At 38.8% G+C, this 72,089-nt stretch overlaps 1 protein-coding gene and 1 long non-coding RNA gene across 3 annotated transcripts; both read left to right on the forward strand.

Moving 5' to 3' along the window:
• The first annotated feature begins 14,722 nt into the window (after positions 1-14,722).
• LOC141657549 (uncharacterized) lies at positions 14,723-38,870 on the forward strand. Of its 2 annotated transcripts, none has more exons than XM_074464821.1 (9): positions 14,723-15,506; positions 15,679-15,823; positions 16,023-16,150; positions 17,298-17,409; positions 20,491-21,059; positions 21,400-21,544; positions 22,754-22,881; positions 22,985-23,105; positions 37,881-38,870. In XM_074464821.1, exons 1-9 carry the CDS (start codon positions 15,288-15,290, stop codon positions 38,522-38,524), a joined length of 2,211 nt encoding a protein of 736 aa, XP_074320922.1. In that variant the 5' UTR covers positions 14,723-15,287; the 3' UTR covers positions 38,525-38,870. The 2 variants fall into 2 exon arrangements, with proteins under 2 accessions (XP_074320922.1, XP_074320923.1); XM_074464822.1 differs by lacking the exon at positions 37,881-38,870 and adding an exon at positions 31,115-31,419 and having other exon boundaries at positions 14,745-15,506.
• Positions 38,871-67,250: 28,380 nt separating this feature from the next.
• Positions 67,251-68,743, forward strand: LOC141657550 (uncharacterized). Its single transcript, XR_012548790.1, has 3 exons — positions 67,251-67,560; positions 67,821-67,949; positions 68,130-68,743. It is a non-coding gene; the product is annotated as an uncharacterized LOC141657550 (long non-coding RNA).
• Positions 68,744-72,089: the final 3,346 nt, after the last annotated feature.

Here is a 72,089-nt window from a genome sequence, read left to right on the forward strand (position 1 = left end):
TTGGGCATCCATATTTATTATACCAAAGAAGATAATTAATTACCTATGGGATGGAAGTGCTGAATTCCATCGTGTCCCTCTGGTGGCATGGTCGAAGATAACTCTACGTAAACAAGGAGGATTGGGCATTAGAAAGACTTAGTTGTGGAGTATAGCTATACTGTAGCAAAACTTGTAGATTGGATTTATGCCAAAGCGAATAGACTACGGGTTCGTTGGGTTAATCAGATTTACCTCAAAGATCAGCCTGACATGATTACACTCCACCTGCTGATATGAGTTGGACTTGGAAATCAATCTGCAAAGTGAAAGAAAAAATTAAGCAAGGATATGTGAATGATAGATGGCAACCAACATATAAGGATACACAATCAGAAGAGGATATGATTGGCTCAGAAGAAAAGAACCTATTCAGAAATGGCATACCCAAATATGGAGTAAGTGGAATTTACCCAAGCATTCGTTCATCAATTGGATAATTATGAACAAGGGTTTAAATGTGAAAGACAAGATTCTCAAATTAGGATGCTGTGAGAACTGAGAACAATAGATGCAGCATATGTGACGTTTTTCCAGAAACCCACGAACATCTCTTCTAAATAATCGAACTAATGGAGAAATGGAGTGGAATCAAGATACCTATCATTGATACCATGCAAGGAAGCTCGAGGATGAAAGGTATTGACTGGATTAAGGAGGAAAATCCATGTTGCAATCCTTAGTGCCTGCTATTATCATTTGTGGTGGTAGAGAATGCGAGAATTAATGTTGTCCTGAGTCACCTGAGACGGTTGCGAAGAGCATCAAAACTGAGAGAGATTAGACAGATAATACGAGGGAAGATGAAGCTGCCTTTCCTAAAAATAAAAATTTTAATCCCGATAGAATTAAAAACAAAAACCCAATTCATTAATCCATAAACCCTAACCAACTTCAATTATACGGAGTATAATTCAATTGAAAGTATGATTAATTAATGAGAATAATCCATACTATGGACACCCTTCCTATATTACTCCAAACTATGTATTAAATCACTATAATCCTAACTATACTACTCCCTCCCCATATTACACCTAACTGACCGACTACCTGAGAAACAAGTAACCCTTCATTTAAATGATGTTATGTCTCTTTATTTCTCTTTCTCTTCACTTACACCACCACTTACAACCACCACTAGCGGCCCAACTACGACTACTCAGTGCTGCCACCACCCAACCATCCACCTGCAAACACAAGCCCACCATCGACTGTCACCATCCATCCACAACCAATCTGCATAATTAAAGACACAAAGCTTATCTGATGAAAGGGCATTTTCACCCTAGAAAAGGATTGAACTATATAATTAGCAACCGACAATAGGGTGGCGATTATCCTACCATCTGTGAGGTCAACTGGAGCAAGAAATGACTCCAACGATGGCAATCTTCGTCGTTGCAATGACGAAAATGCAGGAGCTGTAACAACAAATTCTGACCAGCTGTAGAGATTACTAAATACAAGTTCAAGGGTTTAAGTAACTACCCACTTTTACTTAATCCACAACCCTAATACACAAATCCTTGAAAGTATCAACAAATTCCCCCAAATTTTAGAAAAACCCAGAAGCTTCGTCAACAATTTCTCATTCAATCAATCAAAAATTTGAGGTTTTGATAACTACTCACTTGCTCAGTTTCACTAATTTTCTTCCAAAAATCAAAGAAAATATCCCAAAAATCATGTACAGTGATCTGAAAATTCAGCAGCTTCGTAAACGAATCCAAATTGATAGATTCAAATAGAACAAAATTTGATAAATTACTAACAAAAAAACAATATTGTCTATAACAAGCACGAGTTTATCAAAAGTCAAATCGGACCATAACAAGCATGAGTTTATCAGAAGGCAAATCGGAAACGAAATCAGTCCATAACATTTTTCGTCGCAAAACTCGTTCAATCAGCAGTAATATAATGAAGAAACAATAAGATAGATACTGATTATTATTTGTATGTACCTTTATTCATATATCAGCATCGAAGGAGAGCGGTTGATGGCGCAGTTGCAGCAGAGATGAAGGACTGTGGTGGTCGGCCTGGTGTGAACAATAATGGGTAGGGAAACGAACTAACCGTGTGATGAAGGACGTGATGGCAAAGGACGCGGTTGTACTGTGGTCGTCGAGGGTGGTACACAGACGGTGGAGGGCGACGACTTGCAATGGTGTTTGGAGCTAAGGGGTTATCTTCTTGAGAGGCTTAGGGTTTTTCTTTCTAAATAGAAGTTACGAGATATGTTTATTGGAATATGGAATAACAACCCGTGTTACATCAATTCAATAAACCGATGTAACATGAGTATCATCTAAAAGATGGGCATCGGTTCTAGTAAAACTGATATAATGGGAATAAATTAACATCGATTTTCAAATAACCGATGCTAGCAACTGATGTAAATAAAAAATTAAAAATAGGTTACATCGTTTTATCTTAAAAATCGATGTCAATAGTTAAGCTTATGGTTTTTACATCGTTTTTACTAAGAAGCGATGTTAACATGGCGATGTCAATGAGACTTTTTCTACTAGTGTTACATCTGCAGGATTCGAGTTGAGGAAAATATCCAACCTTTATCAGGTATAGTTATTTCTCACGGCCACTCAAGGAGTTGTAACTGAAATGCATGGCATGCTCGAATGTTGATTCGTTTATCAGTTAAGTTACTCTCTAGTCGGGGAAACCACTCTTGATGATGATCGCTTGTAAAATACGACCTTTGCGAATACGGATTTTGCAAATTATTTTACATTGAGTAGGAGAAATTTTAGGATATGAGAATCGGTTATCGCACATACACTTGTGAGGACAAGTGGGAGTTTGTTGGAGCTTGTGTCCTCCACAAATTAGTGTGATAATATTTGTAAATCTCTTAAAGGTTCACAAGGGTATACTTCGTATTTAATCAGTTGATTAACGATTACCTAATAACGGTTGGCTTGCTAGAAAGTTTGACGTTATTATCATACAGATGGCGGTGATCAACTGGTCCCTAAATGTCACACCTATAGGATGTGTTTGAGAGATGTGGTATAGAAATATAATCACATTGATGCCTTATATGACTAAACAGTTAGTCAATGTGTTGATGAGACAATTATTTAATGAAGATTAAATAATATGAGTTAAGACGAATTAACTGTCAATTCGTAAATTGAATATAATAAGTTATATTTAATTAAATGTATGTAATGTTAGCTTGGACGAATTAATATGTTAATTCGTAATTAAATGTAATCGGTTATATTTAATATCAACAAGATGAATGTGTCATAGTGGTAATAGTGAGGGTACTCAAACCAAGAGGTTGTGGGATCGATCCTCACTAGATGACAATTTACATATAACACATTTTATACATGTTCCGGGCGTAATTCCAGAGCAAGTATTGTTTACCACCCGTGGCTTGTAGAATGATGTCCTTGGTTGAATCCTTCTTGTCTTTATCGTTCCTCTCGGCCTCTCCTGCAACAATGAACGAACTGAGGGCTTGGCTTTGTGCCAAGCGTACTCACTCCGACGCCCAAGTCAGTAACTTAGAGAGGTAAGTTGTTACTTGGCTGAATGTATATTATAGAGAGATGAGGAAGATAATACCAGATGAATAGTGTTTCTTAGGTTAAGTTGTGTGTCCTTTCCTCAATGAGGGTTGAGGAGTATTTATAGACTTTCACCTTTTGTCACGTAGTGGCCAAGTGGCCAAGTGGCTAGCAGGTGGAAAGACTGATCTACCCCTCGGCCGAGGGACCTATGTCAGGCCGGCGGGCCCTGTTGCCTCACCGCCGAGGGGTCCTGGATATGAGTACGCGGATATGTGTCCCGGCTGGTAGGTTGCCATGCCGAGACCCAGCCGACAGCCGATGGGTCGCATCGGCTAGGTCGTCTAGGTCGTTGACTTCTTTGTGGATGTCTTTGACCTTGCTCAATATGTTGACTTGGTCGGCGGTGCGGGAATATGCCCCATCAATTTGCCCCCAGCGTAGTCTATGCCGTGGTATGGGCTCCGATGTACGTTTGAGCGTATATTCTGCGCAAGTAATTTGTAAAAATTTTCTGCATCGGCTTCTTCTGCGGCGGCTTCTTTTGCGGCGGCTTCTTTTACCTCGGCCGTACCATATCCCCCCTCCACATGGATGCGTAAAGGGCATCCGATGTGGAAAAGAAAGTGACACTGGCCGAGACCAGGGTTGAGAGTGCCGGTTGTTTTTGATTGCCCCCGGCCGGCGCTTCTTAGCTTGGTTGATCATGTGGCCGGCGGAGAACAGATGCTTGGGAATTTGTTGAGGAAGGCGAATAGGCGTAGAGATATGAATAGGCGTGTTGAAGACGCTTGGTCACTGTTCCATTGATTGACGTCTGACTGTTGCAACGATTGACATCCCGTGGTTGCATGTCCGACACGTGTCTGCACGCTGATTGGTTTACGCCTCATGGGCTGTTCTCTGATTGGTCCTTCTTCATGGGCTTTTCCCTATAAATAGGGCAGTTATTCCGTGAAATTGGCCACCAATTTCATTCTCCAAAATTTTTCTTCTCTCTAAACTTTCAAAGGCTTCTTTGTCTTCTATTTCTCAGAGTTGTTACTCCGGCGAGTGTTTTTCTTCAAGGTAAACAAACAAATTTCTTCACTTTTTATTTTGTTAAATAATTATTGCTATTATGTCTTCTCGCCGACGGGACTAGCACTTCTGCGGCGGGGGGTTCCCCGTCGCGTCTTGATGGGGAGGGGATACTAGACGCCATCCCGATAAGGTTTGGGGGCCCTAGGTCTCCTTCTCTCCCTGCCATCTTTTGGCGCTTCAAATCCCAAGTCTGTAACCTTTTGTTTTTTGTTTCCTTGCTTTTTGTAAAGCTTTGGTAGGTAGAGTTTAGGCTATCCTTGTGGGGACGGCCGTCGTCTGTACTCTCCTTGCAATTATTTTCAGTAAAGTTTTATCTTTTCGGTCCTCGGCTTGGCCGGGACTTTGATCACGATCCTTTACTTATCTTCTTGCGTTATTAATTGAGTGCCTTCGTTTTTACCGTCGGCATGGCCGAGGCAGTTAGAATGCATATCTCAAGCGTGTAACGTCTTTAGCATTTCTTCTAGCGCACGGTCATTGTATCCCGTCGCTCTCGGCTAAGGCCGAGGTAATCGGGGTTATGGCTCGATAGCAATTCTTCTAGCGTGCACGGTCATTGTGTCCCCGTCGCTCTCGGCTAAGGCCGAGGTAATCGGGGTTATGGCTCGATAGCAATTCTTCTAGCGTACCGGTCATTGTGTCCCCGTCGCTCTCGGCTAAGGCCGAGGTAATCGGGGTTATGGCTCGATAGCAATTCTTCTAGCGTACCGGTCATTGTGTCCCCGTCGCTCTCGGCTAAGGCCGAGGTAATCGGGGTTATGGCTCGATAGCAATTCTTCTAGCGTATCGGTCATTGTGTCCCCGTCGCTCTCGGCTAAGGCCGAGGTAATCGGGGTTATGGCTCGATAGCAATTCTTCTAGTGACCGCCTGGTGGCAATTATGGATAGGACAAACACTTCGATGGAAAACTTGGGTGATTCATTTGCTTGTTATGATCGTGCGTTGGGGTGTCCACAAGGGGTTGGACACCTCCGCCGCTATACAAAGTATTTCTTTAAGTTATCGGTGTTCCAATGGCTCATCAAAGGCACACCTTCCATATGCCTGCCCCCGGTATGTGCCCGGCCTCATCTCTTCCACCACTTTGTAGGGACCTTCCCAGTTGGCCGTCAGCTTACCATGAATATTTCCTTTGTTGGTGGCAGCCGACTTCCTTAGGACTAGGTCTCCCACTTTTAGGTCCCTTTTGTGGACTCTTCGGTTGTAGGCTCTTTTCATCCGGCTTTGATATCGCCAAGTTGAGGCGTCTTTGTATCTCGGCTTTCTTCGACCAGGTCTAAGGAAGCTCTCGGTGCCTTCCTCGTTTTCAATCGGGTTAAAGGTAGTCGTTACGAATGTTGGCACCGCCGCTTCAATTGGTAGGATCGCCGGGAACCGTAGACTAAGTGGAAGGGGTGTACCCCGTTGCTTCTTTTCCGTGGTCCGAAGGGACCCAGACGCCGGTAGTTCATCGGCCCACCTTCCCTTAAGGTCTTCAACTGTCTTCTTCAAACCGTTGAGGATTGTTTTGTTGGTCCGCCTCCGCCCGTTGCTCGTGGGTGGCAGACGGAGGAGTATGCAAACTTGATGCCAAGCTCTTCTAACCAGTTCATTATCAGTCGCTCCAAAACTCTCGGCCGTGGTCAAATACCATAACTTGGGGTAATCCAAGCGAGTTACAACATTTTCCCAGCATTACCTTTCGACGGCCGCCGTGGTCTTCGCAAGTCATCGCTACTGACTTCAACCCATTTGGTGAAGTAATCAACGGCGACGATCAAGAACTTCCTTCCTCCGGAGGCCGTTGGGAACGGCCCTAGCATGTCCATCCCCCACTGTGCGAAAGGAAGGGGACTAAGCACCGGTTGTAGGTCTCGGAGGGTGCGTGTATCGGGGCATGCATCCGACGGTTCGCGCACTTCTTGGTCTTTGTTCTCGGAATCTTGAAGCATGGTGGGCGAAGTAGCCGGCTCGGAGAGCTTTGTGGGCTAGTGTTCTTGCCCCCATGTGGTGTCCACAGATGCCTTCGTGAATCTCTGTCGATCGATTCTGCGTCGGTTACTGGACCGACACACTTCAAGAGTGGTCTTATTACGGATCTTCTGTACAGTTCTCCTTCGAACACCAAGTACCTGGCGGCGATCCTTTTTATTTTGGCCGAGGGATTGCGGTCCTCCGGCAATTCACCGGTAAGTTTGTATTTCATTATCGGAGTCATCCACGTTGTCTCGGTCTCTATGTTGCCCACCATGCCGACGGTCTCGGTGATGCTCTTCGCATTCTCGATATCCACCAAAGACGGTTGGTGACATTCTTGATGGTTGAGCTGGCGAGTTTGGAGAGAGCGTCGGCTCGGTTGTTCTCGGATCTGGGAACGCATTGGATTTGGAAGGACTTCAATTTCGCTATGTCGGCCTTTACTCTCTCTAGGTACCTTACCATTCCGTCGTCCCGAGCCTCAAACTCCCCCTGATTTGGTTAGTAACCAACAAAGTGAGTCCTGTCTTCAACACAATGTGTTCTCGCTCCCAGTGACCCTAGCTAGCTCGACTCGGTTATCACCGCCTCGTATTCGGATTCGTTGTTCGAGGCCGAGAAGGTGAATTTCAAGGCGTACTCAAACTCGTCCCCGTTTGGGCTGATGATAAGGATGCCGGCTCCTGAGCTGTTCGTCGTGGAGGAGCCGTCGGTGTAAACCTCCCATACGCCTGGGTTTGGCTTTTCTTGATATGTGCATTCGGCCAGGAAATCTGCAAGTGCTTGCCCCTTTATCGAAGGCCTTGGTTTGTCGAATGCCGAAGCCGGAGAGTTCTCGCCCATTTGATGAGCTGCCGGATTGTTCGAATTTTTCCAAAGCTTTCTCCAATGGCTGATCGGTTAGGACCGTCACGGGGTGTGCGTCGAAGTAGGGTTTTAACTTCCTCGTGGCAACGACGACGGCGAAGGTTGCTTTTTCAATTAGTGGGTAATTTCTCTCGGCGGGCAGCAGCGTATGGCTGACAAAGTAGATTGGAGTCGTTGTTGCTTGTCCTCTTCTCGACGATCACAAGATCGACCGTGGCCGAGGTAATGCTATGTATAGGTATAGCGTCTCCCAAGATCGGCCGGACAGAGTTGGGAGAGTCGAAGATGAGCTTTCAGTTGCACGAAAGGCGTGCTCTGTTCCTCCCCCAGTGAAGTCTTTATTCCCCTTCAACACTTTGAAGAATGGGGTGCTCTTGTACCGACCGAGAGATGAAACGGGCGAGAGCCGCCATTCTCCCGGTTAGCATCATAACCTCTTTTCGATTCCTTGGTTCCGACAGGTCTAGGATTGCTTGGATTTTGTCTGGATTTGCATCAATGCCCCGGCAGCGACAAGTACACCGAGGAATTTACCCGGACACCGAAGTTGCATTTCATTGGGTTGAGCTTCATCTTGTATTTCCTTAGTGAACAAAATGTTTCGTGTAAATCGGCCAGTGCTCATTGTCGGACTTGCTTTTCACAATAGCATCGTCGACGTAGGCCTCAATGTTTCGCCCTTTTTGATTTTGAAACACTTTGTCCACCAGCCTTGTATACGTTGCGCCGGCGTTTTTCAAACCAAACGGCATCATTTTGTACATGTATGTGCCGCTAGCGGTGATGAATGCGCATTTAGGCATGTCTTCCTCAGCCATGAATACCTGGTGATACCCTGAGAAGGCGTCTAGCGGGCTCGGCATGGTGTAGCTGCCGTGGCGTCGATCAAGCTATCTATTCGAGGCAAAGGGTAACAATCTTTGGGGCATGCTTTATTAAGTTGGGTAAAGTCTACACACATTCTCCATGCCCCTGATGATTTCTTTACCATCACAACATTGGCTAACCACTCGGGGTAAGTGCAAGGCATAATAAAGCCCGCCGTAAGTAGTTTATCTACCTCGGCTTTGATGGCCTCATCTTTCTCGACTGAGGAGTTCCTCATCCTTTGCTTGACGGGGGCGGCGGTGGGGAGTACGTTCGGCTTGTGAATAATTACCTCCCGGCTCACGCCTGGCATCTCGGCCGCTGAGTAGGCGAAGACGTCCTTATTTTTCCTTAGCGGGTCCAGGAGTTCGCTCTCGAATTTTGGTTCCGTGTTAACACCGACGGTCACGGTGCGGCTGGGTCAATCTCCACCTCCCTCTGTCTCTCGCTCCTTCAACCATGCGATGGTTCGGTCGTTCTCGGACCTGGGAGTGTGCTGTATCTGGAAGGATTTTAATTTTGAAGCGACGGCTCTCACCCTCTCTAGATACCTTGTCGTCCTATGGTCCCGAGCCTTGTGCTCTCCTTTGATCTGGTTGGTCAATAAGAGCGAATCTGTTTTCACCATGACATGCTCCGCCCGGCGGTTCGCTAGCCCGACTCGGTTATTTCGCCTCGTACTTGGATTCGTTGTTTGAGGTCAAGGAGGTAAGCTTCAAGGCGTGCTCGAACACGTCTCCGTTTGGGCTAAAAATAACGATGCCGGCTTTCGAGCTATCCGTCGTGGAAGGGCCGTTGGTGTGTATCTCCCATACGCCGGGTTCCTTCTCATTCTTCGAGGCGAGCTTATGTGCTTCCCCCCGGTCCGAGACGTATATCAATGTCAAGGCCCGGATGGATATTACGGAGTCGGTTTCACTCAAAGTGACCCGGCCTATGAGAACGTTGTGGGCAGACGTGCCGTCGATAACTATAAATTCAGACATAACATTCCTGGCTGCAGTTCCCTCGCCGAACCTCACCGGCGGTCCCGACCGACCCTGTGGGTACCAGGCCGACCCAGAAAAAGTCAGCGGGTTGGTGCAGGGGCTCAAATCTTCGACTCTCAGACCGAGGCTGAGAAAGCATTCTCTGTACATAATGTTTGTGTAGGCGCCTGTGTCAATCAGGCACCTCTTCACCAAGTGGTTGGCTATGTCCAGGTGGACCGTAAGTGGGTCGCTGTGAAGAGCGACGACTCCCTCGTAGTCCTTCTTCCCAATGGTCATATCGGGGATATTGGAAGCGGGGGTGGCTGTGTTGGGCACAAAGTTGATGGTCTGACACGGTTCATTCAGGTGCCGTTTGTGCCCATGAGCGGACCCACCATTCTCGTTGCCCTCGATGATAGCATGGATTACTCCTATCCGTTCAAAGACGGACTTGCTATGCGACCCGCCGGCATCTGGTTTTTGGCCTCCGGCAACATATTTGCCGAGGCTCCCCTTTCGGATCAGTTCCTCAATGGCATTCTTCAGATGTCGGCAGTCGTTGGTTAAGTGACCGGTGTGGCCGTGGTACTCACAGTACTGGCTCGTGTCACCGTCACTCCTCGGCCTAGGGGGTCTTTCCCACTTCTGGCCCTCGTTCTTGCTCAACGCGAAGACCTCGGCGGCCGATACGACTAGGGGGGTGTGATCATCGTACCGTTTTTTGTAATACGTTCCCGAGCTCCCCCCGGCATCCGCCGAGTTCTGTTTCCTGGCAGATTTGTCCGACCGTGACCTATTATTCTCACGGCGTCTTTCATCGGACCGTGACCCGTTGTTGTCACGGCGTCTTTCATCCGGGTTGTCCTCCCGGCGGCTCTTCTTTTCTGAGTGCTCGGCCTCGCTGGGGCCTACCCAGGTCTTGTGATAGTCTTCTACCTTGATGGCCTGGTCGGCCATCTTCCTAGTGGCGTCCAAGTTCAGGCCTCCGCACTTGATGAGCTCGTTTTTTAAGTCTCCCCTTGGGAGGCCTTTCATTAGCGCGAAAGCCGCCAATTCGGGATTAATTTCTCGAATCTGCTGGACCTTTCCGTCGAACCTCTTCACATAGCTTCGCAGAGACTCGCCCCCCTCCTGTTTGATAGTTAGGAGGTCCGATGTCTCCACGGCCCTTCTCTTGTTGCAAGAGTACTGGGCTAGAAAGGCGTCTCTTAGGTCGGCGTAATAGTATACCGAGCCGTCGGGAAGCCCTTTGTACCAACTTTGAGCCATCCCATGCAAAGTTGTTGGGAAAACTCGGCACCAGACCTCATCGGGCTGCTCCCATACCGACATGTAAGACTCGAAAGCCTCAGCGTGGTCGGCTGGATCACTATCTCCTTTGTATGATAGGGGTGGCAACTTGAGCTTAGTTGGCGCCTGGACTTCTAGGACGTAGGCGTTGAGGGGGTCGACCCCGACCACGTGTCGAACGACACGCGGCGATCGGCTCCTCGCATTCCTAATCCGGCTCCTCTCCTCGTAGTGGGAAGGACTCCTTCTTCGACTCGGACTTCTTCTCCAACTCTGCTGAGTCGGACTCCTCTGGCTCCTTTGGGGTAAGCCTCGTTCGTGCTGCGGGGACGCTGTCCTCCCACGAGCGCGGGAAGGACTTAGGTCTACCACGCCCACTTTGGGCTCCCAGCGACTTGACCGGGTCGCCTCTCCTAGTGCTCCGTTCAAATTTCTCGAGTCACATTTTGGGCCCCGGTCTCGGACGGTTTCCGCCGCTCTTGTCGGCGTGATGTGTGAGCGGGCGTATTACTAATTAGGTCCAGGACCATTTTCAGTTTTGCTATGTCAACCACATGTCCCATGATGGTGACCTGGTTGGTCGGGCACGGCGTGTCCGTATTATTGGCATCCCGAACTCCGGTTGGATTACTCGCCGGTGGAGGGTCGCGACTCGAGAATTGTTGAAGGTATCATCTTGGTAGAATGGGGTTTCGTCGGTCACGACTGCGTCTTGTTGTTTCGACATCTTCTTAGCTTTTTGGGTGGGTTTTTGTTGTTTTTTTTTTTTTTTTTGGTTTGTTTGGGAATGAATGTGACTAGCTTCTAGTAGCGACTCCCCACAGACGGCGCCAATTGTTCCGGGCGTAATTCCAGAGCAAGTATTGTTTACCACCCGTGGCTTGTAGAATGATGTCCTTGGTTGAATCCTTCTTGTCTTTATCGTTCCTCTCGGCCTCTCCTGCAACAATGAACGAACTGAGGGCTTGGCTTTGTGCCAAGCGTACTCACTCCGACGCCCAAGTCAGTAACTTAGAGAGGTAAGTTGTTACTTGGCTGAATGTATATTATAGAGAGATGAGGAAGATAATACCAGATGAATAGTGTTTCTTAGGTTAAGTTGTGTGTCCTTTCCTCAATGAGGGTTGAGGAGTATTTATAGACTTTCACCTTTTGTCACGTAGTGGCCAAGTGGCCAAGTGGCTAGCAGGTGGAAAGACTGATCTACCCCTCGGCCGAGGGACCTATGTCAGGCCGGCGGGCCCTGTTGCCTCACCGCCGAGGGGTCCTGGATATGAGTACGCGGATATGTGTCCCGGCTGGTAGGTTGCCATGCCGAGACCCAGGCTGACAGGCCGATGGGCTGCATCGGCTAGGCTGTCTAGGTCGTTGACTTGCTGTGGATGTCTTTGACCTTGCTCAATATGTTGACTTGGTCAGCGGTGCAGAATATGCCCCATCAATACATTTTTGGAATAACCGAAAATAAGGAAATTATACTCTCTTATTTTCGGATATGGGCCGGAAATTAAAAAAAGGAAAATCTACCCTAATTGCTCAACCTACACGGTTTATAGGTAGATTAGGAGTAGCTTTTTCTAACCTAATTTTTCCATCTCATTCTTGTCTCCATCTCATCAGAACAAAAACACAAAACCCTAATTTTACAGAAAGTTTGAGGGATCGATTCTAGCAAAATCAAAGGGCATTTCTCATATCGTCTTGGGTGCAACTGATAGGAGAATATCATTGCGATATTGTTCATAGGCCATTAAAGCTAGGACCGAAGGTTATTTCTTAATCCTTTACGTTTTGTTTATGCAATTTAATTTTATGACTCGTAATCATCACTTTATAATTCGTTATAATCCTTATATTTAAAGGGATGCATACAGATAAATCCCACACCAATATGAAAGACAACGCGGGACTATCTAGCAAAGTGCCAGTATGAAAGACAATGTCACAAATTTGTTGCAGACTGTGAAGAAACCCAAAGTCCCACATGTGAGAGGTTGTCCCACATCGATAAAAGAGGAGAAGAATTACCACTTTATAAGTCAAGGGGCTACTCCCTTTATCGCCAATTGGTTTTAGAGTGGAACCCTCTTGGGCCTGCGTTGTGGACTCTTTCTCCTCCGTTTGGGTGCGGCTCAGGCCCGTTGTTGAATTTAACATGGTATCAGAGCCTATGGCTAAAGACCTGGGTTTTATGGGCCAAAATTTGCAGTCGGACGAGCAAAGTAGCTCAGTTGAATTTGTCCGATCTGAGTTAATACTGGGCCATGTTTGCAGCTGGACGAGCAAAGTTGCTCAGTTGAAATTTGTCCAGACTGTGTGAAAAGTGGGCCTCACATGTGAGGGGGAGTGTGAAGAAACCCAAAGTCCCACATGTGAGGGTTGTCCCATATCGATAAAAGAGGAGAAGAATTACCACTTTATAAGTCAATGGGCTACTCCCTCTATCGCCAATTGGTTTTAGAGTGGAACCCGCTTGGGCCTGCGTTGTGGACTCTTTCTCCTCCGTTTGGGTGCGGCTCAGGCCCATTGTTGAATTTAACACAGACAGTGATTCCCAAATTAAGTGCCAATATGAAAGACAATGCGGGACTATCTAGCAAAGTGCCAATATGAAAGACAATGTCACAAATTTGTTGCAGAAAATGTGTTATAGGCTCTTACTTTTGTTAAACTATTTGTACTACATTTTTTTTACACATTTAAGCTTCTGTTTTCGTTAAACTATGTGGCTTACAAATATGCCTCCTTTTATGACATCTACAAGAAATGACATTAACCTTTGTTGTTTAAATTAAAGAGAACTTTTCATCACTTAGAAAATTAAACAATGACATCAAATTTATAAACACATTACATAGAAAGTTCAAAGTTGAGTACATAACTAAGAAATTACAAATAGAGAAGGCAATGGATCGCACCGTGTCGGCCCGAGTCCCGGCCCGTCGTGCCTATTTTGGCCAGAGGCACATTCAATTGTGTCGTGCCCCCCACCGTGGCCCGGGCAAAGTCGGGCCAGGTTCGTGCCGCTCGTTGTGCTTCGGGTATTTTTAATGGTTTTATAATTATTTACCCCTAAAACCGTTGTGCCTGGCCCATCGTGCCTCGTGTCGGGCCGTGCCTAGGCACGAATTGTTTGGAATTTTGGTGTCGCTTCCTGCCTCTTACCTGGTCGTGCAGGACCCGGGTCACCTCGTTTTCTTCACCATGCTCGTGCCGCACTTGTGTCAGATTTGTGCTGCCCGCCTTAGCCCGACCCAAAATGCCTACTCTAACTATAATTAATTAACTGTCAAACTCACTGCTGACCAATTGATCGAAAATATCAAAAGGATCACCACCGTAGGTAGTTTAAAAAGAATTCGACACACACAAGAAACAAACATCACCACCGTAGGTAGTTTAAAAAGAATTTGACACACACAAGAAACAAACAGTCAACCAAAAGGTTAAGTAGAACCCAAGTACACAAAATAACTTCAGATACGACAACGAGCCTAATATCAATCACAGTTCACAGTAACCAATCACAATAACCAATTCATATCATCAATCACCAATCGCAATCATCCAGCTGACACTCAAATCACGCAGCGAATGGGCTCGTCGACATCCTGCATGCATGCTACGATCACGCGACCTAGCTTGCACGCTATGATCACGATGCATGGCTTGCGCGCTACAATCATACGACACAGCTTGCACTATAAGAATATCAAATTTTTAATAATGTGTAACTAAAGATATTCACGTTGCAAAACGTGCCTCGATAAGTGTGATGAGAGGGAGTATATCATAAATGTGCACATCTCCTTTGTGGCAGGCCCACAAGAGGAGACTCTAGGGTGACATTCGCGATCAACGGAGCCACTGATTCCCTCATCATACTATCACAAACGTCTCAAAATAGCCGCGATCAACTCCGTCTTATTATTTGATACCAAAATCATACTATCACATAGCACCAAAAAAAAATCATACTATCACAAACGTCTCAAAATAGCCGCGATCAACTCCGTCTTATTATTTGATACCAAAATAGCCCATCTTAAAAGAGACCGACTCTTTTTATCTTACATGGCAATGAGTGATCTTTTATTAAACTTATTAACCCAATTTTAAACCCTCGTATAAACCTTAACCCTTTCTTCTCTTCCACCAAAATAACCAACCATCCATTCTCCTTCTTGCACCAGCACCTAGGAGAACGATCGCCTATGTTTGCCTCGTTGTGTGGCATCACCACACAGCCACACCATCACTCGCGTCCCTTAACCCCGTCGCAAGACCTCACAATCACACCACCACCATCCTGTTCGAGCACCACTACCGTTTGTGTCACCCACATCACACCACTACCTCGGTGTGTGACATCATTTAACATCATAGCGTGATTTCAATTACGCAATTCAATTTAACATCATAGCGTGATTTCAAGCTCGGCTCAGAGGCCTTCGTTTACCAAATCCTGCCATCATTTAGGCCCTATTGACGGCTACGAGTATGCGTGAATTTTCGCGTAACTAAGTATTTGGTGTTTATCATTGATGAGAAATTGAGAATTGAATTGAAATTCAGTAGTTTAACGTGAAAATTAGGTTTTCTCAAATACAAATTTGCCTCATACTATTCAATATTCGTCGTCTTTCTGGAATTTCCTAAATTTCGCCCATGGTGTCTGTGAATGGCTTCCGTCACGAGTTTTCTTGGGACAAATTAAACAAATTCACCGATAATTTCGGCAACAAAAACTTCGTCGGTGAAACTGATTGTTTCCAAATATTCAACGGTAAAATTCCACCATCGCCGGAAAAAGGCGCGGAAATGGAGGTGACGATTAAAGTTTGGAAAGATTCCATCACATTTGCGGATAAATGTCGCAGAATTGAGGTGCTTCTTTATTTTCTTCTTCTGTTGATTATACTGTTTCAATATTAGCATTAGTTTTTAGTGAATTGTCGAATTTATTTTTGCCAATTATCACACTGTGGAACAGTAGAAGTAATCAATTTTTCTATTGAAATTGAATTCTCCTTGAACAATTGGTGTATGTGAAATTCAGGACGAGCGCAGATTCATGGCTCATCCAGAGGCGATTAAGTGCTCGAATGTCGCCAATGTAGTGGGATATTGCTGCGATGGTGACCATGTTGCTGCAGTTTACGAGCTCCTGCCAGTTTCGTTCCTCGAAAATTATCTGGTTGAGGGTAATTTTATACTTGTTTACTCTGACTTCGGTTCTTTTATGAGAATTATCTGGTTGAGGGTCACTTGGAACTTGGAAGGTTTGGGTCTTTGGGAGAGTAGGAGTCGATGCTATTTTTTTTCCTCAACTTTTGATTTCAGTAGACTTGTATCTTGTTCCAGGGTTTTTTTGGTTCATATAAAGTGTTTCTACCTGTGTAGATAAACTTGTATGGCGGGATAGAATGATTGTGGCACTGGGAATAGCACGCCTTTTTCACTCATTGGAATGTACTGAGTACATTGATTTGATTCATTCTGCACTTCTTCCTTGTGTAATTCTTGATCAGGTATTATGTCTTTAATTTTTCATTTTGTCACACGTTTGTGCCTCAAGTACTTGTGGAATCCTCTGGTATTTTTCATATAAAGTGTTTTACCTGTGTAGATAAAAAGTGTGCCTCGTGCAGGTTTGCGGCTTGGTATGCCCGAGCCTCTATGAGGCACCATCCATAACGCCTCAGTTTGCCTTGTAGCTAAGACGCAAGCAGCAAGGTGTACTGGACTGCAATTTCCATATATTTTGTTTCTTCTAGTTCTTTTATTATTTATTCTTCTCTCCTTTATTACACTTTTTTACCAACCATTTTCTTATAGATTTTACCTGGTTAATTCCGGATCCTTAATTCTATTTCGGTTTTTAAAAATCGTTTTAATCTTTTATCTCGATTTAAATTTTAAGTTTTTATAAAAGAAAGCCGGAATTCGATTTTAAAACACCTAAGTTTACCTTGACTTTCCATTACATTTTCGTTCTTCCTTTTTGTTTTTCATCTTCCCTTTTTTATTCGTATTTTGAGGCGTGCGTTCACCCATGGACGGTTCGAAAGGATGATTCATGTCAGCCGACCCCAAATCATTTTGGGATTAAGGCTCTGATGTTGTTGTTGTTGTTGTTAGTTCTTTTATGCCTTTCTCTTTTCCACGATATTCCAAAGTTGTAGTTCTTTACATTTAGCCCCTTTAAATCCAAAAAAAAAAAAGATTATTGTTCAAAGTTTTGCATTGAAATTTCAAATTTGTATGTAAAAACAACGCCCTACATGTCTTTTAGGCATGCGCCTTCTCCACACATTGCGCCTTATTATCACAGGCCCATAACTGAAGTTTATCTCACACCTTATTCTTTTGGTGAAACTACCTAAGGCGATTAGTTGTTAATACCTTATGTAGAATTCGTGGATTTCTTTCGCGTAAGGATTATGACATCTGCTTGATCAGTAAGTGTGTCCATTATGATGGTTTTGTTTGGATGTGCATATAACTTCCACATGCCTTGATTAACTATCTGCTGTATTGGGTTATGGTGGTAATTTTTTCTTTTGAATTGAAGATGTGAGACAGATTATTTATTCTTCTAGTTGCTCTACATTTGATTACAGAAAGATAAAGAAGATTTTACAGGGAAATATTTAGTTATTTGTTGATGATTTGCAGGAGATGAATCCAGTTCTATGTGATATCGAGGTATTCGTTGGGCAAGCCATACAAGACACTGAACAGTCGAAAGGCTCATCGATTAGTAACCTTCCACGCTCTTCAAGTGAAGGTAGGCATGTGTTGGATTTGTGTAATTTGATTATCCACTGCTTTATTTTTCCTTTTACCTCTATTTCTTTTTGAAAAGGCTGCATGGCTGATGATAATCTTCTCTTAATGACTCGAAAGCTATGACAGGCTTCAACTAAGTTAGGATGGATTATTTCATAATTTATTGAGTTATGACGCAAAATGACTAAACTGTAGACATGTAGCTAATTTCTAACTTGCAATTTAATGATTTTTTGCCTTCTTTGGAGAGTGGTGTACAAGGCAACTGAATGGAGATGGAGATTAGACAATTACCGAAGAGTTGTAGCTGAGAAGGGAACTATCAATCATTTTAGGTGTATGTCATAGGGTTAGCGTTTTGGTAGAGATCTAATTTGAAAAAGTGATGCAAATGGATTGGATTGAGATATTTCGAAGAAAGTGAAAGGGGGGGTCGAAAGAGATCCATTTTCCTCCCCCGAAATCAATTTTTCCCTAGTTAGAGAGAGTTGGAAGGAAATTCTCCCACCTGTTCTTGTATTATCATTTCTTCTCCTCATATCCAAATTTTCACCATATAATTTATCTTTCCTTGCCCTCGTATATTAGCGTTACTAAATAGAGGACTCCTTTCCTTCTTTCATGCTTTAACTTTCTTTTTCGACATAAGTAACTATACTTCCTTTCCTTCCTATTTGCATATCCAAATAGAGATGTGGAAGGAAGTTCCCTGAACTCGTCTTGAATTGCATTTTCCCCTCTATCTTCTAAACTTAAATTTTCTACTATAGAGTTTCTTATTTCCTTTCCTTGCCCCCTCCTAAAATGAAGATGTTTCTCCCCTCTAACCTTCCTCCTTGCATATGCTTCTTTGCGTTTATTTTCCTTCATATTTGCCTATCCAATGGCTATTACTTTGGCGCAGTTGTTGCTGGTTGGTCCTTGAAGTTGGCTATTTAAGAGAGGGGTTCATGTGTATATGGTGCTTTTTGGATGAGAAGATATTGGCCGAAGTTAGTTTTAAAGTACTTCCTCCATCCCAAAATTATCTTCTTATTTGTAAAACGCACGGAAACCAATTTATATAATCGAATAATAGAAAGTAGAGAGAAGTGGGTAAAGTTTGCAGAAAAACCAAGAGTTGTATTGAGCAAGGAAAGTAGGAAGATTATTTTGGGATGGCCAAAAAAGGAAAGTAAGAAGATTATTTCGGGATGGAGGAAGTATGAAGGAGAAGGGATCCTTTGAAAAGTTGAAAAGTTGGCTAAAATTTGGTTTTTAAAGTGCATTTTTGGTAAAGTTATTTATTTGACTAAATAGAATTGTTAACAATGAATATTGGTGTGTTCGGAATCCTTTTGTCCTATAAACATAAAAATAGGCTTAAAGTTTTTAAAAATGATCCCTACATGTCATTGTTTTAAATACTGGCCGCGACCGCGGTATGTGTGCGAGGAAAGGTTTTGAAATCTACCAAGGCCGCATTTTACCACGTTTTAAGGTGATATTGACCGCATTTGGCGAGATTAGGACGCAGCAATTGATATGTGACTGGAACCGAGATTTAATATTATGCTCCTTGTAATATAAGAACTTGATAAATTGAATATCCTGTAAACATAATCTTGGCGAAGGAAATTCGCATGATACCTTTTGCCATTTTTCTCATGGTACCCCTCTTTTTGACTTAACTTCTATAATAATACTCTTAAGATTTAGATTTACCATCTAGCGTACCCTTTTTTTTTCTTTTTTTTTTTTGTCAACCGTTGAGTTTAGTCAGTAAATACACTTATAACCTATTTTAAAGATAAAAAGTTGTAATAATATAGAGTAATATTTTCAGTTTAGCAAAACTTTTCAATAAAAAATAATTATTTTCATGCACATGGTACTTATGAGATTTTAAATTATACATATGGTACGCCTAACTTTCAAAACATGAATTCTCATTTCATAATAGTTCACATATTTACAGAACGATATAACACTTTTTTTTACTTCAAATTTTATAAGAATATTTTAAATGATTAAAAGTGCTTACAACCTTTTTATCTTTTTAAGTAGGTTTTTATGTCTTAATTAAGATAGCTTAATGGTTTTATGATTATTATAGGTAGGCTCACGTTGGAGTTGTTGGACTCGTCTTATTTTTTAATTATTTAACTTTATGTTTTCTTTTTAATTATTTCTAAATGATTCCCACACCTTCTCTCACAATAAAAAAAATGTGTGGTGAGTACTTGTTGTAGATTGACACATAGTGGAAGTATGTTGAAGTTATTTTACAGATTCTGTTTCTTGTTCTATATCTTTCTGAAGTGTGGGGTGTTACTCTTCATGTTTTTCTTAGCCAGACCTTTTTTTGTTATTGTTATTTGAAAATTTGTGTATGACCGACCTCATTACTCTTACGTAGCTGGGAATCATTGAGGCAATGAGTAATACTGTGTTCCACTGATATGAGTATATGTTATGAGCAACAAAACAATCAATAAATTTTTTGTATAGCTCTCATTTTCTTCTCCATTGGTTATTTGGCTGTGAGTTGTATTCTTGATAACGAGAATTGTTAGAGTTTCCTTATGCTTGCTAATGTAAAAAGTGTGAATAGAAATGGCAACCACTTTTCCTTGGCAAATTTCCTAATGCTGAATTCTACACACAATTTTCATAGTGCGTACATCCTACCTCCTTATTCAGCCATAGGCATTGGTATTATGCTAAGATTGACATGTGGAAGTGTTTAGTGTTCAGCGTTCACTGTTTTTTTTCCACAGGGAGTCGTGGTTTTGGAATTTGGATAATTTGTGATGGAACTTTAATTTTGGATCATATAATTAAATGAAATGTATATTAGATTTGGATCTCTGTCACTCTCTTCTAGGGTCGTAATTTCTGGTATTTGCTTTAATCTTCTTTTTACCATCACAGATTTATGTATTAGATTATCTGTTTTCAGACAAACCCACAGTTATCCCATATAATTAAATGAAATGTCTTGAGATTTGGATTTGTCTCACTCTCAGATATTCTTGTAGGTCGTAATTTCTGGTTTTTGCTTTAATTATTGAAGTTGCTCAAATTATGAATTTGACAGATTTATGGACCAAACCAGCTGGATTATTCCCATTTTGTATACTACTGCTGAGACTCTTATGCAAAGATGATTTGTATCCGTTTGTGAAGGCCAGATACCCCAGTGCAAGATTACCTGTTCTTTCTGAAAGTGCTTGGCCGACTTATGAGAAACTGCAGGGCCATCGTTTCTTCTATGCATGTGATTATAAGGAAGTTTCTGGAATTGCTTTTCGTTTTTTTAGCAGCATGAAGAACGAGGTCACTTTTTGCCGAGTGATTCAGCTTTTGGAAGGCCTATTGCTCTTTTTTCTTCCAGCTAGAAGATCTTGGGGAAAGGTGGTTACTAGGGGATGTACATTGATGTACTTTTCATATGAAAACTTAAGCGAGTTGACCGATGGATTCCATAAGGAAAATTTGTTTGCACTAACCCAGCTAGGGGAAGCATATAGGGGAAATATTCAACAAGATTGGAATGTAATGGAAGCTCAAGATGTCATAGTAAAGATGTGGGGTAAGGTAAACTATGTCTCAAGTGGGCGAGAGGTAATGAAGAGTTCAATGGAGGATAATATCTACAGACTGAGGGTATTTACTGATTTTTGTGAAATAGTCATCTCATTTGGGCACTTACATTACTTTTTTTTGGTAGAAGGTAAGTTCTCATTAAGCTCAAAAACCAACTATTACAAGCTAATACAAATAATTTAGATAAACTTCAAACTAGTGAAGCAATCCAAGCAATATCATCACTAGCTATAGCTTTGCAGCTAGCCAACCTAGACCTAATACAAGTTTGAATTTGTTGAATGACAAAACACGGCCTAGCTAAAACACCTTCCAATCTTGCCTTGTTTGAGGGCACTTACATTACTTTAGTTGTGATATTAGTTAATCGTCTTCTCAAGTTGCATCGACAATCTTGCAGGAGGAGGTCTTCCTTTTGACCCAGCAGCGGATAATTGACCATCCCAATTCAGTGAAGTTATTGGGATATTGTTTTGATGACAGAAAGATGGGAGCTGTGTACAGCCACAAACCACTAGACACACTGCAGAATCTGCTTGATGATGGTAAGCTGTAGTAGTCTCTGACTTCCTGTGATCAAAGGTTTCTGTTTATATCACTATGAGTTTACCTACTGTCTCTATATCTGTTTGTAGTGCTTTCCATACTCTTGCATACTGAGTATTAATAAATCATCGCTAATGGAGCCTACATAAAATGGCCGATTTTGCTTATCCAAATTATTTGTTGGTATATTAAGTTGATATGAAGTTGAAAATTGTAGAATATCATTGCCGTTGGATGAAATACTTGAGGTGCTTTAAGTGCTCCACTTTAGGCTTTGTTAGCACTCCGTACTTGCTTGTAGCTATATCACAACTTGCAATATCCTGGTCATGCCCCTTTATGTCACTCTAGAACACATTTTAAGGACTACTGGTTGTAGTTAACTAGTTATACCAAAACTTGTAATTTCCTGGTCATATTCCTTCATGTAATTCTAAAACACATCATAAGGGCTATTGGCAGAGATTCCGCTCTCTCTTTTTTTCCACATGTTGCTTTGTGCTTATGTAGCTTCAGCACAATATCGACGTCAGAGTCTTTGTTTTTGTACTGCTTTTTTTTTATTTTTATTCCTTTTTTATCCTTGCCAACATGAAGTCTGAAGTATATCATGGAAAAAGCTGATTCATTCATGTAAGATGGATCTCTATTCATATTTTGCTTTATTATTTTGTAGATGGGTTTTTTTTGTCAAAAACTACCTTATATTTAGGGGTATTTGTAAAAATACTACCTTATATTATTTTTCTTGTTTCAGACTACCTTTATTTTCTCATTTTTTGGTCAATAACTACCTACGCTAAGAGTCTAGACATATTTAGTCTGTTTTACGGTTTTAACTTATCTCACATGACTCTTTTATGTTTTAATCTTACTTAGGCCTGATTTTGGGAAGTCATGATGTAGTTACGCTTAACTTTAGTAGATGTTTAAGTTATTTTTGAAATGTAAAATTCATAAATTTTTCTTATCTGAAGTCAAATTATGGGTTGAATGCGATTGATCATTGTTGTTTGATGTTAACAAAGACATATGTGATAGGTTAATAACGCTAAATCGATCAAATCTTGTCATATATTCGGCATAGGTAGTTATTGACCAAAAAATGAGAAAACAAAGGTAGTCTAAAACAAGAAAAATAATATAAGGTAGTATTTTTACAAATACCCCTAAATATAAGGTAGTTTTTGACAAAAAACCCTTTGTAGATATATTATCTTGGAGAGATAGAGTAAATATTGCACTGGAATTGGCACGTTTTCTTGAGCTTTTGCACGGTCAAGAACCACAATGTGTTGTCCGTAACATATGTGCAGTTCATATACTTATTGACCAGGTATGTTTTTGTCATAGCGTGAGCCTGGCATTGTATCTTTGTCACTGCGTATTATTCCTGTTGTTTGTTGTGATATTCATTGACCAAAAGCATTCATTCCTAGGATAAGAAGCCATTTCTATATGATTTTTCAATGCTGAAGGGTCAGTTTCGCCCTAAAAAGATAGCTAGCCAAATGCTTTTAGGATTTACTGGCTACCGTGACCCACTCTTTCTGTTTACTGGTATGCTTTCTTCACTCTGTCTGGTTTGTATTGTTTGTTCTGTGATGTTACATGTTTTAGCATATATTGAATAATTTTGACTTCGTGACTCATGGATATATTTCTTGGTTGAGAGTGATAGAACATGATATGAGATTTCTTGGGCTTGATGAGGGAATGGTGACGGAGAGGGCACAATGGAGGGAGATGATACATGTGGATTTTTAGTATCTGCTTTTATTGAAATACTTGGTACTTTTTATTCTAATTAAAAAAAAAATCATTTGCCCTTCTCGGATTTATTACATGTTTTACTGAAAAAAACTTCTTATATAATAATACTTGGTTTACTTTTAAGGTATTCTACAACATAAATTTTTACTTCGATTTTCAAAACAAGCTTTTAATTTGTATTTTAGATTTAAATTCTCTGTTTTTATAAAAGAAATATGAACTTTGGTTTTCAAACCTATAAGTTTACCTTGAGTTTTGTATTATGTTTCACTCCTCATTTGCTTTTCACTTTTTCTATATTTTCGCATTTTGAGGTGTGGGATCACTTATGGACGGTTCTAAAGGATGATTCATGTTTGTCGCTCCCAAATTATTTTGGGATTTGTTGTTGTTGGATATATTTCCATTTGCAACGGAGACACAAACTCAGTATTTGTTGGTTTTGGATTGTGATGGATGAAGCAAATGACTTACTAAAACGACTGCACTTTTAATACCTCCACTGTCTATTATTCCTGGTGTTTGTTGGATATTTATTGACCAAAAGCAATAACTCTTGTGTTGTTCATTCCTAGGATAAGAAGCCTTTTCTATAGTTTCGTCCTAAAAAGAAAGCTAGCCAAAAGCTTTTAAGATTTACTAGCTACCGTGACCCACCAAGAGTTACTTGACCATAGACGTATGACCAGCGGCTGATAGGCTATCACACACCTCTCAAAAATACCCTATAACCAGAAACTATATTGCTAGTGGTAGTCGATATCGTATCCACATGAGACAAGAAATTGTAATTAGCACTTCACTAATATTCTAGAGTACTAGTAAAGATTAGGGTTTAATGTTGGTTGATTTATTAAATAAGTAAACTGAATTAAATAGAATGTAGTATATCAATACGACAACATTACCCCAGTGTCTCAATGGCTCCCGCAAATTGCGGGGTAGGGTTGGGAGAGAGAGAGAGAGGGGTGTTGGGGGGGGGGTGTTGGATGATGTGCAGCCTTTACCCCTTGTGTGAAGAATACAAAAAGAGGTCATTTCAATGATCCAAGATGAAAATTGAAAATTGCGTCGAGAACTGCATCGAAGGACAGCTACATCACAAGAGAAAAAGCGCAACCACTTTAGATAGCCATTTTGATTTATCAATACTATATATTAATTCCAGAAACCAAGGGACTTCAATGTAATTAAAGAAAGTTATACAAATTAATTATACTATATAGTTTTAAATCAATAGCACCGTGTGATGGACCCGAATAAGGGATCTCAATGCAAATATTATATAGTTTGGGTTAAAATTAAATTATATAGAAGTTTGGTAATTTTCCTAAACATGGTTAATTTTCATAAAATAAAATAATTAATTAAGATAAGTCAATTTCCTTAAAATAAAATAATTAATTAAGATGGTCAATTTCAAGGAGACTAAAAGAAAGAAGATGTCTGGTAATTTTCCTAAATATTTATAGAAGACTAGAAGATGGTCAATTTCCTTAAAATAAAATAATTAATTAGTATAAACATGCACACTTATAGTATTAATTATTATCATCAATTTTATTTAGTTTATTAGATGTATAGAGATGTTAATTATTTAACATACAAAAATATAATAAGTAGGTTATAAATAATTCAAGTTAAATTCCATAATATATAATATTGCATAATTCTTTCGATTTGATTTAATGCATATATGTAATATATTTATATAAATATATAATCGTCTTAAAATTGCATGCCTAAGTAGTAAAAGTAATTTCGTCAGTAAAGAAAAGAATTGTAGTAACATTGGATATAATTATATGATATTAATCACTCATTTGAATAGTAAAAGTAACAATATTATCAACGAGATTAGTGAGAGGGGTAGAAACAACAACGGGAGTAGTGAAATAATCAATATTAATGCAGCAATAGTGAAAGTAACAATAATTACGAATGCGGCAGTAGTGGCAGTAACAATAATTACGACAGGAGTAGTAAAAATAACAATGATTACGGACAAGTAGTAAAATGTTATTACTATTGTTTCATTAATAAGAGTAAAATATTAATAGCGGGAGTAGTGAATTTGTCTCAAAATTTATTCCATCGTAATTTTATGATATGTTATAAAAAATATATAAATAATAAACTTATGGGTTATGCAACTTTAAGTAATTTTATTTAAAAAAAAAATTAATGGCAAGTAGATGTAGCCTGGGCGAAGCCGGGCACCAATACTAGTTCATCATAATCCAAAAACCACGGAGTAATGAGTCTTTGGATGTAGTAAACCAATATAAAACCATTAAGTCGGTCGAAGGGTCGACAACAAGTTCAAGAACAAGAACAAAAGAAGCGGACAACAATTAATTCATCCCGAATTAGTAATCACTCTAGGACACTCTAACATGGCGTCACGACACAAACAAGTCTAGTCTAGTCTAATCTACTCGCTGGCAGAGTTATGTGAGCTTTCACAAATTAATTGTCGATATAACAATGCGATTTAGGTCTTAGGTTGTTCAATTATTGGTTATTCAACCTATTTCAACAAAATCCTAAATTGATTGCCATAGATTCACCTAAACCCTAGTTATGAAATTAGCTATGTATAATTGTAGTAATAGAAGCAATAGGTTTTTTCCCATTTGTACCCCGGTATTTCTTCGTTGTCTCATTTGTAACCCCTCTTTTCTATTGTACCCCTATATTATGCTGCTTACCCCGAAACGTGACCTTACTAATTATTCGGTCAACTTGGTCCTCATGTGACCTCATCATCTCTTTCATAGTCTCGTACCCCATCTAAACCACCATCTTTATAAGTTATAACTCTACCATCTCCCACCATTAAGACTGCAACCTTCATCAACTTTCATATTCCCCACCTTAAACCCATCAACTTCCATATTTCCCAGTTCCCACCATTTAGTCTGCCACCTTTCCTAACCCCTGCCTCCACCATACTACCGCCAGTTCCACCTTCAACTTTCAACTCTATCACCACCATGACATCCACGAACCCCAAGAGCCACACTAGAGCCACACGCCCACACTGTCGTCGGGCCACCATGGTTCCAACCCATATTTGATGGCCACCATGCAACCACCATTGCTTTCCTCTGCCACAACTCTGACCACTCACCACTACTTGACCATGGTGAATGAGTGAGGGAGAAGTTGGGCTGAGATGTGCGCTGAAATGACAGAGAAGATGGGGTTGAGCTCAGGTACCAGGAGATAGGGGTGATAGGGTTGAAATTTCAAAATTGGGGTATTAAGATCAATTATTGGACCTATTAAACATAATCATTTTGTAAGGCCATGTTTGGAGTAAGCGAGAAAACATAGGGGTACAACTGGGGATAACAAATAACTAGGAACGCAAATGAGAAACGAAGAAACACAAAGTACAGTTGAGAAAAATTCAAAGCAATAGCAACAATGAAACTCATATTAATGGGAGACGTAATTAAACTAGGTTAAGAGCAATACCAATTCCAATTAAAGATGTGAACTTGAATAGAATAATTAGCCTAAATAAGAAATCCAATCTAACTTCAATAACTGTCTGTGCAGTTTTGTAGAAAAATGAAGCACACTAAAGGAGAATATTAGATCCCAAATCCCCCGTAAGAGCACATTTGACATAAAAATAGCACGGAAATAGGAGTAAAAAATATCAATCGTTAGAGGCACACATAGACGTGGCAAATGGGTCAATTTGATTGGGTCTAGATCGGGTGAGTTTAGGTCTGGTTGTTTCGGGTCTTCCACACATTTTGTTTCAGGCCCGGTCATTTCAGGTTTCAGGTCGATTTTTTGGATATGTGTTATCCCATCAATCTCGGTTTGGGCCATTGCGGACGAGTTACTTCCGATCGGGTATTTTTTGGGCCGGGTTTTGACTAATAAAGAGCATTTTAATTAATTTGACTGATAAAAAGCATTTTGCAAAGTTAATTACTATTAAGCATTTTGCAAAATAAAATTTAATTTATTTTCTTCTTTTAAAAAAAGAAAAAGAAAACGACACATACTTATCTTTTTTGTTTGTTTTTTTAGTACAAATCCGTTTTGCCGCTTTAACCTTTAAACTTGGTTTTCACGCTTCTCTCATTTTTATTTTAGTTTTTTACAAACACACTTGTTTTGTTTACCATTTATCTATTTTCTTTTCATTTGTTTATTTACTTTTGACCGTATTGGCGGGTTTAAACCTGTACAAATTCGGATGATGATTTTATGTTAGCCGACCTTAACCTATGTTTGGGACCAAGGATATTAGGTATATGTGTGCGCCTTCAATTTAATTGTATTGAGTCAACCCTGATCACTTTGGATAGGTGATTTTAGGTCGGGATCGGGTCAATATAAGATCAATCAAGCTATTAGAGGATATTAGAGATATTATATTAGAGATATTATTATTAGGAAAATATATTATAAGTATTAGAGAATATTATATTATAGGTAGAATATTATTAGGAATATCCTTGGATTATTCCTTAAGTTACTCTACTATATAATGTAATCGGTTTATCAATAATAATCACATCATTCAGTTATACTCTCCCTCCTATTATTAACATGGTATCAGCCTAAAAACGATCCTTCAAAACTCTTCCGCTTTGCAACAATCCCGTGTTTAAATTGCCGGCCGGAGATGGTTGTCTTATACCATCTCCGGCAGGTATACATAGCATCTAGACCTGGCAAAATGGGTCAGACCCGAATGACCCGACCCGAAAAGGCTGACCCGAGACCCGCAAATGACCCGAACTTGCTTGACCCAATTACGACCCGAAATCCGAATTGACCCGACCGACCTGGACCGAGGCCGAACATTATCTCGACCCAATGTTGACCCGACCAAGTGACCCAATCCGAAAAAACCTGACTCATAACTGACCTGATCCCATATGACTTGAACTTACCCAAAATCCCCGAAACGACCAGTACTAACTCATATTAACACTATATATATCAAAATAAAGTTTCAATGGTTACAATAAACGGTAATAAATAGTTAAATTTGCAAAATAGCATTTCTTAATCAAAATAGTATTAACTTAAGTGCTTAACCATTAACTCAAAAGCAACCTGACCCAAAATGACCTATATCCGAAAATGACCCGACCCGAAATGACCCGACAACAGGTCACCCGAAATTGACCCGAAACCCGAAAGTGACCCGATCCGACCCAACCCGACCCGAAATATGTGACAGACCCGAACAGACCCGACCCAAACTGACCCGACCCGTATCCGACCCGAGTGACCCGTTTTGCCAGGTCTATAATAGCATCGTTAGGTAGCAAGTCATGCGCACGATTCATTCGTTAGTGTGCTGTACTTTTTTCAATTTTTACAATAAAATAATCTAGGTCTTCGTTTTCCCATTTCCCATCCCTGTAAACTTTTTCCTCTGACCACCCAAATCCCACTAAGCAATCCTCATTAGCCCGCCGTCATAACCAAACACTAAAACTACCGTACCCGTGCCCTCCATCTACGCACTATCCAGCCGACCATGTCACCCGAGTCCGCCGCCTGCCTTTCAGTCGTCCAACCTCCTACCTTACGACCACAACCACCCGCCATCAGCCCATCACCCATATCCAGCCGACCCAAACCCCACCACAACCTTCCTGTTCGTCGCCTTTTCCCTCCACCAGGCCAACCGCCATCGAAACCTAGATTTATAATCTTAGGAAAACAATAAATTTATCCAACCTCCTGTTGTTTATCATGTTACAACGCCGCTACATCGATCGGTTGATTCCGTCCATGCCGCTGCCGCCGTTGCCTCCGCCGCATTGTTTATTGTCGCTACGGCCACATTCTCTGCCATGTTGCTTCGACAACCGCCACCGTTCTAAACCTCCGCCATGTCCGTTATTGCCTTCTCCTTGTCTGTCTCAGGTTCGCCCCAGCAACCACCCCTGCCTAACGGGCCGGGTGGTCTGACTCCGCCGGTTTCGACCCGCACAGCCAACCACTACCGCGATAGGATCGAAGTGCCTCTTGGATGTGTGCTTTTGTTTATGGTTTAGTATTGTTGTTTTATTTTTGTTTGTACGGTTGATCAGTTTGCTTCGGCCTTCACCGTACCGGTGTTTCACGAGTTTGCTTCGGCCCTCTTGCACCATTTTTTTCTTTTTTTTCTTTTTATGTTGTCGGGTGTTTCACGAGTTTGCTTCGGCCCTCGTGCACTTTGACGTTAGTTTAATTTGTGTCTTACGAGTTGTTTCGACACTCGTACACGATTAATTGTATTAGCGTTGTGTGGCTCTACTATTGGCATGATCTCCAACAACGGCAAGGCACTACATCCGGTTCAAGCGTCAACAACGATCACATCGGTTCATCTACAACGGCATCAACTATTTGTGTCCAGTCAAAGCGTCCGTCAACTACCGTTTTGACTGAGGGGGTGTATTAGAGGATATTAGAGATATTATTATTAGGAAAATATATTATAAGTATTAGAGAATATTATATTATAGGTAGAATATTATTAGGAATATCCTTGGATTATTCCTTAAGTTACTCTACTATATAATGTAATCGGTTTATCAATAATAATCACATCATTCAGTTATACTCTCCCTCCTATTATTAACACAAGCTTCAGGCCTTATGGGTCGGGCCGGGTCAATTTGGGCTTTTGGGTCATACAACTTGTGCGATAGTGAGTCATATTCGGGTCTTGGGTTAGCGTTATTGGGTCGGGTCAGCCTGGCCCAGATCTAGGCATGTGACTTGCTTTTGTGTGTTAAGAGTCGACCTGTCATAAAAGCTCTCACTATATTGGATATTAAGGTTTGCATCAAAAAAATTATAAAGACAACTAATAATGCACTTGTGGGTTTCGTTGTTGACATATCCGTGTGTCATACTGTAGCTCAGTAGGCTTCTAGTTTGTTTGCTTTTGCAGATCAAATCTGTCAACTTTGGTGTGTATTCTTTAAATATCTCCCTTAGCTGAGAGCGAGAGCGAGAGTGCTCGAAATCGTTGCCATGCAGGCAGTGAAGCGCTCTTGCTTCCCCTTTAACATCTTTAATATTTGTCACAAGTATTGAATTCGGGAATCACTTTTGCATTGCTGTAGTTTGATATTCTATGTTAGTGTACTCCCTTTAAGGAATTTTCAAGCATATCCGTGTGTCATACAATAACAACAAAGTGTTCGCCCTGAAATAATTTGGGATCGCCTAATATGAATCTTCATTCAACCCCGTTAGGCACGAGCCAAATGAGGAAAAAAAGAAGAAAAAACAGATTACTAAAAAAAATACGGAATTATTTTTTCACATACGGAGTTTACTCTTTCACATACACTTTTTCATAAATTTTCCATATTATACCCTTTTTCCTAAATCTAATCAAATTAATTCTTACAAAAACCTTTTTCCTTAGAATCGAATTTAATTGCTCTATAAACTTGGACAATGGATTATAATACTCAAATTAATGAATTGATTTTGTTGTTTAACAATTATTAATATATTTTGCTTTTTAAAAATTATTAAGGTTTATCAATTAGTGAAATTCATGTTTAATTGTTTATCAATTACGGAGTAACCGTCATTGTTCGCACCATACTAAAGTTGGAAGTATTCTTGTACTTTGTATCATTTAGCGATGCCCAGATCTATAGATAAGCATTTGCACTATTATCAATATTATGTTATGATTTGCATATGATGCTGTAGGCCACAAGTGTAATATGCAGACTTGATTTTTCTTTAATTTGTTGCTAAATCAAGCCGATTGACTTTGTTTTTCTTAAATTGGTTGATAGATCAAATACCTTTAATTTCACCTTCGATCATTGTATTGCTAACACTAACGGAGCAAGGGGTGGCCAGAGCGAGGTCGGCCGGAGAAACATCGACCGGTGACTAGACTGACCGGGCAAGGGTGTTGAACGGTGGTGGTGTTGGTGGTGAAGGAAGATGAGGGAAGGGAGAAAAAAATCAATTGGTGAGAGAATGGAAAAAAAAGATAAGGGTAACATTGTGAAAGACGTATGTAAAAGAGTAAAATCTGTATGTGAAAAAGCACGTCCCAAAAAATATTGTTAAAAAAAGGATTAAAAAACTAAAAGAAAATAAAATAAAGGTAAAAGATCTTAGTAATTTGTGAAATAAAAGAAATGAAAAGAAAATGTGAAAAAGCAAATTGAAGTGGCAAAAAAGTGTGAAAAATAAACAAAACAAACTACAAGTGAAAAACAAAACAGAGGAGAAAAAAAAAAAACTTGACAATTTCTACACAATTTCCATTAGCTTTGCATGGGGCCTTGCATGGTATAGATTAGTTTATATCTTATTTTTGACAAACAATATTTCTTTTTAGTCCTTTGCAATGTGATACGTAATAGGTTCATAGTCTCATACTATAAGAGGAAAATATTTCCATTTTATAAAAGGCGGGGAAGTATTGAATGCTAGATTGTTGGTCGACCCATACACAATTCATAGATGAATCGATCTTGCATGTGGGTCTTATACTTTGATAGATGGCTGACTGGCTGTTGGGTGGGAGGGGTAAGATGTTTTATCTAGTACTTCCTCCATTCAACTCCAATCTACCCCTTTTCATTTTTTTCACTATTCATAAGTGAACATTTAGTTTTGATTTTCTTTCAATACATAAGTGAAAATATATTCATGTAGGATTTTGTTTGATTCGTCTTTACGAGTACATTAAAAATATCTAACTTTTATAATTTTTACAAATACGTAGCTAACGATATTTACCGCGTAAAACACACGTTGACAAACGTGAAAAACCAAAGTGGTAGAGTGGAGTTGAATGGAGGAAGTATCTCTTAGACCATCCCCAAGCAAGGTCACGAGGGAGGTCGTGACCTTGTTGGGTCGCGTTAATCCTTAATTAGGGAGAGAATTAAGGTGACCTCCTTCTACAAGAGGTCAATTTGTGACCTTCCCTTGATATTCTTGACCTCTTCCATGACCTGATAGGTGTCCTCTTCCAATTGGTTACATACAAATAAAAGGACAAGCCAAAGCCTTCTTCCTTTTTTTCTCCTCTGCACAATATGTCAAATGTCAGAAGTATGAAACTCTATTTAATAAAGAAGTTAAATGGAGAATACAGATTAAATCAAACTAAAATAAATTATGAGCATACAAAAAACGACTAGATCTTTTGATTATCTATCAAATGAACTCAATTTTGATAATTTTTGACCCACTTTAATTTTTCTATATTTGTATACTCCATTATATCAACAACAGAAAATTCAGATCGGAAAAAAAACGCCGGTGGTGATGTTGATGGTTATGAACGATATATACATTCAGATTCACAAACATATATACATCAAGATTTAAAATGGAATATTACCTGATGATGGTGAAGACGGTGACAGCGGTGTTGCTGCTAGCAATAATTTTTGGTTTGGGGTTAATTGTTTGGGGAAGAAGATGATTGATCAAAAAAGAAATTGGAAGGGGTAAATGATCTGGGAAATGGGAAATTAAAAAGAAAAGGGTTTGAATGAAATTGGAAATTAGAAGGGGATAGAATAGCATTTGTTTGAGAATTAAAAGTATTTGGGAAGGGGATATGTTTACTGGGAAAGATGGTGATTTGGGGGTTGGAATTTGGTTTGTTTGACAATGAATGGTGAATTATTTGGGTATTGCTTGAGCCACGAATTTTCTGTTTTTTTTTTTTTTTTTTTTTTTTTGGTACGATAATTTTTGTTTTTTTTTTATTTTATTTATTTTTGATTAATAATTCAAATATAGCCGTAAAATATACGGTTACATTCATCATATAGTTATTATTTTATAATGAAAATATTTATAAGATTAAGTTTGTAATTTAATGGTAAATTTAAAAAGTAAGAGAGAGGTTTTGGTAGGGTAGAGAATGAGAGAAATGATTGAGTTGGTGGCCAGGTCGACCGGCCTGCTTGCAGGAGGGTGAAATTGGGTCGAGTTAATAAGATGTGATTAAGAGTAAAATCGGGTCGTGACCTAGTTAGCGCGACCACTGCTTGGGGATGGTCTTAAGCTTTTTCTTTTTAATAGGGTGTTTGTTACTTTAACTTTAAGTTCTTGTGGGGCAAAGTATGAAAAGCCGATTGTTAGACTTGGGAACATGAGGAATGAACGTGAACTCTGGGAGTCAGAATTAGGAAAATCAAGTTGCTACATTTGAAATACACAAATTCTTATTTGTGATTGCAGACATATCCGTCATTTCTTGGTGTGGATGATACCATTTTACCTCATGAAAGACTCCACTTTTTTCTCTCTCAAAGAACACTATTCATAATGTGGTCCCTTTCTCCACTAACCCATTTTATTACCATTTTATCTCACAAAATATCCGCCACAAAGTAGCAGAATCATGAGGAGACCAATTGTTTGAAATAAGACACTATTGCATCTTTTTTTTTTTTTTTTTTTTTTTTTTTTTTGCAAAAAGATATCATTTCATTTGATTAAGAAAGGAAATTACAATTTTGCAAAACTATCACACTAGAGTGCTAAGACACTAGAATACAAGGCCAAAATCTAAGAGCATAAACTATCTAACATAAGTCGAGAATGAGAATGTTGTGGAAACATAAACATTCTAACAAGAACAAGATATTTAACTCTGTCGACAACCCCTTGGACATGCCTCTCTTTGTGAGAAAAAATACGAGCATTACGTTCTCTCCAAACTTCATAGACAGCAGCTGCTATAGTTGCCTTGAACCGGGCAGTTTTCCATCCCTGTTTAGTGCCAGACAGGACAATCCATTGCAGTTCTTCCATAAGCTTTAGCCCGTGTCAGTGAATCTTCATCCAGATTAACAAATCCTTCCAAACCTTGCCTGTGAACGCACAACTAAAGAAAAGGTGCTGATGTGTTTCCTCGGCCCGTGTCTGTGAATCTTCATCCAGATTAACAAATCCTTCCAAACCTTGCCTGTGAACGCACAACTAAAGAAAAGGTGCTGATGTGTTTCCTCGGCCAGCTGACACAAGCAACATCTGTTAGCTAAGGAGAAACCTCGATATTGCAAATTATCCACAGTAGCCAACTTCCCCTGGACAGCAAGAAGAGCTATAATTTTGTGCCCAGGAACAATTCGAGGATGGATCAAAGCTGAACAGCAAGCAGCATGTGCAGGAGCATCTAAAAGATATTCATAAATGAGCTTAACCTGTAATTTCTGACCTGCAGCCCAAGAGTTCAGTAAACCTATAGCAGTCTGAACTGAACCAGCTTTTAGGAGGAACCTGTCCCTAGCAGCTAAAATTCCTTTGAAACCAGCAGAATAATGGTCTTTAACAGTCAAAGTCTAGATGTTGGCCTGCTTCAAAATATAAGCAGTATGCCATTTAGCCCATAAACCTGCGCTGAATTAGTTGACAATTTCCAAACCCATTGAATTAGCAAGGCTATATTCCAAATTTCCACATTTTTGATGTTAAAACCTCCCCTTTTCCAAGGGGCACAGATCTGACTCCAACTTTTAAAACCAACTTCCTGCAGCCATCAGAGACACCCCAAAAATAGTCTTTACACAGTCTGTTTAGCTTCCTGATCACCTCTTTAGGCAGAAGTGCACTAGTGCACCAGAAACTTTCCAAACCAAAAATAACAGCATTGCAAGGGTATCCTTAACAACTCGGACAGATGGCACATCTCCTCTAACAAAAATCATCAAATCATCAGCAAATACTAAATGATAAAGACCCAATTTGCTACACTTGGTATGATAAGACACTTGAGGCTTTTGGCAAATTGGTCGAAGGGCCCTAGAAAGAATCTCTATGCTTAGAACAAAAAGGTAAGGGGACAGTGGATCACCTTGTCTAATCCCACTCTTCCCCTGAAAAAACCCAGATAAACCACCATTGAGTTTCAGAGAGTACCATGTCCCAGAAATACAACCCTGAATCCAGGTAATGAATTGACGGGGAAAAACAAAAACTCTAAGCATGTCAGCAATAAAGGTCCATTGTAGAGAATCAAAGGCCTTTCTAATATCCACTTTCATTAGGCACTTGGGAGAAACATACTTCTTGTTGTACCCTCTAACTAATGCTTCAGATAAGAAGATGTTCTCAAAAATACTTCTACCCTTCACAAAGGCAGCTTGCTCCTCACCAATTAGAGAAGGGAGAATGCTTTGAAGTCTATTGGCCAGAATTTTACTAACAGTTTTTTATAAAACTGTGCAACATGATATGGGTCTATAGTTCGACACAAAAGAGGAGATAGCTTTTTTAGGGATAAGATTGATTACAGGACATATGCCCAGTCCAGAAAAAACTTTATAATAGGCCAAGTAGACTTAAAGAAACCAGCAGAGAAACCATCAATACCTGGACTACTATTAGAGTCCATACTAAAGATAGCATTCTTAATTTCAGCATCAGAAATATCTTGAATGAGACTAGCTTGATCAACATCAGAAACACAGCACCCTGAGAGAAAACACCAACATCCAAACCTTCTACATCAGTAACTGACCCAATAAACTTTGATAGTAATCTTGGAATGCCAATGCCACCTGATCAAGGCCTAGATGAAGGTTTCCTTCTTTATCATGAATAACTCCAATAATTTGTTGTTGTTGTCTTTCAGCTACCTTAGCAAAAAAGTATTTAGAATTACTATCAGAGAGCTGAATATATGTTTGAGATTAGCTCTCTGTTGCAAAATATTGAGCTCAATACCCTTGAACTTACTATACTCCCTCAAGCAGTTTTTCTCTTCCTGAATTAAGGAAGGAGAGAAAGGATCATGGTGCAACTGCCTCTGACAGTCCAGCAACTTATCTTTGGACTCCTTTACTCTTTTAGAGATATTACTATAATCCACTTTGTGCAGCTTGGAAAGAGCATGTTTAACTGATTTGAGTTTTTCAAACAAGCAAAACATGGGACTGCCCAGTTTAGAAGTATGCCAAGCCTCTTGGACAATATTAAGATAATCCGATGCTCAATCCAACTATTAAGAAAACTAAATCTTTTAACCATCTGCCGGTCCTCAGAAATATTCACCAAAATGGGAGAATGATCAGAAATTCCTGCTTCCTGAAAGAAAGCATAAGAGGTAGGGAAAGAAGAATACCAACTAGGATTAACAAGAACCCTATCCAACTTAGACCAAACCCTAGTTCAAGATTCCTGCTTATTAGTCCAAGTCATATCACAACCAGAGCTACACAAGTCATCAAGTTGGCAACTTGATAAACAGGAATTGAAATCAGACATTTCCTGCAAAACTGGAGGAGTAGAGCTAAGTTTCTCATCCGGACTTCTAACCACATTAAAATCACCAAGAACCAACCAAGGATCATTACAAGCAATCTGCCTTAAGCTAGCCCATAAGTCCTCTCTAATTACTGCATTACTGCTCCCATAAACAAAACTGATCCAACATTTTTTATTAGATTGCAAGTGAAGAACCTCACAACTGATAACTTGAGCCTCCACAATTCTTTGTTTAATAACAACAGTTTTGGGATTGAACAACACCCAAATTCTACCATTATAGTGCTTCTCATAGTTACAGAGGCTACCCCAACTACTAAAGATTTTCTGAATAATTTTTGAAGCTTTAGATTGCTTCACCCTAGTTTCCAAAATAGCAACAAGGTCCAATTTATTATTCCAAATATAGTTTTTCACTTTATTTTGTTTAATAGGGTTATTGAACCCTCTGATATTCCAAGAGGCTACCTTCATGGAGATGGCTTATCAGGTGCAATCCAGAAGTAGCATCAGGTAGAGATGGTGATGATTCTGGGGATCTCTGGCCTAGCACTATGCATTTTGAGCCTACATTCCCCAAACATTCACCCTCCTCAGCCTGTGGAACTTCAGAAATAGCACCAAGCTCAGAAGACATAGTAATATTCTCCAAAACATTTGGAGGATCCAAGTCATTATCAAGAACAGTAAACTGATTTTGGGATTCAGGTATTGCTAATCCAGTTTCAGATTGCTGAATACCAGTTCCAATAACAACACCAGTTGAAGGATTGTGTCTCTTTGAAGAGCATTCTGAATGCTTTTCTGGTGTCCCCTTTAAAGAAACTAAGCCAGCAGATCTCTGACCTAGCACATGGCATTCTGAGTCTACATTCCTTGTCTTTTGGATAGTAACCACTAAAGGAGAACCAGAGGTACCACCTAGCTCTTCTCCCTCTTTTACTGGAATAGCAGTCCCAGAATGAGACACTGAACCAGGTAAACCTTTTACAGAAGCAATTGCTGTTTTAGACTTTTTAGGAGACTTAGCAGGAACAGATTTCTCCATAGCACCCTCCTTAGAACTATTAGTAGCAGCAGCAGCATCTTTTGCCTTCTGCCATTTACAAGACTGAAGGGTATGTCCCAACTTTCCACACCCATGACAAAAATATGGATACCATTCATACACAACTTTCTGTGATACTGGACCTAAGCATCTTTTGTTATTTATTTATTTTTATTTTATTTTAATTATGTCTGCTGCTGTTTATTTTATGAGGATTACAATGTAATGACGCGATGCTTTCCTTTCTGCTGGTGGGATCATTGTAGGTTCCGCAGTTCCTCAGTCCGACATCTATGCATTTGGTGTTTTGCTGATGTCGTTAATATGCAAGTGTGATATGAGTGCAAAGATCCAGAACTTTCTCTTCGCATCTGAAGAAGAAGAAGAATACAAGTCTAAATACTCAGTGGCTCATGAGAGCTTTGTAAATCAACCATCTTTTGACCAACATGATGGGCACAGACTGTCTCAGCTGGCAATGCAGTGTCTACGCCTGGATTATCCTTTGAGTCGCCCTACAGCAAGTAACGTTCTGGAGCAGATATCAGGCTTAACTTTATTCTCCGGTACTCGTGTATCTGCTAATTTTGTTGCTGAGGCTAAAATATCTAGCTCCAATATCAACAAGAAGAAACCCGTTTCGATGAAATGTACACGCATTTTAAAAATACTCACCCCGTGTATATCTGGTAAGCAAAAAGAGAAGATGGGGGCAAATAAACAACGAAAGGGGCCTGGTATAGGTCGCCCAAATGTGGTCAAGACTGGATGTCGTACTGAGGTGTCACGTGTTGCCTACATAGACGAAGAAACGCTCAGGATTGTCAAGAATATGGCGAGAGAGGAGATGAGAAAAGAAATTGAGGAGTGGAATAGATCTGAACTTCCGTGTGCTAAGAACCATGTTTAAATCGTGTATTGGCCTGGCTGTAGCAAGAGGGAGAAGAGTATGTTCTAAGTACTACAACTTGTTCAACTTTGGATGTCCGACTGTCTGAGTATTATAATACGACAACTCATTTTCTCCCGACAGTCCGGCACCAATTCGCTGATAAAAAATAGGTCAGAGCAAGATTCAAGAATCCATATTCTACCTGATTATCAATATCTGTAAATAATTGATTGGATTTCGAACAGTTTTAACAGTAGAATGGAATATACCAAAGTTTCCTCCGCAGACAACACAATGAGAGTCTTGAGGAGCCTTAATATGAAAGAGTATTATGCAAATTTCTATAGAATAGATATCTTCACCACACACTATAGTGACAGATGACAGAACAATCAAGATTTGGCCTCGTCAAATCTCTCACACAGGTACATTAACGTCAAATCCTGAACTTGTAAAATAAATTGATATCTGTTGGTAAGCTCGATTATGCGGGCTACAAGGTTATTTTTGCAGAAGGTTCCTCGAAGGATAGTCAAGAAGCAACTGATGGGACTAAAAATGAAACATTGTACGCTATTGCAAATTTTACTGGTAAAAACGATTTAGCCGCGGGAGGGATGAGGAAATTAGTTGTTTCACGAGACTTGTTGCGAGATTTGAAATATATGCATGGTGAGCCTAATATGAAGCACCATAAGGGTAAGGATGGTGACATGGAGGCAAAAGGTGATACACGGTCGCACAAGGTGAAACTAGGCTAACTAGCATGCTTAAATGTGTGAAAATTCAAGCAGTTCTAGAAAGTTAGATAAGGGTGTTTCGTTGAGGCGGGACTGCATGCCCCAAAAAATAATGAGTGACGTCCAACAAGTATGATTTGCCTTGGGAACAATGTTGAATGGTGAAAAGTAAAGGTTGGATAGTAACTTGGATGGACTCTTGGTTGCATTAGGTGGAACACAAATTCTCATTGAAGATATAGAGTATTTTTCATAAGATGAATACGGTGTTGAGTTTATGGATTCAAGTACCTAAGAGGGGGAGGGGGTGAATTAGGTACTATTTAATAATTTATAACTCCAACTTTATTGAATTAAAGTGAGTTACGAGGACAAAAGAGATGAGAAGATACTTTGAATAATATTGAAAGATTGAACAAGTATCACGATGAATGTTTGCTGAAGTATGAAAGCAACAATCGTTTTGACTGTATCTATTTGTCTCAGTTTGTGGAATATGACTGCAGACCAAATGCGACAGTATGATGAACTGTTACTTCTAAGGTAAAGCAAAGCAAAACAAACAAACAAAGTAAATTGCAGCGGAAATAAAGTAAAAACAATGAACACGAGATTTTTGAATTGGTTCGGCAAATACTCAAGTGCCTACGTCCAATCTACCTTTTTATTGCTTTTCTTTTAGTGATCTACTCCGACAACTAAAAGACTCTTACAATAAAAGACACCAACCTACTCCGGTTGTAAAGCTAGTACAAGAACTACTCCGTTCTTATGACAAGCTAACTCGCAACCTACTCCGGTTGCCAACTCACAACCTACTCCGGTTGTCAAGAGTTAAAGACTACTCCGTCCTAAACTCTACTAACACACTTAGAATGTTATAGGATCAAGTTTCCACTAACACATTCTTAACAAAGAATAGAGGTGGACAACTTTTACAAGATCAACAATTCATAAGCAAGAGAGTTTAGTATAGAAAAGCAACGATAGCACGATCATTTGTAACAACTTGAAGACACTTGAAGACTTTTAAAGGTTTTTTTTGCAAATAAACACGATTTTTAAGCTTTTAAAACAATTTGCAAAGTTGAAAGAATTATTTCAGAAAAGTCTTGAGGATTTATGAAGGAGGGACTCGCCTTTTATAGAGGAAATGGGTGAGGGGGTTGCTAGGGTTTTGAAGGGTCAAAGACCACACATGTGAAGGGCAATAGCAACCACCCAAAACTTGCACCAAAAAGGGCTCTTTTGCAAAGGTAAGAATAGGGAAAGATGGTTTGAAAGATATCCTTAAAAGCTCATGCAAATTCAGAAAACAAAGGGAGAAAAGACAAGTCACATGATGACAAGTTAACACTAAAATGGCAAAAAACATTCTTTGTTTTCTTAAAGAACCAAAGGGTTGAATTTGCATAAAGAGGAAACATTTTGAAAATAATAATTCAAACCATTCTTTATTGAAGACCATCTCCTTAATAAAAATCTGATTTTTATCTTTGAAAAATAAGAGTCACGTGAAAGGCTTTTGAAAGATAAAATGAGACTTCAAGTTTTACGAGTTGTGGCAATAATCCAAGCAGCTGTTTACTTGTGAAAGCAACAGTCGTCTGGACTGTTTCTATTACTCTAATATACTCTACTTTCTTGCTTGTACATTAAATGACACAACGACTTATTACAAAGGGATGATTAACAACTTCAACACTTCTTAATCCATGCTTGATATGATCATATATCCTGAAAAGGTAAACTAAGATGACACAAATCAAATGGGCATGTTATCATCAACATAAGGAACCCAACAAATTCCCCCTTTGATGATGACAAGCCCCAAACGAATGTATAAGCAATGTAAACACCTTGATTCAAGATTTTAAGCAAGCAAGATCGATCAAATGAGAGAAGGGGCAATATTACCTTACCTAAGGCAAAAGCTAGAATCAAACTATCATGACAATTTTACATTGCCCCAAAACAAGATTCAAACTAAGAAGGTTAGACAAGACATTAGTTAATCAATATGCAAAGAGATTAAGAGCATGAGTTTACCTTTTTCCTCTCTTGACATCATCAAACGGATAGGGATGTCAAAAGCATTAGAGTGCAGATATTTCACAAGAAAACACAAAAAGACACATGTAATCGTGACAAGGTAACAAGGTCAACATAAACAAAGATTAAACATAAGTTAATCAAAGTTCAACATGGCTAAAGAAAGTTTAAAATACACCACCAAATGTCAAGATAACAAGCAAAGAAAATATTGTCTTAGAGGGGCACAACCAAGGTGGGACAAAATGAAAAGGCACGGGTAGGAGTTAAGTAGGCCGAGAGGGAAGGATAAGCTAAGGGGAGGAGGCTTGTTCACCATCCGAGCCACTACCCAAAAGGTCATCATCCACATGAGCATCATCACCAACTTCTTTTGTTGACACAAGGGTGGAAATGATATCCACCTCACCACGGATGAGGTCCATAGTAGAAGCAAGGGCCGAGATTGCCAAGTCCTTTTGACGAGCATCTTCCTTAAGCCACGCACTCAACTCAGCCACGGCATTAAGCACTTCCCGCATACTACCCGAATGCACTTGACTAGACGACCCAACCTCCGGGTCCTTCTTAATTTTCACCGAAATTAATTCATCATTTTCAATTTTGATAAGCATCTTCCCCATTTGACCATCACTCATAACATCACACATATCCAACGAACCCAAGCTAGTATTCACTAAAACCCCTTGTGCCTTGAGCACAACCGACAACCACATTCCATAGGGTAAGTGAATCATGCTAGAAGAGGGTCTACGAAGTTTGGTCGAGATGAGATGAAAACGCTTAAACATTAACCCAACTAAGTTCACCTTTTTGTGGGTGGCAATATGATAGATTAAGTATTGTTGGGCTATGGTGAGTTTTCCCCTATCACCCGAGGGATAAATAGACCTACAAAGCATGTTAAAAATGATTCGAAGAGGCGGGGGTATTTGAGTGTTGCTCACTGGACCGGGAGAGACAGTTTTGGGACACACGACTTGGGCGACATTAAGAGGTGAGGCATAAGGTAAAGCGACCCATGTTTCAGAGGGGAGTTTGTCATATCCTCCGACAGGAATATCAAGGGCGGTAGCGAAATCAGATTGAGACAGTTTAAGAGGCTTACCGTTCACCTTAGCCGTAAGAGATTCACCCGACTTATCAACACGAACAGTTGCAAAGAACTGAATCACCTCGCTCACAAACACCGGTTCACGCATTTCCAATAATTTTTCCCAACCTTGAGCTAAGACCATGTCACGGACTGAGTGAAAAGCAGGCGGCTCGAACCATGTTTGGTTGTAAACCCGAGGAGAGTGGATTGCTTTGATATTCATCAACCTCTCACAATTTTTGTAAATGGAGGTGGGGAGGTCTATACTCTCAAGGTGATCCCAAACAATGGCCAAGTCCCATTTCGAGGTTAGGGAGACCGGATCAGAGGGAGAAAGGTATACAAGCTTCTTCTTCAATTGTTTTGATTTTTTCTGGGGAGGTTCACTGGGAGTTTCAATTGGAGTATCAACAATGGGGTTTTCGATATTACTCTGTTCGACATTTTCTGAAATTGGGGGTAACTGGGATGAAGAGGCTTTTTCTTTCCTTTTGTTGTTCTTTTTCGCCGGAGTCGGGTCAGACTCGCCGGACTTGGTCGGATTCTCATTCAAATCAAACTCGGTTTCTTCTTCAACATCTTCAACAACCACCGTAACCGGTTCAGAGGAAGAACTCGGAACAGTAGAGCTTTTCTTCCGACCTCCTCGTGTGCGCCGTCCTACCATAGTGGAGATGGGGATGTCGTCGGATGATGGTGGGTCAGTGGGGTTCGGTGATGGTTGTGGGTTTGGTGGATCTGGGTTTGTTGAAGGAGTCGTGTTTAAGGTTTGAGGAGGGAATGCGTATGAGATTTTGGTTGAGGTCATTGTTGGAGTTGTTGATGTCGGTGGGTGTGACGTGACAGGTGGTGAGGTCAAGTTTGTTGGTTTGATGGGTATGTGGGTATTGAAAGATGTCTTGACCATGGTGGGTTAATAGGTAGGTGAGATGAGGGAGTTTTGTGGATTTGGAGATGAAAGGTTTAGTGGATTAGGATGGTTGGACGGGTAGGCATAGGTTTTGGGTTGAGGTAGTTAATGGCCCATTAAATGTGGTAAGTGAGGTGGTTGGCCCAACTAAACATATTTAATCACTCGAAATAAAAACGCAAGGTAGCATATAATAAACGTAAATTTAGATATGAGGTTGAGTGATTACCGACTCACAAATACGGTGTCAATTTTTGGTCTAAACATAATGTCAATGCACTTAGAACACTTAATAACATATATCCAATTTTAATTTAATCAATTAAGGAATTTTGTAAAACTCACACTAAAAATCACGAGCTATTAATTAACCCAATTTCTAGCCTAAATTTCTCAAAATGTTCTCTTGCAAGTGGCTTAGTGAAAATATCGGCAATTTGATTTTCGGTTTTGCAAAAGATAAGTTTAATATGTCCTTTTTCCACATGATCACGAATAAAATGGTGAAGAATATCAATATGTTTGGTTTTAGAGTGTTGAATAGGATTTTTGGAAATATTTATTGCACTCGTATTATCACACATTAAGGGAATGGAGTCAAAAATAATACCAAAATCCAAGAGTTGTTGTTTTACCCAAAGGAGTTGAGAACAACAATGTGCCGCACTAATGTACTCACTTTCGGCCGTAGAAAGAGCTACCGTGTTTTGTTTCTTTGAGGCCCAAGAAGTCAAGCAAGGACCCAAGAACGTTGCAATTCCGGAGGTACTCTTTCTATCCACCGTGCACCCCGCATAGTCCGCATCCGAAAAGCCTATAAGATCAAACGGACAATGTAAAGGGTACCATAGGTAAAGATTTTGTGTTCCAATCAAATACCGAAGAATTCGTTTAACGGCTTTGAAATGTGATTCTTTCGGATTTGCTTGGAACCTAGCACATAAACAAACACTAAAGAGAATGTCGGGACGACTTGCGGTCAAGTAAAGAAGTGATCCTATCATACCTCTATACACCTTATCACTAACATTCTTACCGAGTTCATCTTTGTCCAATTTGGACCCGGCTACCATAGGTGTATCATGAGGCTTACCATTAGTCATCCCAAATTTCTTAACCATTTCCTTAATATACTTTTGTTGATGGATCATGATTCCATCCTTTGATTGCTTAATTTGGAGCCCAAGGAAGAATCTTAGCTCACCCATCATGCTCATTTCAAACTCCGATTTCATTAGTTCCGAAAAATATAAGTAAAGGAGTTCATTTGTTGCACCAAATATAATGTCATCAACATATACTTGTACAACCAACAGTTCACTGGACTGTTGCTTCAAGAACAATGTTTTGTCAACGGAGCCTCTTTTAAAACCATTTTCAATAAGAAATTTAGACAATCTATCATACCAACATCTTGGTGCTTGTTTTAAACCATAAAGAGCTTTGTCTAATTTGAAAACATGGTTAGGCAAGTCATTGTTCTCAAAACCCGGTGGTTGCTCTACAAAGACATCTTCTTCCAAATATCCATTTAAGAAAGCGGTTTTGACATCCATTTGGAAGAGTTTAATGCCTTTGTGAGCCGCAAAAGCTATAAGCAATCGTATGGCCTCAAGTCTAGCTACCGGTGCATAGGTTTCATCGTAATCAATACCCTCTTGTTGGTTATAACCTTGCACCACTAGTCTAGCCTTGTTCCTTACGATTTCTCCAGAGTCATCAAGCTTGTTGCGAAAGACCCACCTAGTACCAATGACGGTACGATTAGGCGGTCTAGGGACTAAGTGCCATACCTCGTTTCTTTTGAATTGATTGAGCTCTTCTTGTATTGCAAGGAACCAGTCTGTATCAGTCAATGCGACTGTTACATTTGAAGGTTCAATTTGAGAAAGGAAGGCATTGTGGGCACAATACTCATTGAGATGAGCGAGATTGTTGACGGATGATCTTGTTCGAATTCCCGAGTTTAGATCACTTGTGAGATTAGTGAGTGGATGAGAGCTTTGATGTTTCCACTTCTTTGGAACAATGGTTTCTTGTTCCCCCTCAACAAGCATCGATCCATGATGGATTGTTTCTATTGGCTGAAAGGTTCTTCATCCTCACTGTTTTGGGTTACTTGATTACGGAGGTGGATGCAACGATCGTTGGGTCTGTTGCTTCTGAGAGAAGAATCGAGAGGTGCTACGTGTTCCCCCGAGTTCTTGATCTCCTTTGAAGGTGACAGTTTACGTATCCGTTGCAATTCAGGTGGGAGCTTCTTCATCCGTGAACACGAAGTCTTTTCGAACAAGACCAATCTCAAACTCATCATCCTCATCCTCATCATCATCATCCATGTTTTGTACCTGTCCAAGCACACTAGATTCATCAAAAATGACATGGATGCTTTCTTCAATTAACAAGGTTCGTTTATTGTAAACTTTATAGGCCTTGCTATGATCGGAGTACCCAATAAATACTCCTTCATCACTACGTGGATCGAACTTACCCAAGTTGTTTTTACCATTGTTATGAACAAAACATTTGCTTCCAAAACATCTAAAATATGAAATGTTGGGTTTTCTTCCACGTAACGATTCATAGGGAGTTTTATTTAATATACTCCTTATCATGACACGATTATGAATGTAGCAAGCGGTATTTACCGCTTCGGCCCAAAAGTTCTTAGGCAACTTACTAGATAATAACATTGTTCTAGCCATTCCTTCAAGGGTTCTATTCATCCTTTCAACCACACCATTTTGTTGTGGGGTTCTAGGAGCCGAGAAGTTATGGTCTACACCATTGTCATCACAATAAGCATCAAATGATGAGTTTTCGAATTCGGTTCCGTGATCGGTTCTCATTGAAACAAGTTTTAAACCAAGTTTATTTTGAATTTTTCTTAACCAAATTAGAAACTCATCAAATGTCTCATCCTTAGAGCTTAGGAAGAGTGCCCAAACGAACCTAGAGTAATCATCAGCAATGACACACACATAACGACTACCACCTCTACTTCTAGTTCTCATTGGTCCACACAAGTCGATATGTAAAAGTTGCAAAGGTTGAGATGTACTCATAATTCTTTTGGATTTAAAGGAACTTCTAACATGTTTACCTCTAGCACATTCATCACATACTTTATCAAAATCAAACTTTATATTAGGAATGCCTTCAACTAAGTCAAGTCTTTTAAGGGTATTAAGAGTTTTTGTACTAACATGACCAAACCTTTTATGCCATAACCAAGGATCATTGTTCATTACACTCATGCAAGACATGGTGTGACCGGATAGAGAGTTCAAATTAGTTAAGTAAACATCTTTGACACGTCTTCCTTCGAGTATTAGTTCATTAGTAGTGGCATCAAAAATTCGACACATATTGGCACGAAATTCAACAAAATTACCCTTATCACAAAGTTGAGAAATGCTAAGGAGATTATGTTTCAAACCTTTGAAAAGCCGCACATTGTCGACACAAAGTAAGGATGACTTACCAACCTTTCCAATACCAATTACTTCACCTTTCTTGTTATCGCCAAACCTTACCGTGCCACCATCATATGCTTTAAGTGAGAGGAATTGGCTTCTATCACCCGTCATGTGACGAGAGCATCCACTATCCAAGTACCAATTGCGGCCGCCTCTCACCAAGCCCTACACAAGATTAGTTTTTGAGTTTAGGAACCCAAATGAATTTGGGTTCCTTTTTGTGATCAACATAACTTGTGGTGTCTTTCTTAATGTTCATTTCTTTTAATGTTTTGGTGTTCTTGTCAATGTCATCAAATCGTTTTGTACATCCATTAAAAACATGACCATTGTCACCACAATAATTGCAAATGATGTATTCGGGAAGACCTACATACTTCCTTCCTCTAAAATCGTTTTTAGGCTTCTGGATGCAAGTGATCGGTCTGACTGTTCCATTTGAAGCCCAAACCAGCAACTTTATCACATTTCTCGGTTTGATTCGTGAGGAAGTTTAACACGGTTTGACTTCCTTCCCATTTTTCAGTGATGTTCTTAGCATTAACAAGTTCATTGGTCAAGTCATTGACACGTGAGAGAAGATGCAAATTCTTTTCCTTTTCTCTTTTAAGTTCATCATTGTTAACACTTTCTATGGACAATCTTTTCTCAACAATGAAGTCATGGGTGTGATTGTTGAGTTTAGACACGAGATATATGATTCTTTCTTTGGACTCTTCATATTTAGATGTCATCTCGTCAAGTCTTTTGTTTAGATCAACGACTTCATCGGATCTATGGTGAGGAGAAGACCTAGAAGTGCTACATTCGGGCATGCCTTTTTGAAAGAAAGTAAGCCTATCATGGAGATATTCTATTTCATTCTTGAGACAAACAACCTCACTCTTAAGACACTCATTTTCATTTTCCAACCATTCACTCTTTCTTTTAGACTTGTCCAAATCGTGGTCAGAAGCAACAGTCTTAGACACTGTTTCTCTTAAGTCTACAACTTCAACTACAAGGTCATAGATCTCATTTTCAAGAGCATCTTTGTCCTTCAAAATGTCATCACGTTCCTTGGTTAGAGAGGAAACTTGCATCACCAAGGTAGTGTTGACATTTTCAAGGTCGAGACATCGGTGGGGTCAACCTAAGACGCTCAAGTTCTTTAGTCAAATGTTTGTTTATCTTGTTGACTCTTTTAACTTCATTATATGCCTCGAAGTGTGACGAGTGACGATCTGTTGCTTTTAGTTCATTTTTCAGATTAAAGTTTTCTTGAGCAATTTCCTCAATCTCATTTTGCATTACCTCGAGTTTATCATTTTGAAACCGACACTTATCAAAAAGTTGGTCAAGAAGCTTACATACTTTCTCTTTGGAGTAAGTTCTAGCCTTGGCCTTTAGATGATTTACCTCGTTGTCGGAATCGGAGTCGGAATCGTCGGGGTTAGCCATGAGGCATCTTAAGTGTTCAAGTTTTGAGGTTTTTGAGACTTTTTCTTTACCATGATTTGCAAGACACATTTTAGCCTCAAGTTCCTCCTCGATGAGTTACTCATCTTCCTCGGAGTCGGACATTCCCCATATAGCACTCATGACTCTATGTTTATAGTCCTTTTTAACCTTTTCTCTTCTTTCCTTAGATTTGATTTCTTCCCACTTGGGACATTCTTTAATTTGATGAGTTTTATCACCACATTTAAAGCATCCCACGGTGGAGGTAGGTCGTTTCTTAGGAAAGCGTTTTTTCGAGTAATTATTAGTGAACCTTTTGTTACCTTGTCCATTGACCAACCCGGCTAAGTTCCTTGTGAACATAGCAAACTCGTCTTCCTTCTCATCTTCTTCATCACTTGGAGAAGATGTGAGGGCGAGACTCTTTCCCTTTGATGACTCACTAGAATGCTTATCGAGGTTAAACTCGTGAGCCATTAGTGATCCTATTAGTTCATGAAGAGATAGGGTTGACAAGTCTTTAGCTTCCTCTATGGCGGTGACTTTAGGTTGCCATTTAGGGGTTAGACAACGGAGGATTTTTCGAATGATGTCCTCGGACTCGAAATTCCTTCCTAGACTTTTAAGCTCATTAATAATACAAGAAAAACGTGAAGAGAAACTATTTAAAGACCCGTCCTTTGACATTCTAAACATCTCATATTGTTGCATGAGAAGGTCAATACGGTGTTTTCTTACTTGGGACGTCCCTTCATATGCAAGTACAAGGAAATCCCAAATAGATTTTCCGTAGGACACTGGAGATTCGACTAACTTCCCCCTCACCAACACAACGTTGAAGAATCGACATTGCTTTGGAATTCTTTTCGGTAAGCTTGAAGTCGTTCTCATTGTAATTTCTTTCCTCTTTTGTCTTGGTGAAACCGTTAAGAATATCGGTTTCCTCAATGGCAAGAGGTCCATTTTGGATGATGTTCCAACATTGATAATCGATACTTTTGATGTAATGTTCCATTTTGAGTTTCCACCATCCAAAATTCGAATCGGTAAAGACCGGAATCTTGGAGTGTTTCTCGGAATCCATTACCCACGAATCAAACTCTAAGGCGGTTAGCCTCGATCAAGAGCACGAGGCTCTGATACCAATTGTTGAGTTTATGGATTCAAGTACCTAAGAGGGGGAGGGGGTGAATTAGGTACTATTTAATAATTTATAACTCCAACTTTATTGAATTAAAGTGAGTTACGAGGACAAAAGAGATGAGAAGATACTTTGAATAATATTGAAAGATTGAACAAGTATCACGATGAATGTTTGCTGAAGTATGAAAGCAACAATCGTTTTGACTGTATCTATTTGTCTCAGTTTGTGGAATATGACTGCAGACCAAATGCGACAGTATGATGAACTGTTACTTCTAAGGTAAAGCAAAGCAAAACAAACAAACAAAGTAAATTGCAGCGGAAATAAAGTAAAAACAATGAACACGAGATTTTTGAATTGGTTCGGCAAATACTCAAGTGCCTACGTCCAATCTACCTTTTTATTGCTTTTCTTTTAGTGATCTACTCCGACAACTAAAAGACTCTTACAATAAAAGACACCAACCTACTCCGGTTGTAAAGCTAGTACAAGAACTACTCCGTTCTTATGACAAGCTAACTCGCAACCTACTCCGGTTGCCAACTCACAACCTACTCCGGTTGTCAAGAGTTAAAGACTATTCCGTCCTAAACTCTACTAACACACTTAGAATGTTATAGGATCAAGTTTCCACTAACACATTCTTAACAAAGAATAGAGGTGGACAACTTTTACAAGATCAACAATTCATAAGCAAGAGAGTTTAGTATAGAAAAGCAACAGTAGCCACGACTGTAACAACTTGAAGACACTTGAAGACTTTTAAAGGTTTTTTTTGCAAATAAACACGATTTTTAAGCTTTTAAAACAATTTGCAAAGTTGAAAGAATTATTTCAGAAAAGTCTTGAGGATTTATGAAGGAGGGACTCGCCTTTTATAGAGGAAATGGGTGAGGGGGTTGCTAGGGTTTTGAAGGGTCAAAGACCACACATGTGAAGGGCAATAGCAACCACCCAAAACTTGCACAAAAAAGGGCTCTTTTGCAAAGGTAAGAATAGGGAAAGATGGTTTGAAAGATATCCTTAAAAGCTCATGCAAATTCAGAAAACAAAGGGAGAAAAGACAAGTCACATGATGACAAGTTAACACTAAAATGGCAAAAAACATTCTTTGTTTTCTTAAAGAACCAAAGGGTTGAATTTGCATAAAGAGGAAACATTTTGAAAATAATAATTCAAACCATTCTTTATTGAAGACCATCTCCTTAATAAAAATCTGATTTTTATCTTTGAAAAATAAGAGTCACGTGAAAGGCTTTTGAAAGATAAAATGAGACTTCAAGTTTTACGAGTTGTGGCAATAATCCAAGCAGTTGTTTACTTGTGAAAGCAACAGTCGTCTGGACTGTTTCTATTACTCTAATATACTCTACTTTCTTGCTTGTACATTAGATGACACAACGACTTATTACAAAGGGATGATTAACAACTTCAACACTTCTTAATCCATGCTTGATATGATCATATATCCTGAAAAGGTAAACTAAGATGACACAAATCAAATGGGCATGTTATCATCAACATAAGGAACCCAACATACGGGTTAGATGGTACCACTTTGTATTAATGTGGGCTGGATATAAGTGAGTGGGTTGTAGACTAGATTACGACTAGTTGTTTATAGGTTGCTCTACTAGATAGTACTCGGTCATTATTTTAATAGTCAATCATTACTATTAATCATGAAAAAAAGCATCATTTCCCGCCCACCTTATACGTAAACCTCCGTTGCTCTCTAATCTCTATCTCTCATCCAACCTCCTCAATCTTCTTGTTTCTTTAAACCATTAAAATCTCACCTACATTCCAAAAAAACAAAAAAAAAATACCATCATTATGATGGTTATCATTATAAAATTTATTCAAATCTTGTAAAACATATTGTAAAATTGTCACATTACTAACTAAATTGGTAACATTTTTAAGACAAAGTAGTATGTTACCATTTTTCTTAATGTTGTAATACTTAGGAGTACCTTTTATTCTTATAATGGTTACATTTCAGAGGGAGAACTCCCATTTCTTTTTATTTTTTTAATATGTATTGTCAAATCATGCATTAATATAATACACACAATATGGGGCACCTTGATCCATATATATATAAAACGGTATGTATTCGCTCCGTCTTCAGCTTGTGACGGATAACGTCTGTCACAAGGGAGACGGATTGTAGTTGGAATATGTCGACTTCAGTGTTATTAATTCCAATTATGTGGGGAGGTGCGAGATTGATTGTGTTGTGGTTGAGCAAGGTTGACATGAGTGTTGGTTTATATGGAGGTTCATAATGGTGATCAAGGGAAAGTGTACGTGAAAGTTCCACATGTTATTCGAAATATCCAATTTTTTGTTCTGTACGAGTTCAGAAAGTGCTAATTTTTATTTTCAAATCGATTATCTTTCCTAGAACTACGATTTGAAAAAAAAATTGTCGTATTTGGACCCGTGGCTAGGAGTTTTTGTACGTCAAAGTTTTTTACCGAACAAACTTTGTGACCATATCTCTTGGTCACGAATTCCAAATTCGGCAATTCTTTTTCAAGTCGTAGTTCTCGAAAAGATAATCAATTTGAAAAAAAATCTTCATTTTCTGACCTCGTAAACACGAGTTATAGCGTCTTAAAATTTTCCGGATTAAAAAATTGAATATTTTAGGCAAAATATCAAAGTTCAAGAGCGTCGTGTGCATTTTCCGTTATTGAGGATGATTGTATTAAGCATGAAGGGTGGTGAGAGAATGAATTAGTCTCGGGCCCTGTTCTTTTGGACTTAATTTCAGTTATAATAAGTTCAGTTCAGTTCAGCTCTATTAAGTTCAGTTCAGTTCAGTTCAGTTCAGCTCCATTTAGTTCAGTTCAGTTCAGACAATTTCAGTCCAAAAGAACAGGGCCTCGGTCTTCGTCAATCTTGACCCTAATCTTGACTTTTGGGTTTTCATTTTTTTTTTCTTTTTTTTTGTTTTTTTACTTTCCTTGAGTTTCCATTAAGGAAGGATCGCAGAATTGAAGATGATGGTTTTCCTCGAGTGAGGCCCGGAAGTATTTGCTTTGATTAATTAAAATTAAACTACTAAATGCTACTGAAATAAAAGGAAAATGAGCTATTTTTTTTTACTATTAAAGCACACAAAATCGATTTTAAGTAAGGATAAAAGCAAGGGTAAAATACTATAAAAGTGCTACGCATCAAGTATCTAGAGTAATTTTATCTAATATAGATATAATTATTCCAGCTAAAAAATGTTAGTAGGTCAGAAAATGAAAATTTTGCCCTCACTCATGCGCATCCCGGAAACTTTCCCAGGAGGTCACCCATCCTAAGACTACTCCCAGCCAAGCACGCTTAACTTTGGAGTTCTTTTGCATGGATGACCATAAAAGAAAGTGCACTTTGTTGATATGAGTAGTACTTCCAATCCCTTTAAGCACTAGTCATTTAAGCCTATCACTGGACCTCTTCAATTACCGTGGGGTGTTACAGTCACCCCCACTTGAAGAACGCAACGTCCTCGTTGCGCAGATAGGGGTATTTGAAGAATCCCAACAAACACCCGATAATAATCGGACTATAACTGTCTTGGAATCGCAAAGTCTAATCGATAATCAGTATGACGGATTGTCAAAAAGCTCGAAAACCGATTTTGAAAATGAAAAACTTTTCAAATTTTTTAAAAATATCTAGAATGTTTTAAGCACGTCGACGTGTCGGAATGACACTATTTAGAGTCAAAACCGATTGCGAGAAAATCCAAATTCGCGAAAAGAACAAGACACCCTTTGTCTCACAGCACACTCGCGCCTAAAGAGGCCTGTTTTTAGCCATGTAGCCAAAAAACCGCCTCAAGCAACCAACACCACACATTCTTCTATAAATACCCCCCGCCTCATTTTAAGGTACCTGAAAGTCTGCCCTTTCTTTTCTCCCTTAACATTCTAGACCTCAACTTCATAAGTGACCTACCAATCCAAAACACGAGGCTTACACAGTGTTTGATTGGTCACGTCATCGTGCATTAAAAACACTTTACCAACCTACTTGACCAACTACACTCAATCAACAGCTAAAAGCAACACCCTTTACAAACTTTGGTTTTTAAATCGAATCTTCCGACTTGCAAAAATACACTTTGTGAATTTCTCTTAAGCAACCGAACATATAAGTATGAGGATCTAAACAACTCGTTTACTTCATGTTTCTATGACATAAATAAACATGGACAATTCATAACACGATCTAAATATGGAATGATTGAGCCAAAATCGAACTTTGGCCTAAGACAGGGGCCTCTCATCCGCACTGGAGCTCGCGTCCGAAGGACCTCTCAGGTATCCTCCTTTTATCTTTTCCTTTTATTCTTTCTTCCTTTTTCTTACACTTTCTTATTACGGTTTTTACCATTTTATTTTACTTTCTTTACAAACTATTTCCGAAAATCATCCTTGATTAATTCTACCATGATGATTTATCCGTGTTTCGATGAGATTTGTTGGTTAATTACAAATTCATGAGTATTTAAACAGTTTTCTATCATTTTTTTCACTTTCCCTTTTATTAACATTTGCAAGCACTTTTAGTCTCATCCATATTCATCGTTGGTTAACATATACCATGTCGATTTTATCCGAGTACGATGACACATGTTGACTAATTACAAAGCAACGAACTTAACATACTTAGTTCATATCAAATTTCTTTCTTTCTTTATTTTTATTCTTATTTACTCTTATATTGGCCATATTGCATATCACCCTTGGTTAACATAAATACCATGTCGATTCAGTTCGAGTACGGTGATAAAACGGTTAAGCTTTAATACTACATTTGGTTATGTGTTACTCATTATCATTTTTACGAGGTGATACTCTTGAGTAAACTGTTGTTTTGAGAGCGATGCGAAATTTGGGACGAAGTTAATTTTAAGAGGGGAAGATTGTAATACTCCATATTTTTATACTGTGTTAGATAATATTTTATATGTTTATTTCGCATCGACACCTCGTACTGTAATATTTCCTATTCATTATTTTATAAATTATATTTAATTACATTTCCTAATTTAATTATATTTGCGAGCTTGAGTTAGTGAGTCGGTAATTAGTTATATAAACGGGTTATGAGGTTTTGGCTAAGTGTATGCCGAGAAAGCGGTCGTTGTGTCCGAGTGTGGGTGACTGTATGTAGGGACCGAGTATGGCTCGAGTTGTTTAAGTAATTAGTTTGACCCGTACTATATAAATACCTAATCTAAGCACTCGAACCCTTTTATCATTCTTCTTAAGATAAAAGTAAGACCAAAAATTTGTGAGAAAGAGAGAGGAGGCCGAGAAAGGGAGACGAGGAGAGCAAGGAACAACGGCGCGGATTTCGAAGTAAAGCTGAGATGATTATTCACGAAACTCCTTTAATACCTCCGATATGTGAGCTGTTGGGTACTCTATCGAGTAGGTGATAGGCTATCACACACCTATGCAAAGATAAATTCCCTAAACACAAATAAATGTAGTAATAGGGGTCGAACCACAAGGAGACGGGAGTTCGCTAAACAAGTTGCTATGGATTGAATTCTATCGAGGTCGGTTTATCGGTTGTTGGTTGGTTATGCAAATAGAACGTTGTAAATTATATGATTAGAGGAGTCTATGGGAGTCGGGTCACACATGCAATTATAAATATATATTCATGTTAAACTCGGAAATAATAACATTGTCAATTGTTTAGGCTTAAAGATACCCACCTATCGATATTAGTGTCAATCATAGACCGGGTCCTAGAGAAACTCTCGTTTATGACTAGGTCATCCTACTACACATGCTTAGTCTAATCCGATTCCGTGCCTCTCAACTTATCGAACGAATTAACAAACTTAATCGATGATTATGGCCACTAAACAAAGATTTATCATGATGGTACAAACATATGATAAAAACAATTAGACAATAGTATATCAACCTAATTTATCATTTTACATATATTAGTTATTGAATGACTTTCCTAGTCCCTAGACTAAGGAAATTACTTGAACATAATGTAAATTATCTAAGACAAATGAATAATAAAAGTAATGAAAGAAATGAAATTACCTTGATAATGGAAAAACTTGCAAATGAGAACAAGGAATGAAATGTAAATAACTTGTAAATGAATTATAACTTGAAATGTTTAAAAGGAAATGTAAACAACTTAAATAAAAACTAAACTAATCTAAACCTAACTTAATGACTAAAACTAATCTGAAATTTAGAGGATTTTGTGAACTATAACATAATGGGAATTGTGTAAAATTGGATGGATCACCCTTTATATAGGACCAAGGGAGAAACGGAAATAAGCTAAAACGAGGTAACCCCGATCGGGGATGCCACCCCCCCCCCCGATCGGGGTCGTGGCTCTCCAGTTCGGTCCTCTTTAATTCCTCTAGTTAATGCTCAAGGAATCCAAAGTTTGGTGTTTAATGCCTTCTTTAAGCCTCCGGTTAATACTTCATAATACCATCTAAGAGCATCCAAAGGAGCATCCTAAGCTTGATATTTTCCACATAAATTTGCACTTTTCTTTTTGGCTTTTTGTATGATAATTTTGCATTCATCAATCCATATCTCATACAACTCTTGTTTGGGCTTGAAAACACACTCTTCCATGGTCATGCTTGGTGTTTGTTAGCCTCGTGATCTCGATTGCTTGCTATTTGACGGGAAAAGCTACTAAAATCTTAAATTCCTACAAAACATGATGAAACAAGCAAACGCAACTAGAACACGGAATTAGCTCACACAATCACTAATATTAGTGCAATAATCATATAAATTTGAGCTAAAATATGGGGTAAAAGCATATATAAAATGGACACATCAAACTCTCACAAGCTAAACTCTTGATTGTCACAAGAAACCAATTCCCATCAACTGCAAAATCCCAAATCAAACTAATAAGCATAATGACTCAAATCCCGAATCAACATGGGCATAAGGATAATGCAAAAATATAGATGAGATTTACATGCGGCGTAACATGGAAAAATTCAAATGGACTTTTAAGCTCTTGCACGATCGTTTGACTTTGGACTCTCACGGTGCACTCAAGCTCTTTTATATGTGAAAGGATATTTATATGAGTAACACTCACCTATTCTCGACTCATGAGAGTATGCCCGCAATCTAATATGGTAATCAATCCAAAACACAAGACAAAACAATAAAAAATGCAAACATATAAGAAGCCAAATAGGTAAGAAGAAGACAACATGTAATGGGTAATAAGGGAGAACATGTGAATTATGGTTTTGTGGGGCTAGGTGATCAAGCTAACAACGACCAAATGTAAGGATGCTCAATACCGATCCTATAGTAACCCAATATTTAGAATCCAAATAATATATTGACCTCTTTTTTCAATGTAAAACATAGAAATACTCCCCAAAATATATGAATAAAGCATGGGAGTTTATTTCTTCGTCCTTTATTCCTTTTCAAATCATGTTCTTTTTCTTCTTTTCATTTCTCATTGTTCATGATTCTTTTCTTTTCTTTTTCATTTCACTTTCTCTTCTTTTTTCATAATCATTTGAAACGGAAATTAGCAATTACGTTTAACCAAACTCACTATGATTTCCATTAAGACACATCCCAAATAAGCACCCTACATCAATGAAATAGCTACTAACTTGACAAGGTAGGCAAATATATAATGTAGCTAGGGAATTTGTAAGCGTTATGTAAAAAGGGCTAGAAATGGGCAATATAATCAAAGTTATTGGCTTCAAATGCAATGAAAATATGAAAGTAATGCTTGTTAGTGATGGAATAAAGACAAAACTTGTGCATTTTGATGAAACACACACCATAAGGAGACCTACACTCACCTAAGAGAGACCAGATATGGATGCATCGGTCTAAGGAGGTTCTACCTTACCAATTTTGTGAATTTCCAATAGTCAAATCAAGCTTATTCGGTCCAAATTCCATCTTCCACCTACTATATCAAGACATCTCCATGGAGCTATAATCCCATCAATAATAAAGAATCATTAGCAGCTATCATTACGAAATGCATAGGGATATTAGTATAAAACCATGACAAAAGGTAGGAAAGCAAAGCATATGAAGCAAGAACTAGCACAAAATTTTCAAATTTCAGATTTTTTATTGAATTGAAAATGCAAACTAACTAAGATGTGAATGCAATCCCTCCCCCCAAGCTAAACACAACATTGTTCTCATTGTGTCAACATGTAAATCATCCAACGAAACCATAAAAATGGCTCAAAGCACAAAAACAAGAAGGACAAGAAGTCATATTTAATGGGTTGCGAGAAAATAAACTAAAATGCAAAGGAAAGAACACTTACTAGACTTGCTAGCCTTCCCTCAAGCTAGCATGTATACGGGAGACTCTTCCATTCATCAATAATTCAAGAAAAGGGCCAAAAAATTGAATAATTGATGAAGGAATGATGTTTGCAAGTGATTTGGCAATTTTGGTTTTTTTTTACGAAAAAAGTTACGTTCCCTATCGGGGTTGACCAAGTTTAGGCCGATTTTGACTTTTATCTATAATTCTTAATTCCGTCCTGTTGATGAAAGTTACGACCCCGAATAGGGTTCTTGGCATGGGGAAGCGTGCATAACCTCATCGAGACTCCTTTTCTTCATTTTTTTCACCTACAAACCATAAAAATAAATACTGTCAAGTCTAGTAATTTTATTTCTAATTCTAAAAAAACATTAAATTGCGGAAAATAAAAAACAAAAATAAATAAAAACTTGGTTGCCTCCCAAGAAGCGCAAATTTTAAGTCTTGCTAGATTCCTATTTTTCGAACGTTGTGACCTTCATCAACCTTAAAAAATAAGTCAAAGCCCTTAGAAGCCGATCATATACCTGTGCATGGGCAATACAAAAACAGATATACGCAATTGATAAGATTAACGCATAAAAGGTCAAAGGATAAGGATAAAAAATCTTATCAAAATGCATAGGAGAGGCTTTAAAAACAACCACCGTATTACTCCACTCATCAACAAGAAATGGAGCGTCATGCTTAAAACTATGAAATAAATCGTTAGTGCACAAATTATCATCATATATGGTCTCAAATTGGTGGCATGAAGAATCAAGGAGGTGGGTCTCATTGAAAATGGTCGGTCCTTCCCACTTATCCTCGATGGGCTCATCGCGAATTCCCACATCAACCACAATTGGGTCAACTACATCCTCCGTGAAAGGATTCTCAAAGGTTTCCAAAGGTTTTTGGTGTAACCTCATCTGTGTCATTAAAATCGGGCCCAACAATATCCATGTCATGGGTGTCATCCGTTACAAGGTCAATGTCATTAACATGAGTCTCTAAGTGGTCAATTGGAGTGATGTTATGGGGAATTTCAAAAGAAAAATTATGATCATTATCATCGTCCAATAATTCTAAATTATTAGGGGCAAAAGACTCATATTGGAAAGGTGGAATAGTAGAAGCCTCGATACATCGCTCATTTTCTTCTCGCATTTCTGTTAGCATGTCTTCGAGCCTTTTTAAGGAACGAGCTTTAGACGCTTGTTGCTCCAAATAAACTTGAGTAAGCATTGTGAGCTCCTCTGCGACACAGCTTCAATTTTTTTGGTGAGATACTTCCCGACATTGGTCGGCCATGAACCTTAGGAAAACCCAAAGCTCCCCCGCACTCTTGTAGTAAAGACTCTCACAACTCAGGTAAAGAGCCAAATCACGGGACTCAGAATCCATTCCGTCAAGCACAACCTGACCCAATTCATATTCATTGTAAATGAATCCGAAAGAAGCAATATGATTAACGTATTCGTCAAATTGGGACAAATAGTCATGAAAAAGTTGGTTTTGTTGTTGCAGAAAAAGAAATACACCCATTGGACGGATATGAGGCCCCCCTTAATATAGTTTTACCATCTGAAAAAGGCACTAAAACTACAAGAAAACCGTGATAAAAATCCCAAGGAACAAGTGTTCCCCGAGACAATATAAAACAAGATAAAATTCAACAACTAATAACAAGCAAAACCGTCTCCCCGGCAACGGCGCCAAAATTTGATAGGCTATCGCACACCTATGAAAAGATAAATTCCCTAAACACAAATAAATGTAATAATAGGGGTTGAACCACAAGGAGACAGGAGTTCGCTAAACAAGTTGCTATGGATTGAATTCTATCGAGGTCGGTTCGTCGGTTGTTGGTTATGCAAATAAAAAGTTGTAAACTATATGATTAGAGGAGTCTAAGGCAGTCGGGTCACACATGCAATTGTAAATATATATTCATGTTAAACTCAGAAATAATAGCATTGTCAATTGTTTAGACTTAAAGACACCCACCTATTGATATTAGTGTCAACCATAGACTGGGTCCTAGAGAAACTCTCGTTTATGACTAGGTCGTCCTACGACACATGCTTTGTCTAATCCGATTCCGTGCCTCTCGACTTATAAAACGAATTAACAAACTTAATCGATGATTATGACCACTAAACAAATATTAATCGTGATGGTACAAACATGTGATAGAAACAATTAGACAATATTATATCAACCTAATTTATCATTTTACATATATTAATTATTGAATGGCCTCCCTAGTCCCTAGACTAAGGAAATTACTCCAACATATTGTAAATTATCTAAAGACAAATGAATAATAAAAATGAAAGAAATGAAATTACCTTGATAATGGAAGAACTTGCAAATGAGAACAAGGAATGAAATGTAAATAACTTGTAATTGAATTATAACTTGAAATGTTTAAAGAGAAATGTAAACAACTTAAATAAAAACTAAACTAATTTAAACTTAACCTAATGAGTAAAACTAATCTGAAATTTAGAGGATTTTGTGAACTAAAACATAATGGGAATTGTTTAAAATTGGATGGAATGCAACAACCTTTATATAGGACCAAGGGAGAAATGAAAATAAGCTAAAACGAGGTGGCTCTCCAGCTCGATCCTCTTAATTCCTCTAGTTAATGCCCAAGGAATCCAAAGTTTGGTGTTTAATACCTTCTTTAAGCCTCCGGTTAATGCTTCATAATACCACCTAAGAGCATCTAAAGGAGCATCCTAAGCTTGATATTTTCCACATAAATTTGGACTTTTCTTTTGGGCTTTTTGTATGATAATTTTGCATTCATCAATCCATATCTCATACAACTCTTGTCTGGGCTTGAAAACACACTCTTCCATGGTCATGCTTGGTCTTTGTTAGCCTCGTGAACCCGATTGCTTGCTATTTGACGGGGAAAGCTACTATTAGCTTAATTTCCTCTAAAACATGATGAAACAAGCAAACGCAACTAGAACACGGAATTAGCTCACACAATCACTAATATTAGTGCAATAATCATATAAACTTGAGCTAAAATATGGGGTAAGAGCATATATAAAATGGACACATTAGTAGGACTTACTCTGTCGAGTAAGTTGTGTACGGATTCTGGAGTGCATTCTACTTTGAATGTACTCGATCGAGTAGGCGGTACTCAATCGAGTACGTCAGTTACTCGATCGAGTAGCTCGGGTATTACGGTCGGGTTTGATAGTAAAACGTGGAGAGGTATTTAAATTTTCTATCGACAGTTTTGTCACTTTTACTTGATTTTCTAAACTTTTCACAAGAAAACAAAACGACGTTCAATTCTCTCCTGTTTGTCTATCAATTTCAAGGCTAAGGTTGTCATATTTCTAAGATCATTATACCTTTGTGATCGTCATCGTTTGGGTAATATTTCTATGTTGTTTTTATGTCAATTGTTAATATTCGTTAAACCTTAATTGGGTGATTTGGTGGGTTTTGGGAGTAATTACTAGGGTAGATTATAACTGTATGCATTATTGTTATAGGAGGTGATTTCGTAGAGGAAGCTTTTTGATCTACTGCTATTATTGTTGGTGATTCCATCCGAGGTAGGGTTTTTCTTACTCGGTTACTGTGTAATTGAATTAAGTTAATGTGGTGGATGAATTACATGGTTATCATTGTGTTTTTAATTGTATTTCTTTGTATTTGCATGATTATCAGTATTTTGGTATTTGGTTGTAATTGTCTGTGGTTCGCGAGGTACATCCTCGGCTGAGTGAAGTCATTTGCGGGAATGTCTTCACGCCCTTGTTCCGCCCCTTGTGGTTCTCGTCACAAGGGGGATGTGCACATTAATGGTCATGAGTTATTCACTCTACGGTGTTGAGCGAGGCTTAGGTGGCAAGGCTGCGGTCCCATGGCGGTGAGGAATACCTGTTGCGATGAGTATTCTGGAAGGTCTACACACTTTAGTGTATAGAGAGATGATTGGGGATGAATTAGAGTTGGAGGAATGTGATTTTGTATTTGGATGTTGCTGTTTGCTTACTTTGATTATTCAGTAACTGATCCCGTTTAAATGTTTTGAAAACATTGGTGATCCATTCGGGGATGATGAACAGTTGTATAGAAGGTATATCTATGGTGTGCGCGCAGGATCTAGCTGGGGTTGGAGTCATCACTAGTCCGAGTCTTTTAGTCTTCCGCTGATAGCCTATGACCGTTTCATTTCAGTTTCGGATTTTCGTTTGAGACGGTTGTATTTTATACTTCCAGTTTTCGTTTAAGTTGTACGCACATTAAATATTTAAACTTAAAGTACGTTTCTTATGATGATCTCCTTTGATTACTATACCTCGGGTAACCGAGATGGTAGCATCTCCATGTACTAGGGTGGTCTTGGTAAGGCACCTTGGTGTATGGGGGTGTTACAAAGTGGTATCAGAGCGACGATTTTGGAACCTGTAACCAATGAATCTAATGAATATAGAGAGTCAAACTAAAATGAACCCGGGTAGGAGTTTTTATGAGCTAATGCAAAAGCTTGGGAGACGTCCTAAAGTCGTGAGCTCGCCTTATAACTTTTAACCGGTCACTATGGGTGTGTCATGGGATCGCTACTTGTTTTGTTGTCTTTAAGACATATTTGTTGGATGAAGTATATGATTGAGTTGGATGAATTTGATGAGATTATAGAAGTATGTGAAGTATGACGTTGAACATGTTTACGTGATGAATGATGTTATTAATTGGCTTATGTTAGTAACATGTGGTTAGGAGAAATTAATTTTGTATATTCTTTTATGCGTATGAAGTTTTATATATATATATAGATAGATAGATAGATAGATAGATAGATAGATAGATAGATAGATAGATAGATAGATAGATAGATAGATAGATAGATAGATAGATAGAGAGAGAGAGAGAGAGAGAGAGAGAGAGAGAGAGAGAGAGAGAGAGAGAGAGAGAGAGAGAGAGAAGGGAGATCTAATTAGTCCTCCTCTCCCATTGAGTCCATAAGTCCCTCTAAGGGCCTTTGGATGGACTCAATGGATGGTTGAGATGAAATTAATTAAGGGCTATTAAAAAGAAAAGGAAAAAAATGTGGATGGTTGGATTGAGATGGATGGTTGAGATTGAAAATAACCAAAAAAAATTATCACTAATCAAATTTCTATACACTAATTAATTTTTCTTTCTCTCTCTAGCCCCTAATTAATCAGTTTTGAGTTTCAGATTTGATGACTGTAAATATAATGTTGTATGAGTTTTATGAGTGTAAATGTAATGTTGTATGAGTTTTATGAGGCGGTTTTGTATGCAAAATTTTTTACAAGTGTAACTCTAACATTTTACGAGTGTAACTTTGAAGTTTTTTTAGTGTAATTTTTTTTGTGACGGAAAATTTGAATTTATATAATTTTAACTTTTTACGAGTGTAACTTTGATGTATTACAAGTGTAAATGTAATATTTTAAGAGTGTAAATTTGATTTTTTGTGACGAAAATTTTGAATTTTTATGATTTTAATATTTAACGAGTGTAAATTTGATGTTTTACGAGTGTAAATGTAATATTTTAAGAGTGTAAATTTGATTTTTTGGGACGAAAAATTTGAATTTATATAATTCTAACATTTTACGAGTGTAACTTTGATGTTTTACGAGTGTAAATGTAGTACTTTAAGAGTGTAATTTGATTTTTTAGGCAATTTTCTACAATTTGAATTTATATAATCTTAACATGTTACCGAGTATAAATGTGGTATTTTACGAGTGTAAATGTAGTATTTTAAGTCTAAATTTGAAGGTCTGCGAGTGTAAATTTGAAGGTTTTAGAGTGTAACTTTGGTCCTTTGAGTGTGACTTTGGTCCTTTATAAGTGTAACTTTGGTCCTTTACGAGTAAAACTTTAGCCCAACTACCAACAGACACCACCACCGTCGTCCTCCACCACCAACTCATATCCACAAAAAATATGAGTGCAAATCTATATAATTTTAACGAGTGTAAATGTACAGATATACGAGTGTAAATGTAAAGAAATATGAGTGTAAATGTAAAAAAATATGAGTGTAAATGTAAACAAATACGAGTGTAACTGTAAAGAAATACGAGTGTAACTGTAAAGAAATATCAGTGTAAATCTGAAAATGCGTGTAAATGTAAAGAAATATGAGTGTAAATGTATAGAAATACGAGTGTAAATGTAAAGAAATATGAGTATAATAAATATATTTATTAGATCTAAGAATAAAAATCATGATAATACGATTTTTTTTCAAAAATCTACTATATATTTATTAGATCTACGAATGTAAATTTAATAAAATACGAATGTAAATCTGAAAAATGAATGTAACTTTAATAAAATACAAGTGTTTTTTTTTTAGATTTACACTTGTAAATCTGAAAAATGAGACCAACACCACCACTGTCCTCTTTCACCAAACCACACAAAATGATATTTGTGAGATCTCGAAAATGAACCAAAAAAAAAAATGAAAAAGGAACCCAACAAATCCATATCTACGAGTGTAAATATAAAATAATACGAGTTTAAATTTTAAAACCAGATCTGAAACAAAACAATATAATAACAAGACGAGATTTTTTTGGGTGAGACTAACATCAGTCGATTAAAAAAAACAAATCTAAATAAAACTTAAAGCAAATCTGAAATTTTTTTTAAAAAAAAATCAAGGAGGAGGACGAAATGGATGTGGCGACTGGCGGGACACCATTGTCCTTCCTCTCCTCTCATTCCTTTCCGCAGAAACACCACCGCACCACCTTCATTGTTTCAGATCTTGTGGTCGAGGTAGTTGGAAATGTTTTTGCTGGTTATAGTTGTAGGTGGTGGGGTGTAGTTGTGGTGTTGAAGGAGTGGTGGCGGTGAGTGGTGTCGTAGAGGGTGGGTCGTGATAGTGGAGGTGAGGCGTGGGACTGGCGTGCGGGTTGTGTCGGGTTGTGGTGGGAAATGTCGGCAGATGTCAGGAGTGTCTTTGTCGGTGTTGTTAATGGCGGTTGGAGATGCGGTTGTCAGGTTATGGTGGTGGGTCGTGTGTGGTGTATTTGGTTATGGTGGTGGTGGTTGTCGTGGGGAGTGGTGGTGGTTGTCGGTGGTGGTGGATCTGAAAGGAGGTGTGTTGTTGTTGGTGGTGGTTGTTGTTGATGGTGGCGTTAGAGGAGACGAGAAGGGTGGCTGGTGGTGTTGTGGTCGCCGACAGGAGAGGTGCGTCGTGGTGATGATGGCGGGTGTGTGAGCGGTAGGTGGTGCGTCGTGGTGGTGGCAGGTGTGTGAGTGGTGGGTGGTATGTCGGGTGGTGTATGGTGATGACTGATGAGGATAATGAGAGAATGAGGGGGAATTTTTTTTTTTTTTTGACAGTTTTTGATTTTTTGGGTTTTTAGAGAGATAAGAGAAATGATAATTGTGTGAGATGAGAGAGAAGTGAGTGGAAAATAAATGATATATAGTAAAATTAGTGGTTGATTAGTGAAGGTAGTGAGGGAAAAAGTTTAATTAGCATTTATCCCCTACTTTTTGCACTAATCCGTTGCTTTTTGTCTTCAATCTCAACCCTTCATCTCATCTTTTCAATGGTCCTAAAGAGGACTTATGGATCAATGAATTTTGGTGGACTCATTACTCATTTTTCTCTCTCTCTCTCTCTCTCTCTCTCTCTCTCTCTCTCTCTCTCTCTCTCTCTCTCTCTCTCTCTCTCTCTATCTATCTCTCTCTCTCTATCTATCTATCTATCTATCTATCTATCTATCTATATATATATATATATATATATATATATATATATATATATATATATATATATATATATATATATATATATATATATATACCCTTTTCCCATGAGAACCTCGGGTTCAGAACATTTATACCAAAGGTACAACAATATTTAGACTATGGTTCAGAACTTTTTTACTAAAGGTACATTATTAGGTTGCACTATATTATACTCCATACGTCATAATTATTTGTTTGCCTTTGATTTACCTTAACATAATATTGTACCAAAGAACAATCAAATACCACATTCAAACCCGGTTACATATCAAATTGAATCCATTAATCAATAAACTAAGAAGCTAGTAAGAATCCACGTTAACTGCAAATAAAGAGAAGAGATATACATCTACTGACCGAGCAAATAGCCTCAAAATCCATCGTATAAGAACTAAATCAAAGCATTAGATTTTGTTTTACTCGTAAACAGAAGAGTAGTGAGATATTGAAAAAAAAAATACACTACGAAAAAAGGGCCGTGTAATGCTCTGCTATGCTGTGAGGGGTAAATAAGAGTCCACATGTACCATCTATGTGTCCATTTCCTAAGGCACGAAAAATAAATTTATCAATTCATAATATGCTCAAAGATTCTTGCAAGTTGGAATACTTTACCCATGGTGTATTCTCTTTTTACTTTTGGTTGCTGGGAATTTAGTAGTTGGAATATGCAAATGCTTCGTCTAATTTTAGCTTGCCTCAAATTAAAGAAAAATCCTAATTGGAATTCTTCTACTACTGTTTGATTACTTTCTCTCTTGAAAAATAATTTATGTGAAGATGACACAAATTCTCAATCGTAAAATACTTGCTTTAGACGGTCTTACACAAGTCTAGTGGTAATAAGAGAGGCAACGAACCCATGTACCTTTGGTAGAAAGTTTATGAACCTTTTGTATAATATTATTGTACTTTTGGTACAAAAGTTCTGAACTTGAGGTTCTCACGGTTCTCATGGGAAGATGGTTCTCATAGGATCCTATATATATATATATATATATATATATATATATATATATATATATATATATATATATATATATATATATATATATATATATATATAAATATATAGGTCAGGATCCGGTGAGAACCACTAACATAATGAGAACCATGAGAACCCTCACTAAATCTCCACCAAAACTTGTTTCGAAAGTTTTGATAGATTATTTAGCATTAGTTTAGTTTATTCAAACATATATTTTAGTATAACTAAACAAAATTTATCGATTTTATTAACAAAATATAAACTTAATATACAAAAATACAATTAGGTATATTAAAACGGCTATAAATGCACGAAAATGAATTCTAGGTGCATGAAAAATATTACATGCATGAAAATGATTACTAGGTGCATGAAAATAACGGATTCTAGATGCATGAAAACGAGTTCTAGGTGCATGAATATTGTTAGATACTTGAAAATGAGTAATAAGTGCATGAAAATTAGTAAATTGTATTTCGCCTCGATTTCCGTCAATACTTTAATACTTTTTGGATCAAGAAATATGTTTTCTAGCCATAAAATTCTACGCCGAATCCAAATATGTCATTATTTTTCTTAAAAACATTCCGTAAGGTGGAGTTCTCATGGTTCTCATTATATTGTTGGTTCTCACTGGATCTCAAAATATATATATATATATATATATATATATATATATATATATATATATATATATATATATATATATATATATATATATATATATATAGGGTCGGGGTTCGGTGCGAACTAAAGTTCCGTTTAACCGTACGAACTCCCCAAAATCTATAAAACACGCGCACCAAACTCAATGCCCTGACTTCATTCAATCTCATTCTTATCCGCCCCTACCACCACATCTGATTTCCTTCTCCCTCATCCACTACCACCACCGCCACCACCGCTACCAACTGTTGGAGCTTCCAGACAACCGTCAGACATGGTGTTATCTGTTACCAAGCGTCTCATTTCATCTTCAACTTCCGTCTAATTAACATTCTCTCTCCCTCATTTTCTCTATGCAGGCCATCGATACACATGCACACTAACTCCATTATTACACCTCCATATTCAGAGAACGTAAGCTTTAATTCCGACTTCTATTTCCTTTTTCATGAATTATCTACAAAGTTAGGTTTTACTAAACAATTGGAATTCGAAAAATAAGGTTTAGTAATTGATTTTGAGATCATATTTTGTCAAACAATTTTGTGATTTTGATGGTAGATACTGCATATATATTAACCATTTGCATATGTGCTATGTCGTCTCTTGAAGTAGTTTCTAAGTAGTTTCCATTTATGCAAGTTGCTGTATGTTGAATTAGTTATCTGGTGCAGGTCAGAATTTGATGCTAAACAATCAGAAAACTAGGTCGTACTAACAAAAAGTCTATGGTCATACAAAGGATCAAAGTTTTCTTGGTGCTAGTTCTTCTGTCAGTGAGCAGAATTACGGAGATCTTGAAGGTAGCTACTTGTTTTCCTATTGCCTTTGCGCGACTTAGATGAGACAAGAAAACAAAAACTTATGTAATTCCTATGTGACAATGATGGGTAGCTTACTAGCAAATCAAAGCAAATAAGCCAGGAAAATAATAACAAAATTGTTTCAAATATCGTAGGCTGATCATGTTCTATTGTGATTAGGCAAAAATATAATACACATCAAGCAAGAATCCAGCAAGTTCAAAGAGTTCAAACAAGACCTTTGTGGGCATGCGACCAAGAACACGGTGAAAAATGAAGAGAATGTGAACAAAATTGTCAAGTTAGAACCAATAGAATGTGATGCATCTGCAACTGCTGTCAAAGTTATATGCTCAGACAGCCAAGATTATCTCGTATGTTTTTTTTCCCGACAACCCTATTGCCATTATTATGATTCTGATTCTTTTATATTTTTTGCCAACTTGTCATTGCACCATAAATTTTTTATTTAATAGGTTGTCGGGTGGTCTTGTTGGTGTGTGGTGACGACAATGTGGGCAGTAGGTGGCTGTGCGTGGTGGTGGTCGTGGGAGTGAGCGGAGGCGGTGGTGGACTAGTCATGTGTGGTGATGGGTCATGGGTTCGATGGTAATGGTATGTGGATACATAAATTAGTACTTCTAGATACACTTATATATTACTCTGGATACATGTGTATATTACTCATGAAATAGCCATGTCCTATTCAAAAGGCATGACATCCGGATAGGAGATTGTTGTATATCCTCTTTGGTCATCGGAGTATTCAAATCGTGGTGGTTGCATATTTATGATTTTTCAGGTGGGTCGAATGTTGGTGTTGTTTGCTTGCTGCGGTTGTCCAAGCCACTGTCTGTGATGCTGGGCTGCTCGACAGTGATCGAAGGACTGTACGGGAGGTGCCGACTAGAGGATTGCAGAGGGGTGCAAGCTCGTAGATGGAGGTGATATTGCTGTTGGTTCACTCTTGTTTTATTTGTTTATTATCTAATTTCTGATGTTTTTTTTTTGGGAAAATGTTAGCTTTCATTAAAATGATAATCACCCATAAATCATTTTTGTCTAAGATTTCCTTAACACAACATACACTAGCTTACACATAGTTGTTCTACCCACCTACATGCACTCTTGCTTTTTGAAGACACCCTATTACATCTGATACGAAGTTTCATCTCATCCTTTACTCGTCTCATAGCTACTGTAGGAGATACGACATACTGCTTCAGTCTGCTCTGATTTCTGCATATCTAGATCTGGTAAACCACAGCAGTCACTATTGCAGCAAAAACCTTCTTCACCATTAAAGATTTATGCCGCCACTTTATCCACCAGAGAATGAAATTGGACTCAGGCACTCCAATTTGTATCCAAGAATTGAGAATATGTATACACCTCTTGCTGAAGTCACACTTAAAGAATAGGTGCTCCAAGATCTCTTCACTGTTACCACATAAGAAGCAGACATTATCATGAGCAATTCCCATTCTCCTCAACCTGTCTTGAGTTAGCATTCGTTGATGAGCTACCAACCAAAGAATGAAGCTATGTCTGGGAACCATGATGCTATTTGGAAACCACTGATGCCACTCCTTATCAGGGCCCTCCTCAACCAACCAAGAGTAGCCTAGCTTTATGGAATAATCATCAACACTGAACAGATGCTGTTTAACCAACTCTTTAGTCCAGCAGATCCTCCTCCAAGACCAACTGGTCCCTTGCCCAGGTAAATAGTCCTCCCAAGCTTTATCTTTCATATAAACAGCGTGGACCCATCTAACCCACAGGTGATCAGTTTTCTTAGCTATCAACCAGGCATATTTTGCCACTGCAGCAATATTCCACCAGTACAAACTTCTCAAACCAAGGCCTCCTTTTCTTTTACTTTTGCAGATGCTATCCCATGCCACCAAAGCAGGACCTTCCTTCATATCAGTACCATGCCATAAGAACTGCCTACACACACAATCAATCCTGTGAAGGACAGTCTTTGGTAAAATAAAGACACGAGCCTAATAGTTGTGTAAATTATGCAGTACAGACTTAATCAACACCACTCTTCCTGCATAAGACAGTTTTCGTGCACCCAAACTTTTAATTCTGCCAATTACTTTCTCAATCAAATGCTGGCAGTCATTAACACCCAATCTTTTTGGTGTAATAGTGACACCCAAATAACGGAAAGGAACAGTCCCTCTTTGCATCCCAGAGAGCCTGATTATCCTAGCCATAGTAGAGTTATCAACTCCATTGCTGTAAATATTGGACTTCCCTTGATTCATACTCAGACCTGAAGCCTTTGAGAAGGTTTTGAAGGCCCTCAACAGTAAGACAACAGAAGGAAGGTCCCCTCTGCAGAACATAATGAGATCATCTGCAAAGCACAGATGACTCAATTGGACTCTCTTGCAGAGGGGATGAAATCTGAACTCCTTTTGCTGTTGCACCCAAGCCAAGATCCTACTCAAATATTCAAGGCAAATGGTAAAGAGTAAGGGGGAGAGGGGGTCCCCTTGTCTCAAACCTCTTCTCCCTTTGAAATACCCAAAGATATTCCCATTAAGAGCAATAGAATAGGTAGGGGTGGATACACATTGCATCAGGATGGCAATAGTACTTGGAGGGAAATTTAGAGCTTCCAACATTTCATGTAAGAAAGCCCACTCAACTGAGTCATATGCTTTTTGCAAGTCTATCTTCATCATGACTCTAGGAGAGCAAGCCGTCCTATTATACAATTTAATTAGATCTTGGCAAATGAGAATGTTGCCCACTATGTCCCTTCCTTTAGTGAATGCACTTTGAGAAGGACTGATTATTTCAGGCAAAATATTACTCAGCCTAGTACACAATACCTTGGCAACACATTTATATATGGTGTTACAACAAGCTATTGGTCTAAACTGGTGAACAGCTTCAGGCACCTCAACTTTGGGAATCAAGGTTAAAATAGTAGCATTACACTCCTTTAAAAGTTTTCCAGAAGTGAAAACACTTCTAACAGCCTTGATGACATCCTTCCCTACAATTGCCCACGTGTCTTTGAAGAATTGACTGCTGTATCCATCTGGGCTAGAGGCTTTGGTCCCAGGGATAGAGAACATGGCAGCTCTGACCTCCTCATCAGTCACAGGTAAAAGCAGCAGTTTCTGATGCTCATTGGTAAGGCAAGCTCCTTTCCTCACAATCCCATGATTAATAGAGGTAACTGGTTTAGAAGACCCTAAAAGATTGACATAAAAATCTTGGAATGCATCCTGTATGTGTTGCTGAGTCTGACACAGAATCCCATTCTGAGTCTTCACCTGATAAACCCTATTTTTCAGTCTTCTATGTTTGAAATCTTTGTTATGATAGAATCTTTGTATTCTCATCCCCTTTCTCCATCCATTGTTCTTTAGACTTTTTTATAAGGTATTGAGCTCTTGCTTTCTTGAGAAAGACTAGCTCCTTTGCACAAGCAGCCTCAGAGGCACATAGTCCCTCATTCAAAGGATCAGTCCTAAGCTTCTTTTGGAATTCCTGTAAAGACAGTTCAGTGACCTGAGTAATATTCTCAATGTCACTGAAATTCTCCTTATTCAACATCTTTAGCTTAGGCTTTAACAGTTTCAATTTCCTGATCATTTGGAACATAGGAGTCCCCTGAATGGCCATATCCCAGTGATCACTCACCATCTGCTTAAAGCTGTCCAACATAGACCACATATTGAAGTATTTAAATGGTACCCCCTTCCTACCTTCTTCAGTCTGAAATTGGATGAGGCACGGGCAATGGTCAAAGAGCCCTTCAGGTAAGAAATGAGCAAAACAATCCGGGAATTGCTGCAGCCAGGTATCATCTATCAAAACCCTATCAATTTTGCTATAAACCTTGGAGGAATGTTCATGTTTGTTATTCCATGTGAAGAAGGCTCCCATGGTTTTTAGCTCCACCAGATCACATTTAGCTACCATGTCCCTCATAGGCATAACTTCATTCCAAGCGACGGTTGTGCCACCAACTCTTTCATCCAGGTGCATAAGTCTTTGAAGTCTCCACACACCATCCAGGCAGAGGTCACACCATTTCTAATGAGGCCTAAATCTTCCCATAAGCTTTCTCTTTCCTTATCTTTATTGAGACCATACACTATAGTAAAA

The sequence above is a fragment of the Silene latifolia genome, chromosome 5 (assembly GCF_048544455.1).
Source record: "Silene latifolia isolate original U9 population chromosome 5, ASM4854445v1, whole genome shotgun sequence".
Taxonomy (NCBI): Eukaryota; Viridiplantae; Streptophyta; class Magnoliopsida; order Caryophyllales; family Caryophyllaceae; genus Silene; species Silene latifolia.

What these genes read in the sequence shown, in the direction of transcription:
- LOC141657549 (XM_074464821.1), top strand. Translation starts at nt 15,288, where the DNA reads ATGGTGTCTGTGAATGGCTTCCGTCACGAGTTTTCTTGGGACAAATTA. An exon ending in ATAAATGTCGCAGAATTGAG is followed by an intron (nt 15,507 to 15,678) that starts GTGCTTCTTTAT and finishes TGTGAAATTCAG; the next exon opens with GACGAGCGCAGATTCATGGC. An exon ending in CGAAAATTATCTGGTTGAGG is followed by an intron (nt 15,824 to 16,022) that starts GTAATTTTATAC and finishes CTACCTGTGTAG; the next exon opens with ATAAACTTGTATGGCGGGAT.